Source organism: Zingiber officinale, chromosome 10A, assembly GCF_018446385.1.
Source record: "Zingiber officinale cultivar Zhangliang chromosome 10A, Zo_v1.1, whole genome shotgun sequence".
Taxonomy (NCBI): Eukaryota; Viridiplantae; Streptophyta; class Magnoliopsida; order Zingiberales; family Zingiberaceae; genus Zingiber; species Zingiber officinale.
Window position 1 is genome coordinate 27,047,385 of NC_056004.1, and position 72,089 is coordinate 27,119,473.

Here is a 72,089-nt window from a genome sequence, read left to right on the forward strand (position 1 = left end):
AGACCCCTAGAGGGAGCCCAATATCGGGTAAGTTGACTGTGATGAAATAATTATGATAATAATTTATGGGAATACTGTGAGAGAGAAGGCCCTAGAGGGAGCCCATGCCAACACTAAATTTTCATAGGCCACGGCCCAATGACAAACGGGTTGTTGGAGACCCCGCTAACTATAGGCCAAGACATAGTAATGGAAAAGTGGTTGTTGATGTCCCGCCGCCTGGTACCATGATTTTACAGCTGAGATTGATCAATCGATCATATGATGATAGTTAGTCACTTTCAACGATCCTTACCTTAAAAAGATTTTATGATAAATTATGCTTATGTTATGCTTATGTACATACTCATGATTATGTTTGTTCGTATGATTATGTTTATGCTTATGTACATGCTCATATTTATGTCTGATCGTATGATTATATTTATGCTTATGTACATGCTCATCATTATGTTTGTTCAGATGCTTATGTTATGCTTATATACATGATCATGATTATGTCTGTGTGTTTATGCTTATGTACATACTCATGATTATGTTTGTTCATATGCTTATGTTATGCTTATATATATGGTTATGATTATGTATGTGTGTTTATGCTTTATGTACATTCTCATGATTATGTTTGTTCATATGCTTATGTTTATGCTTATGTTATGCTTATATACATGCTCATGATTATGTCTGTATATTATGCTTATGTGCATACTCATGATTATGTTTGTTCGTATGTTTATGTTTATGCTTATATTATGTTTACATATATGTTTATGATTATATTTGTTCGTATGCTTATATTTATTTCTACGTTATGTTGATGTATATGCTTATGATTATGTTTGTTCGTATGCTTATATTTATTTCTACGTTATGTTGATGTATATGCTTATGATTATGTTTGTTCGTATGCTTATATTTATGCCCTCATGCTTATGTTGATGTTTATGCGTATGTTCATGGTATGTTAGTAGGAGGGTCCCTAGTTACCTAGAACATGATTTCCCTTAGTACACTAGATTATATGTGCTAATTGTTGCATGACATAATTTTGAATATGTTGAGTTTCTCGACTCACAGACTTTAACCCTTTTTTTCAGACAATGGAACAAATGAGACGGGAGATATTGACTAGTGAACCAACTCAGAACAATGACAGTATAATCCAAAGATCCTCCAGTTTAATTTGTGCATTTAACTATCTTATTTTTCTAACCGTATAATTTTATTTAAATTAAGAAATTGCTATGGAAGCATGAGCAAGTGACAATCACAGTTACATTTATGAATGGTAAAACAAAAAGGAAAACCTAGGAATGTTGCACATGGCATGTGTGGTTAATTGAAATCGGGATTGTATTATATGATACTTTTGCATGTTAATTGTATAATATTTTTTATTAGAAATTAATTATATTTATTTCAATGTTATTTGTGTCTTACTTTTACATTAAAAAGTGTTTGTTTTAAATATTTTGAATTTGTTTGAAAGGTGTGATTGTTTATTATGTAAATGAGGGATATAAAAAATATAATATAATATAAATTTAGTGATAAATTTAAAAATAAATTTATATACGAATTTATAAATAGATTTATAAATATATTAAAATTATATTTATTATTTAATTTGAGATGGATTAATGATGAATCTAAAATAAAATTAGAAACATAATTTATATTTGAAATTTAAAATAAATATATTTGGTAAAATTAAAAATAAATTTATAAATAATTTTTTAATTATTTTTTAAATTAGTGACGGAATATTTCCGTCTTAAAATTAGTCATGGAACTTTCATTAACGAATTTTTGAGATAAAATATTCTATCTCAAATATTATTTAGAGAGAGAAAAATAATTTTTAGAGATAAAATTTTTCATCTCTGAAGTCATGTTTTTTTGTAGTTGTCGTAATTGCTATAATATGAATATTAAATAAGTTGAATCTACATTGTAGCCATTATAATTTTGTAATTGCTATAATATGAATGTTAGATGAATATATTAATCTATATTATAGTAGTTATAAAATTATATGTGTTATAACGTAAATATTTTTAAATACGTGTTATAATAGTTATTAAATTGGAGTTACTATAATATGCTTAACAATTATAATTTTATTGTTATTGTAACAGGTCTCTTTTACGATTTTGATTGAAAATATAGACGAAACATAATAATAAAAATAATAAAACAGAATAGTTGAGTAATTATTCCGCTGTGATCATGGAATGAGTTTTTTATTGCAAAAATTAAAATGCGATAGGCCTTGTGATTCCACCAAAATAAAAAAGTTTTTTTTAAAACTTTTGCACTTTAATAATTGTAGTTGTCCTTATCCAAAATAAATTCAATCCACATCGAGGTACACTTTGCCTTCCCCCATGCAAAAAAATATAATTTTTAAGCCGACGATCAGTGGGCAGACTAAATACCAATTCAACACACGCTTTTGCGACACATCAGCAGAAAGTCTACTTGCAGTTGCACAAACACCGCCCACTCGTATGACTCCACGTCACGCGTCACGCGCAACCCAATTACGTTCGGCAATGTCCTCCAGCTCGATGTCCTATTCAATTCGTCTGATCGGAATCGCGATAAGATGCTGACGTGTTACGATGCCGCGAGATTCTTTATTCGACCGCCTTGTAATTTAAGTATAATAACGTAATTAATTATACTCTTCAAAATATGAACTAAGAAATTACATATTAGGTGATTACAGAAAAAAAAAAAAAATACACACACGCAATAATTTGGATGTGTTTTAAGTTTTATCATACGAATCGCCAGCTATTTGTCCACCCCACATCACTGCATCGAACTTTGTCGAATGGGCGTGCATTATATGACGATATATATATAATATACATGCACGATCCGACCAATTGTTTATTCGGCATTATTTGTTATTATTATGGTAGAGACTGCAATAATGTCGCCCTTTTCGACTTTGAATATTAATCTCTAGGGCACGCTGAAAAAGGAGGGGGTCCAACCGCCCAAGTGAAGTGAGTAGCTAGCTGTAATGAAATGCCTGTGGCAGGAGATAATCCTAATCCTAATCTTAATTAAAGATTACTCTTTTAATTGAATTCCATAAGACAACAAGGCGGGGATAAGCTTGCCGCCTCTCGAGGAAGTGGAGTGGTTGTCACATCGATTCGTGGAGGTGGCGGAGCAGCTTAATTAAGATGCGGAATTAGTTAATAATTAATCAATTAAATAATTAATTGTTGCTGTAAGGATGTCCTCTCGTGGATTGATTCACCTCCGGCTCTTTGAATATTATTTTCAATGGTATCTCTTTTCTTGTATCGGCTAAATTTCAAAATTATTTGGCCTTTACAGCCTCTATGCTCCGTTGCTGCTCCGATCACCTGGGTAATTACGACCAATCGAAATAGGACTCAGTCGAACCCAATTTTCGACCTTCTCCTCGAGCAGGCTTCCGCTCCGGCTTCTCGTCCCTCGAACGTCGCGCGTATTTTTCTCGTCCATAGGTGTACTCTTCCGTAGCTTCTCGTCCCTCGAACGCTCCAAGCCCATCGGCTCTCTCTCTACCGTCCTTCTCGTTAGTCGCGTCTTCTACTCGACTTTCTGTGCTCCTTCACACTTAGACACAGGGATCAAAACCAAACAAGACCTAACCTAACTTAGTTGATCATATCAAAAAAACCATAGGATTTAACAATCTCCCTCTTTTTGATATACATCAACCCAAATTCAAGTTAAGATAATAACAAACAAGTAGTAATAAAAGAATTTGTAAATAAAATATTTTAAGTATAAAGTTTGCAATAAAAGGAATTGCAACACTAAGTATGAAGTAAACTAATTTAACAAAATTCAAACTTATAAAATAGAGTTAGCAAAAATTCAGAATTTTGATAAAATCCTAACTTCCCCTAAACTTATACATATTCCCCCCCCCCCCCCCTTTTTCTTTTATCACATTAAAAAGAGGGTAATTTTTTAAAAATATCTAAGTTATAAAGTTTTCGAATAATTGACAAACATCGAAAACAATATCTTAATTAATTGCACAAGCTTATCAGTTGTCAATTAAATATTCAGTTCAATAATCGGCTTCTAGGCTGTAGCGAGGCACTAGGCCTTCTTGGTTATTGGATCATCAACCACTTCTAGACAAAGTCTTTTAAAAAATTTAAACATTTAATTTTTCTGAAAGCCTTAAATTAAAAAAGAATTTAATCTAAGTAAGACTTTGAAACCCAATATAGGTTTCTTCCTACTGGGTTAATTAAGAATTTAGGGGGTACATATCCTCTAAGAATTTTTCTTATTTGTCCCTGGTGATGTCTAATATACCAATTTAATCTACTATAAATTATAAGTTTTGATTTTTGAAAGTTATTTTGTTTCAAGCATGCATGGTCATTTTTCAATTTTTCGATTTCTATTTTTAATTTTAGATTATCATACAATTCTAGAGGGCATGCCTTTGCTAAGTTCAATTTTAACTCAGTATTTTACTTTTCTAATTTCACTAGATCTTTAGTAAGAATTTTAATAAAATTAAAGGATTGCTTGGGAGATAGAGCGCGTACCTCACTTACCTCAATTTATGATGCTCTCCTTTCATCGCTGCTTTCTTCCGATGATCCTCCCCCTTCATCTATGCTCATCTCTGAGCTGATCTCATCTTCTTCTTGATGGATTGTCGTTAGGGCTAGTCCGACATATGCTTTGATTTCAGATTCGGAGGATGATGACTTGTCCCACGTGACTTTGAGATTATGTTTGGGCTGAGCTGGCTTCTTATTCTTTTCCTTGTCTTTGTTCTTTAGTTTCGAGCAGTTATCTTTGATGTGCCCTTCTTCGTTGCAATTGTAGCATCGGACGATCCTAGCTTCTATTTCGAAGATGTTTTCTCATCTACGATTTAAATTTATTAGATTTAATAAATTTATTGAACTTTCTTACCATAAGAGTCGCTTCGACTTCATCGATGGATGCTTCGAAGTCTTGATCTTCCATCTTTGCTTTTAGGGCAATATTGAGATTTGTCTTTTCTATTTCTTTACTATATGCAATTCGAGATTCGTGAAGTTCAAAAGTGGAAAACAAGTTGTCTAGCGTACTTACCTCAAGATCCTTAAAGATGTAGTATGCATCTACTAAGGATGTCTATTCTGAAGTTCTTGGGAAGGCATTGAGCGCATACCGGATTGAATCTATGTTTGTTATCAATTCTCCGAGATTGTTTAAATGAGTAATCAGTTCCTTGATTCATGCTTCGAGTTGCGATACCTTTTCTCCATTGTTCATTCTCAGGGTTGTTAGCTGGGTTCGGAGTATATCTCGCCTTGCTAACTTTGCTTCCGATGTGCCTTCGTGAAATTCTAGAAACTTCTCCCAAAGATCTTTGGTAGAGTTGTAGCTGCCGATTCGATTGACCTCCTGGGCGGAAGGACGTTGAGCAGATGGAACTCTGCTTTACTGTTCGCCACAAAGTCCGCTTGCTTCTTCTTCGTCCACTGATATTCTTCTTTCTTGGCTCCATGCTGATCTGAATGTGCTACAAAACTGTATTTCATTATTAACAGAATTTCGAAATCTGTTTTGAAGAATACCTCCATCGGACGTTTCCATTGTACGAAGCCTCCCTCGAATTTTGGTGAGTGAATGTTTGTGTCGGTCATCATCTTGATCTTGATGCTTCAGTCGACAGTTAGTCCTTCTGAGGTGGTTGGGCTCTGATACCACTTATTGGCGCAGCGGCGGGGTCGGTCAGAGAGCGCAGCGTCTGTAAAAGAAAAATATTTTCTCTGTTTTTCTAACTAAGATTAGTAGCACTATCACAATAATTATAATCTTAAAAATGAACAACTAATAAAAAAAAGAGGTAAACATATTTGACTTGGTTACAACCTAGGTGGTTGTTAATCCAAGACGGTTGCAAAGCTCTACTAGAAATATCTCCTTTGTGTAGGTGGAGAAACCTCTTACACTCTTTGAAAAGCTCAGAAAATCTCTAGAAAATGATTACAGTAGTTGTTCTCAAGTTGTTCTTGATTTCCTAGGTTCAGGGGTCTTTTTATAGCCCCTGAAAAATCTCATCCGAAGCTTGAGGGCGCCTCCAAAGGCTTGGAAGGTGCCTCCAGCGTGACGCAGTGGATAAAACTTTATTCACTGCAAACGGCTAGTTTGGCTAGGTCGAGGGCGCCCTCCATACTCATGGAGGGCGCCTTCCATGCTTATGGAGGGCGCCCTCCGCCTGCAGATGGCGGAGGCGCTGGCGCGCCTCGGAGGTGCTGGCGCGCCTCGGAGGCGCCCTCTATTCCCATAGAGGGCGCCTTCAGCATCCTTTACAACCTCTCTATGCTCCGTTGCTGCTCCGATCGCCTGGGTGATTGCAGTCAATCGAAATAGGGCTCAACCAAACCCAATTTCCGACCTTCTCCTCGAGCAGGCTCCCGCTCCGACTTCTCATCCCTCGAACGTCGTGCACATTATTCTCGTCCACTGGTGTACTCTTCCGCAGCTTCTCGTCCCTCGGACGCACCGAGCCCGTCGGCTCTCTCCCATGTCGTTCTTCTCATTAGCCGCGTCTTCTACTCGACTTCCTGTGATCTTAAACTCCTGTACACTTAGACATAGAGATCAAAACCAAACATGACCTAACCTAACTTAGTTGATCACATCAAAATAACCACGAGATCCAACACATTAAAGTTGCGTTGATTTTTGAAATACAATACTACATTAAAGCACTATTATTTAAAAACCAATATTACAATAATATTGTTTAAATACTATATTGATTTATGGGAGAAGTAAATGAAAAATAAATGTATCTTCTGCAAAATCTGAAAGTTAGATACTTTTAGAAATTTTATAATTTTAAATACGTCCTTGATTAATTGTTTCTTAAACTATGATTATGTGTAATTAAGTTTTTGCGATGGTTTGATTTCTTTGCTAATGACACTGATATAAGAAATAGAGCATATTAATGCAAATAATTAAAATCAAACCCCGCCTAAACTAATAATATTTCAAATGTTTTATAATCGATTAAATATAATATATTAGTGTCAATAACTAGGAAATAATAAAATCTGATTAAATAAATATTTTAAATGCTTTCCTAATATAGTTAAGTTTTTTTTATGGTCGTTTGATTTCTTGACTTCCGCCCAAAAAGACCAAGAGGAAAGGATGAATTATATGAGAATTAAGATTTTTCTCTTTATTTATTTAATATAAAAATAATCTATAGATAAATTTAGAACTCATTTATAAATTATTTTTCGACTATTTAAAATGGAATGGATTGAATTTTTTTCGTTTCCTGTTCAAGTAAGGATGCCAATTTTCCCTAGACTCATGATAAAAATAAAAAATATGGTGAGTTTGGAAAGTGTTTTAAATCCCCGTAGATAAATAAGGTAAGTATGGGATGCTATCCACATCCGAATCCATCATATAAAGTTTAATATTATTAAATAATGTTATTCTATATATGTATTTATTAATTAATGTTACTATTTATTTTTGTATTAGTGAAGCATGGTAGATTGAATTTTAAATCATGAATTTTTACTAGATCCAATCCCTATTATATTAGAAAGATTGTGCGTCTATGTTATATCTTGAGGATTGAATTCTTGTTTTAATATTTTTACGAAAGAGGTTGAAAAATTAAACCTTTTTATTAAGTTTGATAATAAATATTTTAAATCGGAGATGGGAATAAGGATAGAGATGAGAATAGAGATTTAATTCCTACCGAATCGGGGGATGAGGAGTCCCTCATTAGACATCGCGGATGAGGGCGAGAATGTAATTAGGAGACGGAGATTGGATGACAAATCTCGCCCCAGCTCCATTACCATTTCCTGTTTCAAGTGATCCAGCCAATAGGAGGAACTGGTTCGGCCGATCATAGTTCCACTTAACTTACCACTGGCGTCAAGTCACCGGCTGGCACCGACACCTGTCCCATCTCTAAACAGCTGCCCCTCTTGCATTCTCTATAAATTCACGTGAAAAGGGCAGGCGTGTCTGATCTCCCCGGCCTCGACCTTTCGTATCGCCACCGTCTCTCTCTATCCACCGGCCCATCTTGCAGCAAAAGCCACCAAATCGATCGCCGTCCCTCCTTTCTCCCCAGTGTTCTATACCATCAAAAGGGAAAGGTTAACGGAGAAAGGAGCGAACAGCGGGAGGTGCAGGACAACGGAGGTTTGCTGCATGTCAGATCGTGGCATCGGCGGTGAGGGTTATTACGGCGGATTCGGTGAGCTAGTTAATCCCCTGCAATGGCCACAACTGAGGAAAAAACGGCGCCCTGCTGTGCCCCGCGTCTCCTCCCTATCAAACCCGGCGCTTCGGCCGTTGCCTCCAAGGCGGGATGGATAGCGGAGGATGGAACTAAGAGATCCGCTGCCGTAGCAGTAAGCGCCACGACGGCCATGACCTCGCTCATCGACCCTGTCGAGGATATCGAGGATCCGTATGCTGCAAAGGCTTCTGCCAAGGGTATCTATCCTTCACCCTTTTACTTCCAGTCATCATCTTGTTTATATGCGATGTTTGTATCGTTTTGTATTATGGATCATGTTTTTGTCGGGGTTATCGATGCTATACATTGTTGCCATGCTACTGATCGGGCTTTACGAATTTTGGAGGACAGAGGATAAAGACTTTAATGTGAGTAACATAGAAAATAAGTCAAGCACCAAACAAGTTAATCCAATCTTTTCTTTGCAGGTTTACTATGTAATGTTTGCCAAGGCACGCAATGAGATGGGAAAATAATAAAAAAAGATGTCTATGATAAGAATCTTGATATAATAAAAATATGGATAAGGCAATGCCTGAAATGTTTTTTATTGAAAAAGGTATTATGGACACATGTTGCTTAACTAATGTTTCGCAAGGTATTTAGGGAAATAGTTAATAAATGTTCTCCTTGATATTGATTTGGTAAAGGAAACTAGCTATTGCCTGACATATACTTTCTCTCCTGCTAGAGTACTGTGGTTGTGAAATTCACCTGCATTTATGCTAGCAATGGATTAGTTTTCCAGCTAGGCACATTGATATAGAACAAGTTGAGCAATAAGTACGGAATCTTAGAATTAAAATAATTGTGGGATCTAGCAAGGAATTTTACCAAAGCATTTAAGTAACGTTATGAGATTGATCAACTTGTTATGTTGTGTCACATGGGTGGTTTGAACCAATCCATTGTTGATTTGCCAAACTCCACAGTATTCATCAAATCCCAGCAGTAATTTTGTTCCCAAGTGAAGTTCCACTACTTCACAATGTGAACTTTACAGTAAGTTTTCAAATGCATATTTCAATCAAGATTCAAACCAATTTCAAAATCAAGTGGCCTGACCAGCTCAGATCTGATAAGCCATATGATGCTTCAATGGGCTTGTTTAGTTCAACCTTATAAATTCCTGTACTTTTTTTCATTTTATTCATGCACTTGACCTGAAGCAGCATATGAATCTCTATACTCCAAAATGTCCCATGTCCAGTAAATCAAGGTGTGTTTCTTTTCTGTCTCAAGGCCACAATCAGGTGTTGGTCATGAGTAGAATACATGTAGGTGACCTTGTTGCGCTAGATACCAGGAAGTCAACCAGAGATAAATAGTGGGGGCACCAAACTGTTACCAATCTTGGATAGATATGTTGAAGAGGAGGTTCGAAAAAAAAGAACTTGGATAACCAGCTCCACTATTTTTGTGTTGATTACCACATATATAATCACATAATAGATAAGAAGGCAGGAAGGATGGATAAATGTGAAGGTATAAGCAGGATAAATATGAGCTTCACACTTGCCGTGGATAATGGATAAATCACCACCAGTGGCCTCTTGCTTGATATGGTATCCTCACACCAGCAATGTAGAATGAGAGGGGCTACTCAATACAAATCATCATCCACAATCATAATGAAGAAACCCATTTACAGGGTTCCATTTTACTATCAAAATTCCATATCTTTTAACTTTGCAAAATCTCCTAATTAAATTAAAATTTCGAGTCACTAATCCTATTACTTAAAAAAATCAACTCATTTGGGCCTATAAGCAAATCTAGAGAATTAAGAACCAAAATAAACGTTAGAGAACAATTAAAAATGTAAAATTGACAATTCAGTTCATTTTAGTGTTGCAGCTTGGTGGGCTAGTTCAATTGTCAAACCTCATAACACATCATGAATCATGATACACAAAGGCTCTTCTCTGGCCTTTGGCGTATCAATTTCTTCATTTCCTGGACTCTTTGTAATGGAGATTGTATTAATTCTCATGACAAAAATTCTGCTCTAGCTTCTATTTTCTATTTCCTATTCATGCTATGTTGAATTTTGCTCTGCACATTCATTAGTCTTGCTTTACTTGATTCTGATGTCTGATGTTTCACACAAGGGACCCCCATAATGATGAGGGCTCAGTCAAGACACCCTCTTGATCCATTATCTGCTGCTGAAATCTCTGTTGCAATAGCAACTGTTAGGGCTGCTGGTGCAACCCCTGAGGTTTGATACTGTACTCTGTTGATGCTCGCCAGACTTTTGCTATAATTTTTTCTTTGTTTGATAAAATTTGATTACTTTTGTGCTACTTAGTATTATCTCATTGCAGGTCAGAGATAGTATGAGGTTTGTTGAAGTTGTTCTATTGGAGCCTGAGAAAAGTATTGTGGCACTAGCTGATGCCTACTTTTTCCCCCCTTTCCAACCATCTCTACTTCCCAGAGCAAAAGGTGCTCCTGTCATCCCAAGCAAGCTTCCTCCTAGGAGGGCTCGGCTTATTGTCTATAACAAAAAGTCAAATGAAACCAGCATCTGGGTTGTTGAACTATCTGAAGTCCATGCTGCTACTCGTGGTGGTCATCATAGAGGGAGAGTCATCTCGTCTGAAGTTGTTCCTGATGTACAGCCTCCCCTGGTATGTGCTCACGCAGAAGTTAATTGTGTTAGTATACATCCATAGAAATAACCAGGTTGAGGGCCTCCTTGGTTTTGTTGTGAACAAAATCTTTGTTCCACCTCAGCATCTAATTTCAGTTTATTTTCCAAATTTGTGTCCAATTATTTTTCTCCCTTTGAAGAAGAAAAGTGCTATTAACTGTTGCATTCTTGTAAACATCTTGCTGCTAGTATTTACTGAAGTGTATCAGCTCAGTTCCTTCAGTTGATTGTTTAAATATTTTTATTTTATGTTATTCTCTTAACCTGTTAATGCATACATAAGAGCTACTCTGTTTGATATGTGTAAACAGAAATTGGTTTGGTATGACGACTCTTTTTTGCTAACCAATTCTGCAATTTTGACATTTTTAGTCTTCTGGTACCTTCCATTGACACTAGTATTGGCAACAGGCTTGTTCCTCAGTCACTGGTTATGACTTATGAGCACAATATATTTTAATCATTTCTCTTACCTCTCAACTTCAGGATGCTATAGAATATGCGGAATGTGAAGCTGCTGTTAAGAGCTATCCTCCATTCATTGAAGCTATGAGAAAGAGAGGAGTAGATGATATGGATCTTGTAATGGTTGATACATGGTATGCTGTTCTTGTTCTAGTTAAACCTCCTTTTAGTGCCCAGCTAGTAGAATTGTTCTTTTATATATGAGTTCTTTATATGGCATTCACATTTGCTAGGTGTGCTGGTTATCATAGTGATGTTGATGCTCCTAGCCGTAGACTTGCAAAACCACTAATTTTTTGCCGAACTGAAAGTGATTGCCCCATGGAGAATGGTTATGCACGTCCTGTTGAAGGCATCTATATTCTTGTTGATATACCGAACAATGTGATAATTGAGTTTGAAGATAGAAAATTAGTACCTCTGCCTCCAGCAGATCCATTGAGAAACTACACGGCGGGAGAAACTCGTGGAGGTGTTGACAGAAGTGATGTGAAACCCCTGCAAATTATTCAGCCTGAGGGGCCAAGTTTCCGCGTAAATGGGTATTTTGTGGAATGGCAAAAGGTATTAAGTCTTTCGTAGCATCTTTTGGTTTAGTCTTTGTGAAATCTATCAAATACAAATTTCTTGCATTTCTGCTTACCAGTGGAGCTTCCGTATTGGTTTCACACCAAGGGAGGGCTTAGTAATGTACTCTGTAGCATACATTGATGGCACTCGGGGTAGGAGACCTATTGCACATAGATTGAGTTTTGTTGAGATGGTAGTTCCATATGGAGATCCAAATGAGCCGCATTACCGCAAGAATGCATTTGATGCTGGTGAAGATGGTCTTGGGAAAAATGCTCACTCTCTTAAAAGGGTAGATTTTCTATTTTTGAAATGTTTGTTTCTGCTTTCATCATCCACCATTTTTTCTTTGTTTTTATTTTCTGTTAATTGTTTAACAACCATTGATGATCCAGGGTTGTGATTGCTTGGGTTACATCAAATACTTTGATGCTCATTTTACTAACTATACTGGCGGTGTTGAGACCATTGAAAATTGTGTCTGTTTGCATGAGGAGGACCATGGAATCTTATGGAAACATCAAGATTGGCGAACAGGCTTAGCAGAAGTTAGGCGATCGAGGAGGTTAACTGTTTCTTTCATATGTACTGTTGCTAACTATGAATATGGTTTTTTCTGGCACTTCTATCAGGTACGTTCCATAAGGAAATATGCTGTATATGCGCATTATCTTTTCATGTTTTATTCTATATTTTACTACTTTTTCCCCTTTGTCTAGAGTAAGTATTTCTGCTAAAAGTTTATTGGAGTCCTAATCAGGTTCATAGTTGTTGTGATGCCTGCCAACCTTTATTGTTGAAATTGAAGTTATTCTTCATTATAGCTATTCTTATTGCATGTTTCTAGCTTCTTTGTCTTAAAATGATATGTTTTGTCGATCATCAATAGTATCTTGAGCAGCAGTTATTACTCATTACTTACCCCTATTCCTCCTTGGTAATTTTCTTCTCTGCCAAGGATCAACATGAAAACATTGTATATACATATGAAAGTATTATATATATTCATTTACAAAAGGCATGTGAGAAAACTAAGGTTTTTTTTGCCACTGAGAATGATAGGATTTAGCTATTCCTACTGAGATAGGTGCTTCATTAAAGCTCTTAACAGAACTAAATGACTTAAGGGCTTCTGTTTGTAAAAAGTACATCATTCTAATGCATGTTAAATGAATTTTTTATTTGATTTACATGGTAGTATGTGATGGATTCATGTGATAACAGGTTTTAGATACAATTCAGGATGAATAAACAGGGAACTAATTGAAAAACGGACTGAAATTTGGTGCAGGATAGCAATGAAGTTCTGCACTTATAGAGATGCAGTGCAGCAGGACGTAGGCCTGCACTGGTCTATTAGAAGAGACAGATTTCTATGGCTATAAAATTAGGTTTTTGGGATTCTGGGGGTTTCTAATTTGAATTTAGGCAGTTTGTTGTCTTATGCATTTGATTTTGCGGTAATTCTGGTCTGTACACCTTAGTCAACTACTGTTACATGAATGCAGGATGGTAAAATTGAAGCTGAAGTAAAATTGACTGGTATATTAAGCTTGGGAGCTTTGCAACCTGGCGAATCTAGAAAATATGGGACAACCATTGCCCCTGGGTTGTATGCACCAGTTCATCAACATTTCTTTGTTGCTCGTATGGATATGGCTGTTGATTGCAAACCTACTGAAGCATTTAATCAGGTTTGTTTTATTGATTGAATTTTCATTTGCATTGCCAAAAAATTATAAGGTTGAATCCCATGTCTAGTAGGTTGCTTAGCACATATGATAGCCAAATCATATCCAAGGAAATACCATATTATTTCATGAACTGTCCATGTACATCCAACATATTGCAAGTCTTTTTCAATTTTTTCCGTGGGGAAGAGGTATTGGTTAATAGGTTAACAAGACGGTGCTATATTCTTTTTCCTTTAGGTGGTTGAGGTGAATGTTAAAGTTGAAGAGCCAGGCCAAAACAACATTCATAACAATGCTTTTTATGCTGAAGAAAAGCTTCTAAAATCAGAACTGGAGGCTATGCGGGATTGTGATTCTTTATCTGCACGCCATTGGATTGTAAGGGCCATATTGTTTTCTCACAAGCTTCTCATTCTTCTGATTTTTTATGTGGATAGTACAACATATTCATATCAGCCTGTATTACATATTGCATGATCTTATTTTAGTGAAGGACAACATTCTGTATGCAAGCCTTGTTGCCTGATAAGATTGGGGTGTTGAATTAACTTATAGCCTTGTCCCTTCCTAGTCTCCTAGTTGATAATCTCATGATTTACTTTTTTCATCCTTGTATATTGGGTGAGATTGAGTTAGATTGGCCGGTTATTTAGTCATTTCTTATTGCTAATTTTGCAATTCTTGAGCATGTGGTGTATCCCTTAGGTGATATTTTTCTTTTCACCATCCTATCACTTTTTTTTCTTTAAATATAAACAATTTTACTGATAAAACCTTTAATGATTTCCAGATACGGAACACAAGAAATGTAAATCGAACAGGCCAACCTACAGGCTATAAGCTTGTGCCTGGTCTGAATTGCCTCCCATTAGCTGGTCCAGAAGCAAAGTTTTTGAGAAGAGCTGCCTTCTTAAAGCATAATTTATGGGTCACACCTTATAATCGTGATGAGATGTTTCCTGGAGGAGAGTTTCCCAATCAAAATCCACGCGTAAATGAGGGATTGGCAACATGGGTTAAGAAGAATAGGTCCCTTGAGGAAACTGACATCGTCTTATGGTTAGTTTCTGGAACTGTCTCTAAATTTAATACTTCATATAGTCATCTAGTGTCTATCCTCATCTGAATACTTGTCATACATGTGCATAGTACTTTTTGACCTGTCTCAGGTTGATTCCCTTAAAACTTTTGAAGCTCGTGTTTCTCAATCATTTTATCCGGGCTTCAACTATCATCCAGTTTTTATTCTTGATCAGTTGTTTTCTTATTCGTGGTCTTCAATTGCAGGTATGTGTTTGGTGTCACTCACATACCCAGGTTGGAGGATTGGCCTGTCATGCCTGTGGAAAGGATAGGCTTTATGCTCATGGTATTTTTTGTTCATTTGCATGACTTTAGATCTGTTTTGTTGAGCTGGTATGTTTCCTCCTTGTATGACTGCATAATCATTGTTATATATAGTAATTGGAAATCCTTACTGCAGATGTTCTAAAGATTTGAAGTCCTTAATTCTCACGCCCTATGTGGCTATCAGTCTAATTATTTGAGATTTGCTAAATACCAACGCTGACAATCAACAAGCTTTCCCAACAGTTACAATCTTATTTGAAACCATATTATGGTAGTCTGGCCTAGACCTTGAATTTAATAACAGAATATTATAAAAAAAAAAAAAAATAATAATTAGAAAATCTGAAATATTAAAATAATAATTAACTACTTTAATCTAATTTAATATGATTTTAAAATTGTTTTAGAGATAAAAAAGCAATATGTGAATGATCCTGTCCGAAAGCAGTGAAGATAGCTAGCTGGGGATGTGGCTCAGTTGACAGTGTGAAGACTCCGCTCCACTCTACAAAACCAAGAATGTTAGTGCCGGGCTAGGGAAAGGGTCCCGGCGTTGGCCCTCGCTTAAATCAGTCACCGAAATAGTAGAAAGACGACAAAGAGAACTGTAATAACAACAGGAGTCTACTCACAAATAACGCATACCTCCGCTGGTGTATGGACCCCCCCACATATAGTACTCCAATAGCAGACATGCACACTCCTCAAGGCACGTGCACGTTTTCCCAACTGTCCTATGAAAAGATATGTCAAAAAAATGTCTTTGACATCATTCCTTAATAGAGCGTGCAAATTCCTGACATGGCAGTGGAAGTTTCCGTCGTACGATTTGCCTGTTGACCTTGCTCTACTGTCAACGACACCAACTTCCAAAAGAATACAATGAGCTAAGCAAGGGGTCCCACTGTTTGGCCGAGCGGGGGTGCCGCTCGGCCGGGATTCCCTGCCATGTCGATCTCAGTTGTTCTTCTCCATTGTCACTCGGCTCGATAGGTTGTTCCTCGCACGACCGGACATGCGGTCCGGTTGTACTAGCCCTTGTAGGGTCGTCCCAGTCGTGAGCATCTAATGTCCTCTCTATAGTCGTCCTGATCGGACGAGCGATCTGCTCAGATGATCCTCCAAGTCAATCAAACCCTTCAGGCCCGCTAGGCTCGTTGCCACCAACTCGGCTAACTTTGGTGACCTAACAATTCTATACCTTTGACGAGATCAAATCCTCTGTCCCCAGATTCTTGTGTCCCCGTGTCTCATCGTCGATCGAACGGATTAAATCACATTTCAAGGATGCAGTGCACATCACAAGGCTGTTTAACCCATCCGATCGACAATGAGACACGGGGACACGAGAATCTGGGGACAAAGGATTTGATTTCGCCTTTGACCACCTAGACCTCGACCGCCACGTCGGCTACTTGACATACCTTTGACTCGTCCTTGGTGGACTCCCTTTACTACTGCATCAGTGAATATTTTATAGAAAAATTTAGAATATTGTTTATGGGCTTATGCCCAACACATGTGAGCTGAAGAGTTGCACTCAGACCCATGGCCTTGCGGCTTAGTTGTGAGTTGCTGCTAGTGACACAGATGTTAAGAACTTCTGTTTCAAGAAACACAGATGTTAATTTCTTTCATGTTTAATTCAAAGGGCTTGCTAATTACTGTCGCTTGTTTGCCATATCAATGCTAGCTTTGTTATGTTTAATCCTAGTGCAAACACTTGGCAATGTATATTCTGGTCGTCAAATACCGACATGATTATCAGCAAATGTCCCATATCATATCTAAAATCATACTGACGTGATTATTAGTGAAATTTTCCATATTATAGCCAGAAACAGGTTGAATCTGGAATCATCTGGAAGCAGTCAAACCCAAACAGACTCGTTGATTTCTAGTTATATCAGCATTTTTTTTTCTTCTGAAGCTATAGGAAATTAGTTAGGAGACGTAGCACATGGATTTCGCATGCCATTCTCATTTCTGGTTGTTAACAATCCAGTGATTTCTTGTAGTAGTTTAGTCTTATCTTCTTCCAAGAAGATAAACATATAGAAAATGATAATTTAGCAGAATGTCAACGCTTGATAAATCAACTAACAACTTTAGTTCTTCAGGCACTATTAGTCTCTAAACTTTAATAATTCTGCAAGGTTAGTACACAACTAATCATTGTTCTGGCTACTTGTAGATTGGTATTAAGCAGTATCATATATTTAAAAAAATAAATAAATTCTTACTACATACCCTTCAGTAACTAGTTTTCTTGCCCTTTTAAGATTTCTGATGTCACTTGACAGTTTCAAATATTCTATTAATTATAAATTTATGCCGTGCTTGACATGTTTTATGTACGCTGCAGCCACATGGTTTCTTTAACTGCTCCCCAGCAGTTGATGTGCCACCAAGCACTAGCGAGATGGAGAAGGATGTTGGATCACCAAAGCTGGCATCCAGCACTGGATTGCTTGCCAAACTTTGAACGAAGATGATTTACTAAAACTTCCTGTGAATTGATATTGACTGGATTGTGTTTGTTTAGTGTTGTGATCGTGTGTGTCGACTACTATTTTGCAAAGACTATGAAAGATGATTTGATGGATATATATTGTTGCTCTATTCTCTGATTTATTATTTGAGTTAATATGTAAATATAGCAAATGATTTAGGGCTATTTTCAAATTTAGTTCAAACAAAATATTAAGATTTAGGTTATGCTAAATTTAAGAATAAGTTTAAACTTTGCTATATTTTATAATTAACTCTTAGGTATTTTGAGCTTAATTAGTATTCAGTTCTCTTTGTTATTCTCTTTATCTTGCTTTAATTTATCAAGATATGATGATGTCTTGTGGTTGTCGCTGTAGGTTTCTTCTGTGTTATTAATCCTGGTGTTCCCTTTAAGTTTTTTTTTTGTTATATGTTCTGTTACATTCTGAAATGAAACAAAACTCTCAAATGGTTGTGCATAGAGTTTAATTTTGCACCACTTTTTAAATTTTTCCATAGGAAAATAAAATCAGAAAAAAATGAAAGAAGATAAAGAAACAACCTTTTCATAAATGAAAATAGTGAATAAAAGCCATGCACTTTATTATGAATATGCAAACTAATTTTCACAACATTTTGTTTACATTCGTATAAAAGAATATGCTATTTTGAACTTCTTCACAACTACTAATCCTGATGTTTCTGTATGAATTTGAAATTTACACCCATCTTTAACTCGTCGAGCCTGATTAATTCCTAGCAACTTCAGCAGATCAGATTCATAACAAATGAACTATCAGTACAATTTACATGAAGAAGCAATCAATAATCCACACGCCTTTTTGCAGGCTGCTCCAGTCCAAGCGACGAGTTTCACTCACACATCGAAGCCTGAATGGTTTGGAATTATATATCCATCAACTTCACAAACTGCTGGAGGAACTACCTCAAACGGGTTCATACACAACTCAGATCCACAAGCTGTGGCAAATGAATTCTGACAGCGTCCATGAATGAGACCGTGGCACTTGCCGCAGAGGCCAATGTCTTGGCCTGCCTCGATCTCATTTGTCGGCAAGCTTACAAAAGACACAATCCCAGCCCTACAGAGAGGGCATGGGACTGAACCAGGTGGTGCTGACATCTCAGAGTTAATGCTGCTCGTTGAGCAAAGACACAGTGCACATTTTGTGCAGAGTTCATGACCACAGCCTGTCAATCAAGAGAAGAAACTCATCGCACATGGAAGTGACCTACTGTTCTCTTTGATAGAGATTTTTCTTTTTATGTGTGATTGTTTACCTGCAGCAGCTACAGTGCAGGTTCTCTCCAAACAAACAGCACATAGATCACTCTCGTCACAAGAGGAAGTTGAAGAATTCAAACCATTCACTCTGCATGAATGTAAATGTAAATGTATATCATGCCTCTCCATATTCTTCCAGATAAAAAATTATGGTCCAGTGCTTTTAAGAGCATAAGAGGGTTTTCTTTTAAAAGATCTTATTTGTTTGTTTTTACCTACAAGTGGAAGGAAATCTATGAGATTTGGAGAAAATCTTCTACTTCTGAAGTTCAAGATAATTGTTAGATTTGCAGCGGGCTAGTGAATAATTAATTACCTTGCTATTTGCAGGATGCTCATGAGAGGCAAAGGCAAGTAGTTTGATGGAGGAAAAGCAGGAACAAGTTGGCTAGAATGGGGTGTTAACAAGGGTATAAGCCGATGAGATCCCCGACTCCTTGCAACATCAACTGGAAGCCACCTGAAAAAATTTATATATACAATGCTGAAAAAAACTATAAAAAAGAAAGAGAAAAAACATCATGAGGTGTTTATTTTAGTTTAGAGAGCATCCTAGAGAGACTTACCCATTGGAATTGATTGTCGATCTGTCTGCTCCTCGAGAAAGAAGGATCTATACATGAGCAAAATACTTCCAACTTTAGCCACAATTATAGTTAATGATCTAAGTAAACAGTTTGAGTTAGTTTGCCTGGCAGCACTTGAGGTTTCCACCACATGCGGCATAATGCAAAGGTGTGCTTCCTGTCAAACAAATTGCAGGCTGATTGCTTTAAAAAAATTCCAAGAAGTCCAACTTTTAACAATGTAAAATGAATCCGAAAACCTATTGTTATTGTCGACGATGCACAAGATAGCGTCATGGCTGAGATATTAGCATTTAGATCAAGTAGCAGATGAACGCAATTCGAATGCCCATTTAGAGCAGCAAGGTGGAGGGCGGTTATACCACCCTTTGCTGCCTTGTTAATGAACCTTGTGAGTGCTCTATGAGAAACAAAGAGGACATGTTGATTAACACAAACCAAACTTAAAGCTGAATATTCAGATTAGGCCAAAAAATGATTCTAAATGATCTAATTGCAACCTCAAATTCATGAGATACACTGAAAGTGATTAACTTTTAGCAAAAAAAGAGGCTTGAATTCTACTTGTTTATGTTGGTCAGGAATTTAATCAAACACTTACAGTGGATCATAATGTTTTGCTGACAGAGACTTGTGCTGATCTCCCACTTGTTCAACCTCTGAGGAATTGGTTATTGCAGAAAGAGGAAAACCAGGATAAACATCTGCAGCCAGTAATCTAATGCATCGAGCGTGTCCACCAGCAGCTGCAAAGTGAAGTGCCGTTCTACCACTTAAGAACTCCACTTTTGATACCTTTTTCGGACCCCCCAAAAAAAAATCATGACTCTAAAAAATCAGCAATTGAGGATGGAAGAGAACATGAATCAATGCTTACTAACACATACATTGCATCTGTACAGTAGTAGAGTCTGCACTACCTCCCATCGACCACTGCAGCATGCTTCCATCAATGGAGTCTATTTATTTTTTTTGAGAAAAGAAATAAGAAAACAGTAATCAGTGAGTCTTGTTAAAGTGGGCTAACAGTTGGTAACACAGTGGTTAACGATGCTCACTTGGCCACAAATGTTCCTCAAGTTCAAGTCTGCTCCCTTCTCCAGCAACATCATCACAATCTGGAATACAGAATAAAGTAACTCTCTCTGCATATATATCAAATTACTCGAAGGCACAAATCGTCTGTTGTTAATTATGCATAAGATTTCAGTATTCGTAAGGATTTTAGTGCAATCCTATATTGATATTGATCTATCTCATGCTAATCATCCCATGGTAGAATTAAGGAGCCATCTTTCTCCAGATTTTGAAAGAGAAGAAAAAATATTGGGAAACAAAAAGGAACTTGTTTGCAGAACACCAGATTTTGGAACTTAAATAACTATTTCCACAAAAGAAGAAAGATTTAGTCTGTTCCCCAGCCGAAATCCAACAACTCCTAAAATTGTAAAAGATTTTACTAAGCCACTACTCAGAAAAGGATCAAATTTTATATTACAAGTCATCCTTTTGCCTACCTAATCATCATAATTGGATCTATTTCTTCGCATATTTTGCTCTGTCGTTCTGTTCGCCAAAATTTTCACTCCTAAAATTTTTTATGAATTGTTTTTACCAGGAAATATAAATCAAAAGAGACCAATTAATATAAAGGAAGACATCACCTCAGCATGGCCTCTGGCGGCGGCGGCATGCAACGGCGAGCTGAGACCTGCGAACGTCGAATATCTAGCGAGGCCAGGATTCATCTCCACCAGCTTCTGCGCCTCAATTACGTCGCCGTCCCTCGCCGCCGTCACCAACCGTTCCCCGGCTGCTGAGCACCCCAGCAAGTTCCCCATCACCCACCCTTTAGTTTACTCTCCTAGAATAAATTAACAAGATAAACAGGTGGAGAACGAGACAGAAAAGGAAGATTCTCCGGGGCGTTATTATTAGAATGTAGAATATTGCATCTCGGGCGATCCACCAACACTTGCGGAATTAAGCAAACGCCAGGTGAATCGAGAGGAGCCAATGAGAAAGGAAGGAGAGAGGGGTACGCAAAGATTAATATAACATGGATGTTGTCCCTACGCAAGAAAATCTGGTTTAGTTTCACGACTCCAATCATTGATCCGTGAAACTGTTCCTGGTATACGCGTGCACTTTGGGATTGGAAGAAGCAGTTGTTTCAGTTGATCTGACACAGACAAAATGGCTGATATCTAAGTGATGCTTGCTTGATTGACTACATGAACGAATGCGATGTGTCGGCCAACCAGATGTTTTGACTAGTTGCCTCTGTTGGATTTCTTGTACGATTCCTTTTGTGTGGGCGTAAATGGGCCTGTCTAACCTACAATTTGGATTGAATTGGAAATTTTCCAATCCGCTCCGGTCGAAGACGGGTTTGCCTACCCATCGCTCTCCTCTTTTGACAACACTAGAATTTCATCTTGCTTTCATCTTCATTTTCTGCTTTTTCTTTTTCTTTTTCTTTTACCTTTACGAAAGGTATTATCTTTATGTTTAATTGCTCTCGAGGATAATTAACTGTTTCACGGCATTCTTTCCCATTTTTTTTTTTGTGTTTTATTTATATAAACAATAAATAAAATGAATCAATATATATCAAACTATATATTATTATTATCTATCTGGTTATCCACAAATAAAATTTTCTTATTGAACTTTTAAAACGTTTCATTTTAAATTAGTTTATTTTTTAATGAAATAAAAATAAAATAAAATAAAATAGATTAAGGGCTGATGTAAACATATATTATATTCATTATCCAATTTATTCCCAACAAGCTCTTGTGATACGCTGGTTCATGTGAGCCTTCCCATGGCATTGGCAAGAGATTAGAGCTTCAATACACGACGTTTGGGATTCTCTGCCGCAAATGTATCCTTTGTAGTTGGCCACTGTATTTCTTCACGGCGTCGACAGCTTTCAGCTATGCCCTTTGAATTATACTTTTTAATTCACTCTTGATAGAGCAAACAAAAGTACTCTTCATTAAAAATGAAAAAGAAAAGAATAGAAAAAATGAAGAATAAAAATAAGTGAGAATGGTTTATTTTAAAAAATAATAATTAAAAGAATGTCCCACATTTAGTTTAACAAATCATCCTTTGTACGTCCCTTTTATAAAAACATCAATTGGATGTTATATCATATATTTTATCCTCAAAATATCTTTACTCTTAGTAATATTGACAATTATTAACTAGTCGCTATAAAAAAAAATAAAGTTCTTTTGATAAGTTAAGATAATTTTAATAAAATTTAAATAATTTTGATAAATTGCTAAAAATATATTTTAATATAATAGTATTCAATATATAATAATTTTAATTAGAATGAAATATTAGCACCTATAATAGCTGATATACTTTATAGTAATTAGTCCTAGTTATTATAATAGTGCTGAATTTTTTTTTTAAATAAAAATATATAATGAAATGTGTATTAATGATTTTTATTGAAGGTTACTCATTTTTATGAATGAATGATGGTTTGTTGGCAATTTTTTATGCGTTCGAACCAGCAGGGATCTCCTGGTCCGCAAATTGCGGACCAAGGGATGGTCCACTGATCTGGACCTTTGATTTGAATGGACCCCATCTTTAAATAAGTAGGGTTCATTCAAATCAAAGGTCCATGTGTAGTGGACCATCCCCTGGTCCGCAAATTACGGACCAGGAGATCTGCTCTCCGTTCGAACAAGATACTTTAGGTTCCAATCTTTGATCAAATTGACAAAAAAAAAAATATGCTTATGTGGCTTCCTGTATGTGTGCTAATTCAGTTTGGATCCTCTGGACCAGTTTTCCCTGGACCATCCCTGGACCACAAAACTACATTTAAAAGACTATCACGTGCATTGCGCGTGCACGTGGAAACACAACTCACGCAGCAACGCGCCCAAACACGAAGCCCTAACCTCTCGTCATCTTCCACCTCCGCGATCCGCCGGCGCCATCTTCCACCTCGCCCAATCACTAACTTCTCGCCATCTTCCACCTCCGCTGTCCGTCGGCACCATCTTCCACCTCGCCCAAGGCCTAACCTCTTGCCATCGTCCACCTCCGCTATCCGCCGCCGCCATCGTCCAACTCGCCCACAAATTTCATAGCCCTAACCCCTCCCCGACGGCCTCTAGCGTCCCCGACGGCCTCCAGTGTCCCCGACGGCCTCCAGCGTCCCCGACTCACGCAGAGACCCACCGCGATCCGGCGACGACGACCAGCCCTACCCACGACCGACGACAGCCCAAGCTTTGTCGCCGTTTCTGCGTGAGGTCAACTGTTGGTGTGAACAACTTTGAGCTTTCCTTTAATTCTTCCTTATTTAATAGTTTGAATTCCAGATTTACAATTTCCCCAAACCAAAAGGCAGATCACCAATCTCAACGCAGAAACCAAAAGGCAGATTATTATAACTTGAACAAATTGAAAATTCTTGTAGAAAATAGAATATAGTTACAATTTTAGTTCATTTTAATGTTGAATTTGCTCATTTGATGTTGAATTTGTTCATTTTAATTCCCCAGCATGTAAGCACACTGTTGGTTCATCTGTCGATGTGAGCAACTTTTAGCTTTCTTTTTCATCTAATGTACTTAACTACGTGTTTCAGAGCTTATTTCAAAGTGGAACAGATTGAACTTTGAAGTTATAATAATTGCTTAGGCATAATAACATATTGGAACTTTGAAGTTATAAATAAGCTTATTTCTTTGATGTTGATGTTGAAGTTATAAGAACAGATTGAAACTTGATGATTGGAAATAATTTGAATTCAGAGTGCACCACTAGTTCAAGGCATAATATTGTTGAAGACATTAGACATAATAACTTTGAATTATGCATTGAACTAGTATTGCACTCTGAATTCAAATTCAACATCAAGTACCAATCTGTACTCAACATCGAGTTACTTATGACATCAACTTTAAATTATAACTTTGAGCTTATTTTTTAAAAAAATTTATTTAGCATACAATCTATGAACATTAAAAAATATTTGGACTTAAGTAATTCTTATTTGCTTAATAGGTTGGTATTTCATGGCATCATCAAGTTACAATTCCATCGACAATACAAAATTTGAACATATACCATGCAGGGACTGCAGACGAAGAACATTGGTATGTGTTTCTAGATCGAGCAAAAATCCCGGAAGGAGGTATTATCGATGTGGGTAGCATGGCTGGCAAAAGTGGGTGGTAGCCGATACTTTATCTGATTAAGACAACAATGAAATATGTCGTGGAAGGTTAGGAAGAATAGAGTCAAAGTTAGGAAGTGAACCCATTTCTTCTCGTGGACATAATCTAGGAAATTCAAATATACCATCAGTGGTTTGGATATTAGTTATAGTGAATCTGACACTTTTGGTTGTTTACCTTATTACTTTGTTGGTTCGGTCTTGTTAATTAGTGTTGAGTAATATTGTTGTTGTAATATGACGGATTAACTATTTGTAAGAACGAGCTGAAGGCTAATTGGTTTATTAGTTCAGGTGGTTAATTAGTGTTGACTAATATTGGTATTGTAATGTCATAGGATATTTAGTTTTTTTTGTTAAATGGATGTTGTGGAACGTGTTATATAATGGTTTGAAAATTTTGTAATGATTTATTCTATGTTGTTCTTCTTTCAGGATTTAGTTCTCATCTCTGTAATGTTCATCAAGGGTTGATTGGTTCGCTTGTGTTGCAATGGTTGCTTGCTCAATCACAGCTCGAGAGTCAACAGACTTGGAAGCATCAAGCAGGACAAACTCTCTTATAGAATCAAAACTATCGTACAGCAAGCTCTTCACCTCACCAAGTGCAACATTCAACTGACCGAAAACATTTGAGATCAACTGATGCTGCTTGCACTTGTTTCTAGAGTTGTGCCAAAATGTGTTTTTCTTCTTGGATCCATCTATGGAGAATATAGTGAACATGCACTCCAGATTGTCGATGTTGGAGGTACTAGTTGTTGATGTTGGAGGTACTAGTTGTGTTCAATGGCTTGTTTACTCTTGGGAATGATTTATCAATTTGTAGTTCACCAGAATAGTGACCAGGTAAGGCTGCAACTTTCCCAGTCGAATGAAGGTTGTTCTTTGGCTTCATTATCGGATCTAGTAGAAAGTTTTGAGGGACTTTGTCTACCTTTGCTATTCCTGGTTACTTGCTCTCCATGGGAATTGTACAGAAAATAGATCGACTCGAATAGTTCTTTAGATGAGCCAGCCTTCAAACTAGAACTCCTGCTCATCCTATTTGCTTCAGTGCTAGATGGATAAACTGTCGACTTCTTCCCTGCTGAAGCAATTGCTTTGGCTTCAAATTTTCTTAGTTTCTGGGTAGTACAAGACTCAAGTTTCTCACAAGAAGCACTAGGAATGCCCCCATTTCCTTAAACTGGTTTATCAGTTGGTGCCACACCTACTGATGGAACATTGCACGACACATCGGGTTCATGATTCACAATGGCTAGAGGAAGCGGGCATGAGTGAGGAACCTCAGAAAATCTATAAATTATCTCAAAATCCTCAACCAGATTACCTGAATGGTTTTTGCTGTTTAACTCGTTTTGCCGGCAGTCAATGGTTATTGTAGATCTAGAACAAGGCTGTTTACCATCTGCACTATGTTGAAGGATTGTTCCATGCACAAAGATAATGATCAACCATCAGAGTAGATATTAAAATAACTCACATTCAATCTGAACACCTCATGAATACTTATTCCATTTATAGAGTTAAATTTGTCATTTTCTAGAAAGTCAAAAGATGAAGTTGTCAATCTTCAGAAACTAACAAGATTTTTCAAACAAATAGTAGACACATCTCCATTGCCAAAAGAGGAAGCTTTAAATGTTAAATATATAGTTCAATCTCAGCGTTGTCTTCCATTTTCGATGTGGATCTATAGTAACAAGCATGAGGACCAGTTGGGCAAAAGCCAAATGACTCATAAAGCATTTGGAACCTGTCAAGAAAGAAAATCATATCAATAAATTAACTAGCATTTCAAGTGCACATATAAATAAACATAGACACATACGAGATCGTTGATGTCTAAGGGGAGGAGGCCGCAGGAGGTAGTCCAGCAAACTGCACAAATGGGAATTGCACCTATAACAGTAAACAACTGTAAACTATTAAACAAATAAGCTAAAAGACTAAATAGAAAAGGAACATGCATGTTCTTTGAACAACAAAGGCAAAGAAAGTTTGAATAACAATAATGCTTGGAGCCAACCTGCAAAATCTCAAGAAAAAATCAATCAGATCTGCAATGACAAGAACAATGTAACAGCTGGATGAGAGATGTCAAAACTTTCTACCAATAATGCTGGAGGAAGCTGGAATATGGATAATGCTAAAAAGGATAGTGTATGTTCTTGGGACAATAAAGAGAAAGGAAATAGTGACAATGATTGTTTGATTCAAGTTGCAAAACCTCAAAGGAAATGAAAGGGAAGTGGTGGTTTACAGAATAACTATGGGAAGAATTTTAACCAACAAAGAGATATTGATGGGACTACTCAAAGTAATTGGGGAAGAGGAAGAGGTCGAGATGGCTCAAAGGGAAGTGGTGGTTTTAATGAAGTTGATAATGAGCAAACAGATGTTGGATTCATTAAATATCAAAGCTATCAAAACAAGCTTACCAACATAACCAATAAAACCTCATCAACTTCTGATCAAAATAAATCATAGCTTTTTATTCAAAAGAGACAGTGTTTCTATAACTAAAATCCAACAATCAATAAGTAGTATCTATTATAAATTTCAATCAGAATTAAAGAAATTTGTGATAACTAAGATGTATATATACCTGAGAAAGTTGTGATGCCAATAATGGTGGAAATTGAGTCTCAGTCATATTGAAACTACCAACAGAGCTACCAATTGTTGGCACAGAGTTTATAGGCTAAAACAAAAAATTAAAATACAATCTTAGGGGGGTGTATTCAATGTTGGACTTTTAATTACTTTGAATGACTTTTATGGATTTTAAAAGTCTATATGTATTCAATCTAGACTTTTATAAACTCTATAGAAATCTAATGGTATCCAAATTGGATTTTTATAGAGTTTTAAAAAGTCATGTGGTATTCAAACACGACTTTTTAAAACTCCATGAAAATCTTTTGGTATCCAAAATTTTAATAGATTTTCATGAATTCTTTTAGAATTCCTTGGATATAAATTTTAACCAATGAGAGCTCTCCAAAATACTTGGTACAAGTTTAAATATAAAATAAAAAGTTTTCTCCTCACCCTTGAGATTTCTATAGACTTCAAATCATTTTAATTTTTTTACGAATAAGTCCTTTCTCTTTCCGCTCCTCGATTTTGATTATTTCTTTGAGCCCCGTCCAGAGCCTACCAATACAATAGTATACAGTCCAACTTGACGCATATTCAACAAAGAATCTTCACCACCTTGATCAAATTTAACACTGTTCTCGATGTTATTCCTTTGCTACCTTGATCACATCGACGGTCTACCATAGAGATTACTTTAGGGGTGTGTTACCCTCTGTTACAAAACTAACCATACATATTTTTTTTTAACTTTATTATTATTATTATTTTGAATTTTATGCTTTGCTCTATTTTTTTTGTTTTTAAAGTTTACGTTTTTTTTTATTTATGTTTTTTTTGTAGTTTATGTTTTTTTTTTTAAGTTTTGACTTTACGTTTTTTTAGTAAGTTTTTTTTAAAGTTTATGTTTTTTTCTTTACATTTTTTTTTTAAATTTACGATTTTTTTAGTTTATGTTTTTTTTTATTAGTTTACCGTTTTTTAATTTTTCTTTAATTTTTTTTAAAGTTTACAGTCTTTTTTAAAATAAAATTTTTAATATAAAAAATTTGGTTTGTGCCGAATTGCATAATTTTCTTCGCAAGGAGTGTCGTTCTGATGAATTTCTAGTTGAACCAGATAATGAAGTTTCATCATCCTTATCAGAACAAGTTCATAGTGTCGATTGCTTTGATCAATTATTTGATACTCAAGAACAACAACGAGCAAATGTCAATGCATGGAGAGATACAATAGCGGATCGAATGTGGAGTGATGTTTATCATATTGGCAATAACGAAACGAATTTTTCTTTCTCATAAATCCACAAGTTTCCATGAAAAAGTTTATAAAGGTCTGTAAAAGTCTTGCAAAAAAGTCTATAGAACTCCATAGAATTCTTTTCACAACTACGCGAGATTCCATACAAGTTAATAAAAATCAATCAACTCCACAAAAGTCTATCATTAAAAAAAAGTCAATGAAAGTCATTCAATCTCTTGATTGAATACACCCCCCTTAGATAGTTAAAACATAAATTATCTTATATTAACATAAATAAAACAAATACCAACTTGATGAATGATCCGGTCACATTGTACGCTGGCCACGCTGGAAATACTTTGATCTACACCCTGTGTTATAAAAAAATAGAATGATTTAAGTTATTCGAATTTAACAACAAATAATACCAAATAAACAAAATTTGTGAAGTTATGGAATAGAAACCATTACAATTGTTGAAACTTGGTTTGTTTTCCTCGCTGCTTTTCTTTTCCTTGAAATCTTCTCTAACCCACCTTCAACCTCTTACCTGACACCATTTTTTTCTTCATTCTAATCCCTTTCACTCCAGTAGAGTTCCCTTCACCATAATCAAATTCCCAGGATGCTTGGCTCATATTTGATTGTTGGACATTTGATTCATTACCTTGTAACTTATCATCCACTATCTTACACAAGCTCAACATAACATCTTTAACAAACATGTAAGTGTCATCCCTTTTTGTTGCCTTGGTAACCAATTAAACATTCAACCCACACAACTCTTTGTAACGCATGTTTTGAAGTACTTTTGGATCCAAACTAGCATTGTTGGCCATTGAATCATTAACTCCAAAATATCCAATTTTTGCTTTTCTTGTCCACCTTTTCAATACATAATCACTTGGGATCTTTATGATTTTTTTCACGTAAATATTTTCAGAATATGAGAATACAAAATTTCAGCAAATTCATATTTTCTACAGCTACACTCAATTTTTTCACACTTCTTATCAAGTGTAACTATATGATGATTTTTCTTTTTGTGAGGAGTAACTTTATATGTTGTAAATGTATCAACATCCTGACAAATTTCTAGATTAGAATCATGAGATAAGCACTACTCTTGTTGAAAACACTTGTATACCTCAGGAGTATAAATTTCACTAGCATGCTTTAAAATCTCAATTGGAAACATTAAATAGGGAACAATTATATTTGATTTGAAATCAGCTTTTAATTCCTCATATCGACGATCATTAAGAAGTCTTTGGAAGTTACTGAAGAAGTCTAAAAACTTGTGTTTATAAGTGACATACTTTTTCACAATACTATTCATGCTCTCACTTCTTTGGGTTGTAGTCATATCCTCACAAAACATTTGTCGTCCATATACTAAAGCCCATTTTTCCTTGATGTTGTACATGCGCCTCAACCAATCATTGTCTTCAAGTGCATACTTGGCTAATATCATGTTCCATGCTGAAATAAAATCTTCCTCTTTATCAAAATCATATATACATGAGGCAAAATCTTTAGCAAAGTCTCTAAACATAGAAAAAAGTCCGTTCAAATGTATGACATCATTTTGATAAATATGCCAAATGCACAAACGATGATGTGTTTCAGGCCATCTGGAAGTTAACGCCTTTGCCATTGCTGCTGCATCTTGATCTGTAAAAATAGTAGTTGGCTTTTTCTCACCCATAGATCTAGTAAATGTATCAAATAACTACTCAAAAGTCAAATTGGTTTCATCATATAATAAAGCGGCACCAAAAAAGTATGAATTGTTTATGATGATTAACACCTACAAACAATGCAATTGGCCGACCTTCATTGTTCTTTCTGTAGGTTGTCAAAACAAACATCTCCAAAATTAGCATAATCAGCTCTCATCTTAGCATCAGACCAAAAAATATTAGTAATCAAATCATCTTCATCAACTTGGATAGCATAAAAAAAATTAAGATCATTGAACTGCATTTTCTGTAGATATTCCAATACACCCCCTGTATCCCCAACTCTCATATTTATTGTTCTTTTGGATCACAAGTAGTTTTTATAATCCTCAGGAATAAATCTTAAATTCTCCCTCCCACCTACTTGCCTCACCATAAGATCATAAGATGCTTTTGGGGGGATTCCCACATCACCTGCCATCTCAATCTGTATCGCTGCAGAAGAAGATATATTCCTATGACTTCTATAGAGGTGCGTTTTGTTTGGACTTGAGAGATAATGATTATGCTCTTTAACAAACTGCACCATAGTAAACTTGTTTTTTTCCGATTACAAATCTTCATTTTAGCCTCACAACTAAACTTTGTTTCATCACGACTTGCTTTGACATAAAGATCTCGTTTGTCTTTTTCTCTTTTACCTTGGGCACAACAATAAAAAATCCTATCAAGTAATTTATCCGATTCATCCTTGTGGATTCTATCTCTCCTTACACCAAATCAAACCTTTTTAGCATATGCCAAATAAAATTGATATGCATCTTCTTCTATCTCAAATTCCAATCCCATTTGTGGTATATCCAAATCTGTTTCAATGTTCAAGCCTACATAATCAAACAAACAAAGCAAGATGGCTAAAAAGGAAAATTTGATATACTGAATCTCAATACATTCCCAATATGATTCTTATTACTTTCGTCAATGACATCAAAGTCACCATCTAGAATATCTTCATTTCCTTCAAAATTCAAATGACGACAACTTGTAGATTCACCCTCCATAATAATTACTTTGATCCTATAATAAAATTATATTTAGGGTAAAAAAAAAATAGTCATAAAAGAAGCATCTAAAAACAACATCAAAGAAATAATTAAGCTTATTTAACATCAAAGAAGCATCTAATTCAACATCAAGTTCCAATTTATTCTTATAACTTCAACATCAACATCAAAGAAATAAGCTTATTTATAACTTCAAAGTTCCAATATGTTATTATGCCTAAGCAATTATTATAACTTCAAAGTCCAATCTGTTCCACTCTGAAATAAGCTCTGAAACACGTAGTTAAGTACATTAGATGAAAAAGAAAGCTAAAAGTGCTCACATCGACAGATGAACCAACAGTGTGCTTGCATGCTGGGCAATTAAAATGAACAAATTCAACATTAAAATGAACTAAAATTGTAACTATGTTCTATTTTCTGCAAGAATTTCTAATTTGTTCAAATTATAATAATCTGCCTTTTGGTTTCTGCGTTAAGATTGGTGATTTGCCTTTTGGTTGGGGAAATTGTAAATCTGGAACTCAAACTATTAAATAGGGAGGAATTAAAGGAAAGCTCAAAGTTGTTCACACCAACAGTTGAACTCACGCAGAAACGACGACAGAGCTTAGGCCGTCGCCGGTCGCGGGCAGGGCTGGTCGTCGTCGCCGTCGGATCGCGGTGGGTCTCTGCGTGAGTCGGGACGCTAGAGGCCGTCGAGGAGGGGGTTAGGGCTCTGAAATTTGTGGGCGAGTTGGACGATGGCGTCGACGGACAGCGGAGGTGGAAGATGGAGAGAGGTTAGGGCTTGGGCGAGGTGGAAGATGGCGCTGGCGTACAGTGGAGGTGGAAGATGGCAAGAGGTTAGTGATTGGGCGAGGTGGAAGATGGCACCGACGGATCACGGAGGTGGAAGATGGCGAGAGGTTAGGGCTTCGCGTTTGGGTGCGTTTTTGCGTGAGTTGTGTTTCCACGTGCACGCGCAATCCACGTGATAGCCTTTTAAATGGAGTTTTGTGGTCCAGGGATGGTCCAGGGGAAACTGGTCCAGAGAATCCGAATTGGTGCCCAGTTTGGATCCTCTGGACCAGTTTTCCCTGGACCATCCCTGGACCACAAAACTCCATTTAAAAGACTATCACGTGCATTGCGCGTGCACGTGGAAACACAACTCACGCAGCAACGCGCCCAAACACGAAGCCCTAACCTCTCGCCATCTTCCACCTCCGCGATCCGCCGGCGCCATCTTCCACCTCGCCCAATCACTAACTTCTCGCCATCTTCCACCTCCGCTGTCCGTCGGCACCATCTTCCACCTCGCCCAAGGCCTAACCTCTTGCCATCGTCCACCTCCGCTATCCGCCGCCGCCATCGTCCAACTCGCCCACAAATTTCATAGCCCTAACCCCTCCCCGACGGCCTCTAGCGTCCCCGACGGCCTCCAGTGTCCCCGACGGCCTCCAGCGTCCCCGACTCACGCAGAGACCCACCGCGATCCGGCGACGACGACCAGCCCTACCCACGACCGACGACAGCCCAAGCTTTGTCGTCGTTTCTGCGTGAGGTCAACTGTTGGTGTGAACAACTTTGAGCTTTCCTTTAATTCTTCCTTATTTAATAGTTTGAATTCCAGATTTACAATTTCCCCAAACCAAAAGGCAGATCACCAATCTCAACGCAGAAACCAAAAGGCAGATTATTATAACTTGAACAAATTGAAAATTCTTGTAGAAAATAGAATATAGTTACAATTTTAGTTCATTTTAATGTTGAATTTGCTCATTTGATGTTGAATTTGTTCATTTTAATTCCCCAGCATGTAAGCACACTGTTGGTTCATCTGTCGATGTGAGCAACTTTTAGCTTTCTTTTTCATCTAATGTACTTAACTACGTGTTTCAGAGCTTATTTCAAAGTGGAACAGATTGAACTTTGAAGTTATAATAATTGCTTAGGCATAATAACATATTGGAACTTTGAAGTTATAAATAAGCTTATTTCTTTGATGTTGATGTTGAAGTTATAAGAACAGATTGAAACTTGATGATTGGAAATAATTTGAATTCAGAGTGCACCACTAGTTCAAGGCATAATATTGTTGAAGACATTAGACATAATAACTTTGAATTATGCATTGAACTAGTATTGCACTCTGAATTCAAATTCAACATCAAGTACCAATCTGTACTCAACATCGAGTTACTTATGACATCAACTTTAAATTATAACTTTGAGCTTATTTTTTAAAAAAATTTATTTAGCATACAATCTATGAACATTAAAAAATATTTGGACTTAAGTAATTCTTATTTGCTTAATAGGTTGGTATTTCATGGCATCATCAAGTTACAATTCCATCGACAATACAAAATTTGAACATATACCATGCAGGGACTGCAGACGAAGAACATTGGTATGTGTTTCTAGATCGAGCAAAAATCCCGGAAGGAGGTATTATCGATGTGGGTAGCATGGCTGGCAAAAGTGGGTGGTAGCCGATACTTTATCTGATTAAGACAACAATGAAATATGTCGTGGAAGGTTAGGAAGAATAGAGTCAAAGTTAGGAAGTGAACCCATTTCTTCTCGTGGACATAATCTAGGAAATTCAAATATACCATCAGTGGTTTGGATATTAGTTATAGTGAATCTGACACTTTTGGTTGTTTACCTTATTACTTTGTTGGTTCGGTCTTGTTAATTAGTGTTGAGTAATATTGTTGTTGTAATATGACGGATTAACTGTTTGTAAGAACGAGCTGAAGGCTAATTGGTTTATTAGTTCAGGTGGTTAATTAGTGTTGACTAATGTTGGTATTGTAATGTCATAGGATATTTAGTTTTTTTTGTTAAATGGATGTTGTGGAACATGTTATATAATGGTTTGAAAATTTTGTAATGATTTATTCTATGTTGTTCTTCTTTCAGGATTTAGTTCTCATCTCTGTAATGTTCATCAAGGGTTGATTGGTTCGCTTGTGTTGCAATGGTTGCTTTCTCAATCACAGCTCGAGAGTCAACAGACTTGGAAGCATCAAGCAGGACAAACTCTCTTATAGAATCAAAACTATCGTACAGCAAGCTCTTCACCTCACCAAGTGCAACATTCAACTGACCGAAAACATTTGAGATCAACTGATGCTGCTTGCACTTGTTTCTAGAGTTGTGCCAAAATGTGTTTTTCTTCTTGGATCCATCTATGGAGAATATAGTGAACATGCACTCCAGATTGTCGATGTTGGAGGTACTAGTTGTTGATGTTGGAGGTACTAGTTGTGTTCAATGGCTTGTTTACTCTTGGGAGTGATTTATCAATTTGTAGTTCACCAGAATAGTGACCAGGTAAGGCTGCAACTTTCCCAGTCGAATGAAGGTTGTTCTTTGGCTTCATTATCGGATCTAGTAGAAAGTTTTGAGGGACTTTGTCTACCTTTGCTATTCCTGGTTACTTGCTCTCCATGGGAATTGTACAGAAAATAGATCGACTCGAATAGTTCTTTAGATGAGTCAGCCTTCAAACTAGAACTCCTGCTCATCCTATTTGCTTCAGTGCTAGATGGATAAACTGTTGACTTCTTCCCTGCTGAAGCAATTGCTTTGGCTTCAAATTGTCTTAGTTTCTGGGTAGTACAAGACTCAAGTTTCTCACAAGAAGCACTAGGAATGCCCCCATTTCCTTAAACTGGTTTATCAGTTGGTGCCACACCTACTGATGGAACATTACACGACACATCGGGTTCATCATTCACAATGGCTAGAGGAAGCGGGCATGAGTGATGAACCTCAGAAAATCTATAAATGATCTCAAAAATCCTCAACCAGATTACCTGAATGGTTTTTGCTGTTTAACTCGTTTTGCCGGCAGTCAATGGTTATTGTAGATCTAGAATAAGGCTGTTTACCATCTGCACTATGTTGAAGGATTGTTCCATGCACAAAGATAATGATCAACCATCAGAGTAGACATTAAAATAACTCACATTCAATCTGAACACCTCATGAATACTTATTCCATTTATAGAGTTAAATTTGTCATTTTCTAGAAAGTCAAAAGATGAAGTTGTCAATCTTCAGAAACTAACAAGATTTTTCAAACAAATAGTAGACACATCTCCATTGCCAAAAGAGGAAGCTTTAAATGTTAAATATATAGTTCAATCTCAGCGTTGTCTTCCATTTTCGATGTGGATCTATAGTAACAAGCATGAGGACCAGTTGGGCAAAAGCCAAATGACTCATAAAGCATTTGGAACCTGTCAAGAAAGAAAATCATATCAATAAATTAACTAGCATTTCAAGTGCACATATAAATAAACATAGACACATACGTGATCGTTGATGTCTAAGGGGAGGAGGCCGCAGGAGGTAGTCCAGTAAACTGCACAAATGGGAATTACACCTATAATAGTTAACAACTGTAAACTATTAAACAAATAAGCTAAAAGACTAAATAGAAAAGGAAAATACATGTTCTTTGAACAACAAAGGCAAAGAAAGTTTGAATAACAATAATGCTTGGAGCCAACCTGCAAAATCTCAAGAAAAAATCAATCAGATCTGCAATGACAAGAACAATGTAACAGCTGGATGGGAGATGTCAAAACTTTCTACCAATAATGTTGGAGGAAGCTGGAATATGGATAATGCTAAAAAGGATAGTGTATGTTCCTGGGACAGTAAAGAGAAAGGAAATAGTGACAATGATTGTTTGATTCAAGCTACAAAACCTCAAAGGAAATGAAAGGGAAGTGGTGGTTTACAGAATAACTATGGGAAGAATTTTAACCAACAAAGAGATATTGATGGGACTACTCAAAGTAATTGGGGAAGAGGAAGAGGTCGAGATGGCTCAAAGGGAAGTGGTGGTTTTAATGAAGTTGATAATGAGCAAACAGATGTTGGATTCATTAAATATCAAAGCTATCAAAACAAGCTTACCAACATAACCAATAAAACCTCATCAACTTCTGATCAAAACAAATCATAGCTTTTTATTCAAAAGAGACAGTGTTTCTATAACTAAAATCCAACAATCAATAAGTAGTATCTATTATAAATTTCAATCAAAATTAAAGAAATTTGTGATAACTAAGATGTATATATACCTGAGAAAGTTGTGATGCCAATAATGATGGAAATTGAGTCTCAGTCATATTGAAACTACCAACAGAGCTACCAATTGTTGGCACAGAATTTATAGGCTAAAAAAAAAATTAAAATACAATATTAGATAGTTAAAACATAAATTATCTTAGATTAACATAAATAAAACAAATACCAACTTGATGAATGATCCGGTCACATTGTATGCTGGCCACGCTGGAAATACTTTGATCTACACCTTGTGTTATAAAAAAATAGAATGATTTAAGTTATTCAAATTTAACAACAAATAATACCAAATAAATAAAATTTGTGAAGTTATGGAATAGAAACCATTACAATTGTTGAAACTTGGTTTGTTTTCCTCGCTGCTTTTTTTTTCTTGAAATCTTCTCTAACCCACCTTCAACCTCTTACCTGACACCGTTTTTCTCTTCATTTTAATCATTTTCACTCCAGTAGAGTTCCCTTCACCATAATCAAATTCCCAGGATGCTTGGCTCACATTTGATTGTTGGACATTTGATTCATTACCTTGTAACTTATCATCCACTATCTTACACAAGTTCAACATAACATCTTTAACAAACATGTAAGTGTCATTCCTTTCTGTTGCCTTGGTAACCAATTGAACATTCAACCCACACAACTCTTTGTAACGCATGTTTTGAAGTACTTTTGGATCCAAACTAGCATTGTTGGCCATTGAATCATTAACTTCAAAATATCCAAATTTTGCTTTTCTTGTCCACCTTTTCAATACATAATCACTTGGGATCTTTATGATTTTTTTCACGTAAATATTTTCAGAATATGAGAACATAAAATTTCAGTAAATTCATATTTTCTATAGCTATACTCAATTTTTTCACACTTCTTATCAAGTGTAACTATATGATGATTTTTCTTTTTGTGAGGAGTAACTTTATATGTTGTAAATGTATCAACATCCTGACAAATTTCTAAATTAGAATCATGAGATAAGCACTACTCTTGTTGAAAACACTTGTATACCTCAGGAGTATAAATTTCACTAGCATGCTTTAAAATCTCAATTGGAAACATTAAATAAGGAACAGTTATATTTGATTTGAAATCAGCTTTTAATTCCTCATATCGATGATCATCAAGAGGTCTTTGGAAGTGACTGAAGAAGTCTAAAAATTTGTGTTTATAAGTGACATACTTTTTCACAATACTATTCATGCTCTCACTTCTTTGGGTTGTAGTCATATCCTCACAAAACATTTGTCGTCCATATACTAAAGCCCATTTTTCCTTGATGTTGTACATACGCCTCAACCAATCATTGTCTTCAAGTGTATACTTGGCTAACATTATGTTTCATGCTGAAATAAAATCTTCCTCTTTATCAAAATCATATATACATGAGGCAAAAACTTTAGCAAAGTCTCTAAACATAGAAAAAACTCCATTCAAATGTATGACAGCATTTTGATAAATATGCCAAATGCACAAACGATGATGTGTTTAAGGCCATCTTGAAGCTAACGCCTTTGCCATTGCTGCATCTTGATCTGTAAAAATAGTAGTTGACTTTTTCTCACCCATAGCTCTAGTAAATGTATCAAATAACCACTCAAAAGTCAAATTGGTTTCATCATATAATAAAGCGGCACCAAAAAGTATGGATTGTTTATGATGATTAACATCTACAAATAATGCAATTGGCCGACCTTCATTGTTCTTTCTGTAGGTTGTCAAAACAAACAACATCTCCAAAATTAACATAATCAGCTCTCATCTTAGCATCATACCAAAAAATATTAGTAATCAAATCATCTTCATCAACTTGGATAGCATAAAAAAAATTAGGATCATTGAACTGCATTTTCTGTAGATATTCCAATACACCCCCTGTATCCCCAACTCTCATATTTATTGTTCTTTTAGATCGCAAGTAGTTTTTATAATCCTCAGGAATAAATCTTAAATTTTCCCTCCCACCTACTTGCCTCACCATAAGATCATAAGATGCTTTTGGGGGGATTCCCACATCACTTGTCATCTCAATCTGTATCGCTGCAGAAGAAGATATATTCCTATGACTTCTATAGATGTGCGCTTTGTTTGGACTTGAGAGATAATGATTATGCTCTTTAACAAACTGCACCATAGTAAACTTGCTTTTTTCCGATTACAAATCTTCATTTTAGCCTCACAACCAAACTTTGTTTCATCACGACTTGCTTTGACATAAAGATCTCGTTTGTCTTTTTCACTTTTACCTTGGGCACAACAATAAAAAATCCTATTAAGTAATTTACCCGATTCATCCTTGTGGATTCTACCTCTCCTTACACCAAATCCAACCTTTTTAGCATATGCCAAATAAAATTGATATGCATCTTCTTCTATCTCAAATTCCAATCTCATTTGTGGTATATCCAAATCCGTTTCAATGTTCAAGCCTACACAATCAAACAAACAAAGCAAGATGGCTAAAAAGGAAAATTTGATATACTGAATCTCAATACATTCCCAATATGATTCTTATTACCTTCGTCAATGACATCAAAGTCACCTTCCAGAATATCTTTATTTCCTTCAAAATTCAAATGACGACAACTTGTAGATTCACCCTCCATAATAATTACTTTGATCCTATAATAAAATTATATTTAGGGTAAAAAAACAGTCATAAAAGAAGCATCTAAAAACAACATCAAAGAAATAAGCTTATTTAACATCAAAGAAACATCTAATTCAACATCAAGTTCCAATTTATTCTTATAACTTCAACATCAACATCAACATCAACATCAAAGAAATAAGCTTATTTATAACTTCAAAGTTCCAATATGTTATTATGCCTAAGCAATTATTATAACTTCAAAGTCCAATCTGTTCCACTCTGAAATAAGCTCTGAAACACGTAGTTAAGTACATTAGATGAAAAAGAAAGCTAAAAGTGCTCACATCGACAGATGAACCAATAGTGTGCTTGCATGCTAGGGAATTAAAATGAACAAATTCAACATTAAATGAACAAATTCAACATTAAAATGAACTAAAAATTGTAACTATGTTCTATTTTCTGCAAGAATTTCCAATTTGTTCAAGTTATAATAATCTGTCTTTTGGTTTCTACGTTAAGATTGGTGATTTGCCTTTTGGTTTGGGGAAATTGTAAATCTGGAACTCAAACTATTAAATAGGGAGGAATTAAAGGAAAGCTCAAAGTTGTTCACACCAACAGTTGAACTCATGTAGAAACGACGGCAGAGCTTGGGCCGTCGCCGGTCGCGGGCAAGGCTGGTTGTCGTTGCCATCGGAATGCGGTGGGTCTTTGCGTGAGTCGGGGACGCTGGAGGCCGTCGGGGAGGGGTTAGGGCTTTGAAATTTGTGGGCGAGTTGGATGATGGCGCCGACGGACAGCGGAGGTGGAAGATGGAGAGAGGTTAGGGCTTGGGCGAGGTGGAAGATGGCAAGAGGTTAGTGATTGGGCGAGGTGGAAGATGGCACCGACGAATCATGGAGGTGGAAGATGGCGAGAGGTTAGGGCTTCGCGTTTGGGCGCGTTTTTGCGTGAGTTGTGTTTCCACGTGCACGCGTAATGCACGTGATAGTCTTTTAAATGGAGTTTTGTGGTCCAGGGATGATCCAGGGGAAACTAGTCCAGAGATCCGAACTGCTGCAGGGATCTCCTGGTCCGCAAATTGCGGACCAGGGGATGGTCCATTGATCTGGACCTTTGATTTGAATGGACCCCATCTTTAAATAAGTGGGGTTTATTCAAATCAAAAGTCCACATGTAGTGGACCATCCTCTAGTCCATAATTTGCGGACCAGGAGATCTGCTCCCCCAATTAACTCTTACGGATTGACACAGTTATAAAAACTAATTAGGTCTAAGTAATATTGAATCTGATGGATGGTCAATTCAATCATAAAAACTTTTCAGCGACCATTATAATAATAAATAAGTGCACATAGATGTCTATCTATTCTCAGGCTACTATTCGTTAAAAGGAAAATATTTAATAATACACTTGTCCCTTAATTTATTACTCGAGGGGTTAGCATAGTGAAAATTATATATATATATGGATGATTGCTCTAATAATCGGTGTTTGGATAATCGGATGGATTTGGATAAAATCTAAGTAAAAAATATTATAAAAATATGTTAATTTAGACCCGACCCAAATTTAAAATCCTAAATTTGAATTCATCTGAATAATTCATCCAACCTGAAATATTTTTTTATATATTTTTTATAATTCTTTATTTTTTAATATTTTATCATTATTATATTAACATTATTATTTATATTTATAAAATATTTTAATTTTAAAAATAAAATATAATTTAATTCTAAAAAATTCAGAAAATTTAAATTGGAGCCTAATCCAAATCTAAACCAATTAAAAAAAAAAATCCCTTCAACCCGACTCGGATCGAATTGACGGTCAGGTCCATTTTTACAGCCCCACTTCTAGCGTGATCACCAATCACCACTGGTTTTTTTTTCTCTCTCACGTGCGGTCACGCCATTGGTACCTACGCTGCAATTCAATTCGAACTAGAATAGAATATTAAACATTCGCCACCTCCACCGTCACCGCTTCCTTCCCACCTCCTCGAATCTTATTTCTATTTGGGGGAACGCTCCAGAAGAAAGCGAAGGATCAGGGAACCGGGAGCGAAGGGAGATCCAGAGATGGTCCGCGCAATGTTCTCTTTCTCGTCGAGGGGCAGCACCCCTGATGGTGTGAGGAGGAGGGGAGGAGGGAAAAGGCCCGAGCTGCCAGCCACCATCACAGAGGAGGAGGAGGAGGAAGATGAAGATTATTCGGAATGTATGGAGGCCTTCCGGACTGCCTTGATCGAACAGAATCTGCTTCCGCCTCGCCACGACGATTACCCCACCTTGATGCGGTCAGTTTCGATTGCTCTAGCTCCTCCCCCCATTCAAATCATATTTCTTGAACGAATCTATCGTTGGAATTCACTTCGATGATTTTTTTTTTGGATTTTATTTAAATTTTCAATGCAAGTATCAGGTCTGACCATTGGAATATGTTGTGAACGGATGATAGAACAATAAGGTGCTTGAATGCGATAAGTTTGCTGCAATTGGAGATATTTGAGGTGCGAGTGATGTCTGTGAGAATAACATCTGCGTTGAATTATTGCAAATGCAATGGAGGATTTTGCAACCTCTTAATTCAGCCACTCAAGGTGGTGTTAGAATATTGTTAGGATTTCAAGTGTCCTGAGATCACTTGTTGGAGATGGAGATATGTCTAATATCCCTTGCCAAAATCCACCCTCCCAAAACATCCTCTAATCCAATTCAGTATCTCCAGAACATAAAATCATCTCCAACAGAACCTTCTTCTCCGTGGTAATTTAGCGTGAAGACTCAAAAAGGAACAAGGGCAATTTAATGTGGTTTGTCATAATCCGACTCCATGGAGATAATTCAAACCTATATAATATTAGACATAAAACCGGATAAATTGTTTTCCATACCTTTTATAAAAACCCTTTCAATCCAGTTAATGCTCCATCATAGATGGAGAAAATATGAAAAAAAATTCATTTTTAGCCCGTGTAGATTCTAAAAGCTCTCCTTGAAAAGGAAATCCTCCTCTCAACAAGTAATATGGTATTCCACAACCTCTATACACACCCCATGTTCTCTAGCTTTTGAAATGCTCCACGTGTAAGAAAACCAACAATCCATCAAAATTTCAATTGTTACTTGTGTTATGTTATGTTAACAATCATATAGAATAATCCTAAAACATAATTTATTGATTAACTAGCCCTAAATTGAGCCGGTTAAGTTTGTGTGACACACTTGGAAGCGTTAAGCCACGAGTTAGGTCATTAAACCAACAACTCAACAACCTATAGAATTATTGGTGAAATGATGCTCTATCTAGTGCTCCAAGGTGATGCTCCAGAATAGTCATATTCCTCTTGGATTACTCTATCACTATATATACTAAAGTCATGATCCATGTCCTAACTTTACCTCACCCAACCCCATATGTATTGATCTACTTGTCATAAAGGAAATCTCTTGAACCACTTCATCCATAGATAATTAGAAAATCTGTTCTTTTGTTCGTTTATTGTGTTGAGGTGCATTGAGTCTTTGTACTCATTACCTACCTCATACATCCTATGTACAACTTTCCTACCATGATTTTTGTGTCACAAGATACCCTAATTAGTTTATAATTTCCTAATTGTATTTATCTAAATCTAATATATTTATTGAAATTAGATCCTTCCTTATCTTTAGAATAAAGTCCACCTGCTTTAATGTTGCCCTACCACATAAACTCTTCTTGATTCTTCCATTGCTCTTGACCTCCACCTTTGAGTCATCTCCCAAATTTATAGTCTAACCAAGTATACACAACAAGCTAAATCTAAATGTCAAACAGTAAAATGTGTGTTTTCTTCCACTGGGGTGCAAGAACAACAACATATTGTTCATTGATTATTTGTATATTGCCTTGATTCTCATTTTCATCTGTCCTTTAGTAATATGCCTTGCACCTATAACATTAGATATTCTCAAAAACTTGGATCTAAGTTTACATTGTTGAGATCCGTACCTATGTGATTGTCCCTTCTTGTCCCCACTTTGTGTAACTAGTGAACTCCTACTTGAATATGAAATAATAAATCTCCTTCTTAAGCAACATATGCAATTATATTATTAGTCACATCTTTGAAAGTCATCTTGCTTCTCTTGCCAATTAGGAGAATCTTCATAAAAGGGTTCAAATAAATCAAATTGTGAAGTAGTAAAAGTTTGTACCAAGTTGATACTTGAGATCTTTTCTCTAACCTTGATCAACTCATACATAGGACCTTAAAATATGTTTAGATGCTTTATCATGTTTTTGTTTTTACCATATGGTGCATATAACCTCCTAAGATGGATCTTGTTAGTGGCATTATTAGCCATGTAACACTCCCCTAACATTTGCATGATACTTTGTGTTATAGCGTGATTGATCATCATATAAACCACACTATTTGCAAGACACAAGTCCTATTGTATCAATAGATCTCTCATTCTTAATTGTCATAAAGAGAAACTAGATCTCCTATCACACCTCTAAAACCCCTATAATGTTTATTAAAGTCCTTGTCATCTTTATAAATAATTTATGTTTTGATATGGTGGAACTTTGCTGCGAAGGTGAAATATTGAAATGGATGACTGTGAGATGAAGGTTGGATGATGTGGAGACTTTTGAGGTGGAAATCACTGAGATGAAGAAGTAGACTTCTAACCTGAGCACACAAGGAAGAGCGTATGAGGGAATCCTTATGATGCTTAAGTTACACAAGAGTGAATTGTAAAAGAAATAAAAAAATGATAGAGAGTTGTTTAAGAATGCAAACCTCTTTTCCTGTGGATATACCTATGAGTATTTATAGATAAAGGTAGGTGAGAAGCCATTCTTGGGAATGGTCTATGGGTTTGACCTATAATAACAAAACCCATGGCACAGCGGGCCAGACTGTCAAAAATCCATCATATGCGGAGCGAGGTGGGTTGGGTTGGGAAATCCCCAACCCAACCCAAGGCGGATCGCGGATTAGGCGGACCAACCGACGAGCCTGCCAAAAATATATATATATAGAAAAGATTGAAAATTTTAAGTTTGGGTTGGAAATTAGGCGGGTCAAGCTCACGAGCCATTAAGTTTTCCACTTTAATTTTGAATTTGGGAAAAAAAATTCTCAATTTGTAGGTTAAGCCGAGCCCTCCATAGGCCGGCCTGCCTGCTTGGGCCCGTGAGCCCGTGAGCCCGCCTGAATCCATCTTAAAATAGGTTGATAACATTTCAACCCAACCTGCTTAAATTGTTTGGCGGGATGGCCCAACCCGATGGACCCAACCCAAATTGACGAGTCCAACAGATGACATGGGAAACCATACTCGGATAAGGCTAATATTTGTGGGGAGCCATGTTTGGGAATGCAAAGATAGGCAATATGGAGATACATACTTGAGGATGGATTAGAGAGTAGCATTGAGAGTTTAGGAGAACTCAGAGAAGAGAATTCGATTGGGGAGAGCTTGAGCATTAGAGAGGGGAGCTTGCTGAGTAATCGAAGAAGAGCTCAAGAAGCTTTGAGTAGTTGAAGGATAACTTAGGGAACTTCTGCACATTTGGAGGGAGAGTTCAGGGAGCTCTGAGTAATACCCATTTGTCTTTATGAGATGCCGACATGTTGACCTGGTCGAAGGTCGACTCTTGAACCAAAGGTCCTTGGCCAATTGGCTAAGGTGGAAATAAAGCCACATGTGCCTGGTTGGCTAATTGGAATATGGTCCACATCATGGGATATCATGTTTGATTGCTCGACATAGAATGAAATGCTAGATGTAATACTCTAAGATCTAACAACTTTGCTGGGATCACATTCCTCTAATACCACCTGTTCACCACTTGCTACAACTTATTGTCTCAGACCATGTAGATATTATCTTGTGCTTTAAAAATGTAGAATCACCTCCACCACATGTCCATGTTGTGGGATCTTCATCTCTTAAGGTTGAATAACACAATCACAGTAAAAGGAACAAAATCAATTTAATATGGTTCGAAGTAAGCTCACAACATTTGAAGCCAGATTCGGTCCAAGTGTGATTGTGTTCTTGGTTATTATCATAAACTCTTTTTAGTCTATGAAAACCATTTGTTGTCGTTGTCTCTCCACATTTGCTCATTTTCTCTCAATATTAAGTCTTAGATGTTGGAATCCTGATTTATTTATTTCATTTGGCAACATCTCACAAGTTATGATTTTATCCTCAACAACAACAACAACCAAGCCTTATCCGACTAGGGCTATTATCATTTCATCCTCACAAACTTCAAAATCCACAATTCATTAAATTTGAAGGGAAGTAAAAGGAAGAAGATCGCCATAAACCTCAACCAATCATCAATGCAAGGTTGTTGTGCTAGTTTTGGCATTTTCATTTTCATTGTTATCATGTCTCAGTTCATTTTATCTTTTTCTTCTGTGAGATCTTGTTTAATTTACATAATAAGCTGGATATAGATACCATTTATATTATAGCTTGAGGAGGAGGACTGTGTGACATAATATAATTTTTCATTCCTCTCAATAGTTGGTTAATCCTACTTGGACAAGTTCACACTCAGGCCTTAAAGCATCTAGACCAATTGATCATGACTTAATTACATGTGGTTTTTCATTGGAATCTATTAACCACCTACTCATCAACTCTTATTGCTTCTCAAGGATTGAACACACTTAAGGATGTCAGAATGATCTATCAAATGCATCTAATTTTAGTGTAAGATTATGATTTATCATGCTACACATTTTCTTTTGAACCTTTGACTTATCATTTCCAGATTTCTAAAGGCACGAGGGTTCAATATTGAAAAAGCTACTCATATGTGGTCTGAGATGCTCCAGTGGAGGATCAACTTTGGTGCTGATACTATCATTCATGTGAGATTAGCTAATGTACATTTTCCTTTCCTACTTTCTTGTAGCAAAAGTAATGAGCACAGTCAAGAGCTTCCACTAATGATTTACAGGTTAATAGCTTGGCATGGTTTTGAACTTTTTTTTCCCTTAAGGCTCTAAAGTTCTCTAGGCTTTTGACTGGAAGTCCCACATTGGGCTTTAGATATTATCAGTGAAGTAATGTGCCAAGCTACATGGTATAAATTCTGGATTTAACCTGGAAACGTGCTATGTAGAATTTTGAGTTTTAGACTTATTACAAAGTCTTGCATACCTATATCTATGTTGTGAGTACTTGTGGTTCAAATGCTAAACCACTCATGGGGAAATCTGAATGAAATAGAACAAACCTTGCCCTTAATTAAAATGTGTTCCACTTGTTATTTGATTGATAATTCTGTCCTAAAGATGACATTTGACAACCACAAAGCACATTAAAATAAATTCATAGTTGGAAATAATTCCAACAGAAACTTGGTTTGGAATATAAATCTCATAAACCTCATATATACTTGTTTTTTTATCTTTCACTACGAGATGTCACCACACTGCATTGGATATGAGAACGACAAGGTTAAAAACTCACATATACATTGTTTGATATTTGAAGAGTGATAATTTGAGTTTAGAGTTTACCAATGTTTCAAAAGGTTATTATGCCTTCCATTTTCTAACAGATTAAGTTTACTTAGGATTTTGTATTTGATGAACTCGACGAAGTCCTCCATTATTATCCACACGGTTTCCATGGTGTTGATAAAGATGGAAGACCCCTATATATAGAAAGACTTGGGAAAGTTGAATCCAACAGACTTCTGGCCGTCACAACTGTTGAAAGATTTCTTAAGTACCATGTTCAGTGCATAGAGAAGATGCTTACTGAGAAGTTCCCAGCCTGTTCTGTTGCAACCCAAAGACACATTGATATGATGATAACAATTTTAGATGTACAAGGAGTGGTATGTGGTTCTTTTTTTTACTTTAATATTTGAATTTGAGCTCACACTATTCATGTCAGTGCAGTTTGCTGACAAATTTATTATGTAGAACTGGATTAGTGTTGGCAAATTAGCTCGTGATGTTGTTGTTCAGATCCAGAAAATCGACACTGACAATTACCCTGAGGTGATACCTGTCAGTCCTTATACATAAGTAATTATTATGTCACAGTTTGGCATAACCAAATCAACGTGTTTCTTCCTATATTTTGGCAGATATTATACAAGTTGTTTGTTATAAATGCCGGTAGTGGTTTCAGATTACTTTGGAATACTATAAAGGGCATAATTGATCCACGAACAGCAGCCAAGATTGTGGTAGTCTGTTGATGTATAAAACCTATAATCTTATGCACCAAGTTTACACTTTCATCTAATTTTGCAGGTGTTAGGAGAACGATATCAAAATACGTTACTTGAATGCATTGAGATGAGGTTTACATATTCATTTTTTGTGAATTTAGTCATGCCTACAAAAGGCCCTGTGGTTTGATGATCTCAACTATTGCTATCTACTTCCTTGTTATTGATGACAGTGAACTACCTGAGTTTCTTGGTGGATCTTGCACTTGTTCTGATAAGGGTGGATGTCTTCGATCCAATAGAGGACCATGGAGTGAGCCTGAGATTATAAATGTCAGCATAGAAATTTTTCTATTTGTCTTTAAGTTAGAAGAATAAATTTCTTATGCTCAGTCTTCAATGTTGCTTTATTTTATTCCAGTTAGTTCAGGAAGCCAAACAGATGAGTCCAAGTAGCAGAGGTAATGTATTGTATGGTGAGAAATTGAATCAGCAGGTTAGGAACTATGTTATCTTAGGCGGGGTATAAATTCCATTCTTATAGGCAGATCAGCTATGTTAATTTTGAAGGATGTAATCATAATTGCAGGTGAGAATGTTTAAAAAGTCCAACATGAATGAGAAGTCATATAAAGAATCAGTCTCTCATACTGGATCCGTTCTACAATTTGCTACCCAGTCAACTCCGGTTCATGAAAATGTTAGTTATCTTTAACCAGCTCTCTGCATTCTATGATTGCATTGATTGTTTATGTCTGAAATTCTAACTTCTGCATGCAATTGTTTAGCTAACATAAACATGTGTACTACAAGTAACAAAGGCAAAGTTAATGCTGCACTAAACATTTGTGTACTTAAGCATCATAAAGGATTTTTTTTTCATGTGGTAACAGTTTGATGGACGTTTATGTGCTTGTTCCTGACCGTTTCAATTTTTGAATCATCTCTATGATAGACGCCCAAGCTTAAAAGAAGTTCAATGTTTATAATCCAGGTGTTTCTAACTAGAAAGTTACCAATAGTTTATGCTTTTCCATCTTTCTGCTCCTTCAAAGAATTTGGTTGAACTTAAATCTAGCGTCCTTTGTTTAATCATTTCTTTCCATTATCTCTAACAATAGTAAGATGCTTAAGGAGAAGACTACAATTAACAAGTAACTAGGCTCTTAGCTTCAGGATCTAATCCGTGTGTGGCTGTGTGTGACATGACATGACAGCCCAGTATTACCACCATTGTAGTAAAGTGGTATCAGCAAGAGTGCAATCAGTATCATGAACATCATCTGATTGTTAGAATAGAAGGTTGAAATTGTCAAAGACTCAAATATAAATATGTAGGGATCTAACTACGAATTTATTCTCCATGGCTGTTTAGTAGAGTTACAATAAAGTATTATATATATATAATACTAGAAAACCATAGTTTCTAGGTTGAGTGTAGAGGTCAAACATAGGACAATGAAACAATTTTATAATACTTAAATTGCCGTTTATTTTGTCTCAATTTTAGTAAATATATAAAGATCTATTCTCACTTCATTAAGATTATTTCCTAGCTTTAAATAATCAACAAAGCTCACTAAAATGTGAGTGAAGGTTTCTCTAGTGCTATTCGAAGGTGTCAGGCATCAATTCTAGTAATAATTAATTCCCGGGCAGAAAGTTAGTTGAGTCTTAATGATCTTGATAATGAAACTAAGTTAACGCGGATGCTTATTTGTTGGTAGTTGCTATCTACAAGGATCACCTGTCCATTAACTATTATTCAAAAATTCACTTTAGAAAACTTTCTTGGATATATATTTTTTTTATCTTTGCACTGGGAGGAGTGTTTTGGCTTTTATCCTGCTAGGGAGAATAAAGGGATGTATGTGTGATCCGCAGAATCGAGAGAGTAAATGCTGCTGCAAGTCTATAACAATATAAAGACCTCAATGAAACCATTGTATTTGGAAGAGTAGCCTTGTATTTTGAAACACCATGCACAAACCTAAAGAGATTCACATTTTCTGAAACCTCTAGTTGTCAGATTATCTATGAATTTTATATTCCAACAGAACTACTGACTTGGAGACGACAATATATGATGCGATAGTAGAGCCATTTGTTCACGGTCATCTGTGAATTGAATCCCTTTGACCCTTTGCTGCTACAAAATAATCAACTCAATTCCAACTCTAGAAGCATCAATAACATTTGGTGCCTCTCAAGAGAGTTTTTTTCCCCTTCTAATGTCAATCTCAATGTTCGTTCCTCTGGATTTCCTACTCCTTTCCTGAGTTTCTCCAACCAGTATCCAGCTTTTAAAATTCTTTATTCTTTTTTTTTTATTTTTTTAAAACTCTTTATTGCTGGTACTTGATGTAGAAGCTATCTTGCATTAATGCCTGATGCCAAAATTTAAACAAATATTTAATATCAGTGAGATGGCAGTAAAATAAGTCATGTCATGTGACTACAGAGTGATGCATTAAATAAGGAATTATTAGTTTATGGGTCTTATTTTCTCGATGTGCACATGATTATTAATGCTAAAGTTCTACAAATTATTATTTCACTCTGTCATTGTCGCCAGGGCATAGAAAACGAGATACGTGAAGACGTTCCTTCCGACAACTCAGATGGTGAAACAATAATGTGTGATAAATTTGAAGGTACATCATTTTTCACTCTGATGAACATTGTTTTCATCCCGATGTTTGTAGGTTTAATTCTTTGAAGTTTCATTGATATTTGTCAAATGCTTTTTATGTTGCATACTGGTCACAGATTAGTGTATGCTTTGCAAGTATCTTTCACCTCGTGCTTGGTGACTATTAAAAGCTAATCACGCTATCAGTTTTGGTTCTTGGTGACTATGCACTTATACATTGGCTACTCATGGATATGGTCAAATCTAGGGCTAGTGTTTTGACTAGGTAGTGCTTGAACCCTCTACAACAACAATAAGAATATGCTCTGAGTCACATCTATCCAAAGTCAACTACATGCATTTTATCTCTATGTGGCAATATGCGGCTACATCAAGGGTGCATAAAAAATTACATAGAATAACAATAAACTGCAGATGATGCACAAATAATCATTTGAAGAATTATTATAGTGGATATTTTTTTTTTAAAAAAAAAGAAAAGTTGTTCATTGAATATCAATAAACTACCGGAGTGCACATATGATTTACCCTTACTAAATAATTGAAATTCTGCATATGATAGTGAATTACACACGGGTTCTTTAATTGATAATCTACTAGCTATAAGTATTATTTGTTGATATAAATATTTAATATAAAATTTAAATTGTTAAAATATTTTTGATAATTGTTAGTTTGCTAAACCTAAATCGTATCTATATATATTTTCCTAGCATATCTACCCATATTTCAAGTCTCTTTGCTAGAGATGTGAGCTTTACAGCTACGCAATTTTAAGTTTGTTTCTGGCATTGCATCTTATTTCTCTTGATAAAAAATTTTCTGTGGCAATATGTATAACCAATGAACTTTTTGCAGATTGCTTGATAAACGATTCCAACCCAAAGTCTTCATTATCAAAATTCCTTGCGCTAGCGATGGGAGCTGTTGGCAATTTCGTTATGAAATTGCTTGCCATTTTCTTTTTGTTCTTTGGGTTGAAAAATGGACGTTTCGGCAATAGAAATGTCCAGTCATCGGGTCATCATGGGATAGAGCCAACCAATGAGAATTCCATGAACAACTTGATTTATCACGATGCCGCAGAAGAAGACCCTATCCTACCGTGCATGGAGAAATTCCAGAAGCTTGATCAATTAATTGACTTAGACATGGAACCTATGGGGATTTCTGAAGAAAATGGTGGCGTTTTTGTAGATTCACCAAATAGTTTGGAATCTCTAAAGCATGAGTTACTGGAAGAAAACAATGTGAGTGCTTTTTAGTTGTTATTTGAGAAGTACATCTTGGCAGACTATTATGGATTTTTGCAGGTTACACGAGAGACCTCAGAAAAGCAAATTCAAGTTTCAGATGCAAGAATCACAGGAGACATCAACAGACGTTCCAGTAGAAGAAGGTTCCTTTTAGCTTTGATAATGTCCTAAAATGAGCATTAGGCTGACACTTTTCCTTTCTGATGATCTCGCTTTGCTGATTTATATATGCAGAGCAAGTCTTTCTAAATTGAGGAGCACAATTAGTTCTTGGAGGATGACTTACAGATGTTCTTGAACAAATAGACGAATGAATATTGAAGAGGATGAGACCATTGTAATACGTGCTCTTACACCTGTAATGTAAACTGATCCAATGCTTTAAATATACATCTTGGCCAACGACACTGAAGTGTCATTTTATCAGGGGAAAATGGGTCTCCAGTTCTCCATTTTCATTTGATAAATGGTTATTCAATATATTTTCTGATAATTTTTAAAAAATTATTTTTCGTATTATAAGAATTAAGTTAAGTTGGTAATTTTTTTTCTTTGAAAAGATAAGTTTGAAACAGTAAACAAGAAAAATTATTGATTATAAACATCTGCCTACTCATACACCATTGGATATTGCTACTAGAATTTTCTCCCTTCTACAAATATAGGTAAAAGGAAAGTTAATGCATTATCTATCTTTTGTTCTTATCGTGTTGAAGAGACTGTGACAAATCATTTCTTTAAGAGTATAATCTATGTATGATATACAATCTTTAAATCCTTGATATGAATTAAGGAATTCAAAATAAAAAGGATTATGAAAATATAAGTCGCATCAGCATTACCGATTAATAGTCGATCGATGATAACCAGGGCAAATCTTCCCTCACTAACTTCTCTTTGTTTTTCACTCTCCTGCACATCCAAGACTCACTCTCTAGTGGCTAGTGCAATGCTCTGCTCTCTTGTTGCCTTCAACTCACGCCACGGAAATCTCTAAGCCAATTAATTAAACAATTACGAGCCGCAAATGCCCTCGCCATCATCTCAAATCCAATCAATTAAATTAATCCACCGCTGGAGAACACTATAAATAGCATCCGAGGCCAGAAACCAAAACATCGTCGAAACACAGAGGCCGAGCGGCGGCAGAAGCAGCGCCCGCAGAGATGATGGCCGCCGGAGCAAACTCGCTGCTCCGTTGCATCTTCGAGGGCTGCATCCAGGCCAGGTGCTCCGACATCGACCAGCGCCCCTACCACCGTAACTGCAAGTGCGCGCTGCACCGCCGCCGATTCGCCAACCCCGGCCCGCGCCCCAACATTTCCTACCCGACTCGACGACCACGCCGCCTCCGCCACGGCCTCAGCTTGGCGGCTGACTCCGCCAGCCCGGATCTTCTCCTGGACGGCGAGAGAAGCCGCCGCCATCGACCCGTGGAGGCGGCCGAGGATATCATCGATTTCAGTTCGTGGGAAGCAGTGCCTTAGTTCGTACGATTGAATGCGCGCGTTTGATTTGTATTCCTGCACTTGTCCTTTGAGTTTACTTAGTCGATTCAGAAACGAAAATAAACGAGAGAGCCGCCCGGAGAGTTGAGATGGCGGTGCCCGAGTGAAAAATGGAGTTTGAGAAATATTGTTTCCCATGTTTCTGTATGAGAATTTCATCTCCAAATTGAATACCAGAGTCTTTCTTACTATCAAAGTGGCAAAGTCCAGCCACGAGGAAGGCATGCTCGGACAATCTTATTACTATCATGCATAATTTAAAGCAGTACTATAGTACGTACGTCATTTTAGAAATGACGATAGAAATATACAAAATATACAACTGTAAAAATGGTAAATAAGATCAATAAATAATAGTAACTTTTTAAAGTTGGTATCCAATTTCTAACTTGTGCCAATTAATTCAATCTAGTCCTACTAAAATTTCTTATCGGCCGCTAAAATAAATTAAGAAGTGATCTTAACGGATGGTTCATCAACCTAACATTTTTAGGTTAATCATCCATTAAAAAAAATTTATCCGTTAATTCACTACTCGCGATTCTTAGATACTTAAAAAATTAAAAAGACATCCTTCGTTACATCATTCAAAACAAAAGAAGCTAATTCATAGAATTTACAACTCTTTCTTCGCAACAAAGATGCTAATGTTATTCTCCTATACTGGTTATTATCCTCGAGAGTAGAGTTCCTCCTTCATGCCACTTAATCTGATGAGTTGGTGAAAAGTAATTGTCAAGGAGAAGATTGCAAGTGACATAATAGTGAGGGGGTTATGAAAAAGAGTCTACAAGCACTCATCAAAAGATTAGAATAAGTGTTGAGTTTGAACTCGAGGTGATCACTTCAACACTCAAGTTAGCACCGAGGTTAGGAGAAAATGAAAGTGGTGGAGTAGAGGAGTCCAGATAATTGTGGGTGCATATATGCACTCGTGAGAGAGAACAACCTTTTATAGAGTTATAACTATACCTTTGCGTTCTCCATGTATTTCGAGATTACTATAATAAATTTGACTTTTCGTAGCATGTATCTCATGTTGCACAACTTCAAGTTGTTAAAAGTCATAAAACATTGACAGTGCGCATTGCGTGCTGTTGTTAATTGCATTTGCAGCGCGCAATTGAGCATTGCAAATGCTATTATCTGAAGAGAATGATTGAGCACTGCGGATGCATTAACCACACCACCTAGCCACACACTGCGAATAATAACATCCACAGTAGCATATGCGCGTTGTAAATAATAACATCCGCAATGCTCAATCGCACGTTGTTGTTAGGGTATGATAGTAACCTCATACACTTACAATCTTATATACACATACCATACAATTATAATACCATAGATAATGTAACCATCAACACCACACTTTATCAAAATAATAATTCACCTAATAAGAGAAAATAATCCAAACTAGTCATATAAATTCACTTAATAATATGATTTCTTTCTTCAAAAAGTATATGATAAAATCAGTAACTTAGTCACAAAACACTATGAACTTAGATAATCAACCAATTGTACTTTCTATTACATATTTAAGAAAAAATATTTCATAATTCGATCGAATTATGCCCACTTTTTTCACTGATCTTGTCTGGAATCTGAGTCAGATGGATCGCCGGGTGAGGTGGATGAAATGTTGACCGAGTCGCGATGTCTCAGAAGGGGGGGGTGTGCTAAGATGACTTCCGTGTTGACCAAGTCTTCAGAAGTCTTCTGGTCAATGCTACCTGCAGCTAGCGACTGGGTCGCCTCGATCCCTGGTACCCCGAGGCTCGAGGAGGATCCAACAAATAGATAAATAACATGCTAATAATATAATAATAAAATAAATGAGGTGCGAGTACGGAAAATGTACCCTGGCCCAGGGGGGCACATTCGGATGGGATGCTGCTCAAGTTGTCGCAACTCGGAAGGGTAGATGAATGTGTCGGACGAGGAGCTGGATTTGACGACGCGGAGCCGAACACGGTGGCACGAAATCGGATGTGACCTCGGCACGCAGGCCGAGATAAGACATCGGTACGTAGGCCGAGATACAAATATCGACGCGTAGGCCGGAATACAAATATCAACACGCAGGACTGATAATAATAGCGGCACAAAGACCAACAAATGACACACAAACCAGCTTAGTGCGAAGGTCAAAACACAGCATACAGGACAATTCGACGTGAAGGTCGGAACACAATGGAAGTGGAGACAGTCGTATCTGTTAGAGTGTATACTAAAAGTCTAGCTTTTTGTATAAATATTTATTTTAAAATAAGAATCGCATTGGTCAAATGTCTACATTTATGCTAAGTGTAGTTGTCTATTTAATTTATATTGTAGATAACATGGTGTGAGGAGACACACAGAAGATCATGTTATCAGATCCTTATAAATTATAAATAGTAGCTCACAACCAAGATGGAATGAGACAAACCATTGGAGTGGTTGTAATGTAATTTGGTATTAATTTATCTTGACTATAATATTACACTAATACACTATGAGTGTATTGAGTAGGACCATTTGAGGTTGTTCTTTTTATACTGACTGTTAAAAAGAACAAGACCTCTATTATTATGGAAGTGTGTACTCTTAATCATGATATAATAACAAGCACACATACTTAATATTTATGTGTTTAATTTATCAAAGGGTGCGAATTAGTTCGTTAAATCAATAGGCTCGATAAGTTGGGAAATGGTATTATTTATATGGTGTGTTGTTGATTATAGAATGAAACTGTGTCCTAGTAATCTAGGTTGATGATGTCCCTTTGAGGAGCTCATAAGGATTATCATGTAAACCCTACAGGTGGACTTAGTCCGACATGACAATAAGGTTGAGTGGTACTACTCTTGGAACTAAGATATTAATTAAGTAAGTTGTCAGTAACTCATTTAATTAGTGGACATTCAATATCTTAAACACAGAGAGACTAACACACTTATGATAAGTAGGAGCCCATATTGTAATATGAGATTGGTGCGGTAGTGCAATAATAACTCTTTAGTGGAATGAGATATTATTGATGAACTTGAGTTGGATATTCGGGGTGAACACGGGAAGCTCAAGCTCGTCGGGAGACCAAAACTAATTCCTCCTCTCGGTCCCTGTTGTAGCCTCTTATTTATAAAGCCTTATATCCACTTAGAGCCAAGCTTCTTACTCATCTTGTTGTGGCCGGCCAAACCATGCTTGGAGCCCAAGTTAGGGCCGACCAAGGCAAAGGATGGAGCCATGTTTATGGCCGGCCAAGCTTGGAGCCCAAGCTAGGTGGCCGACCACATTAAATTAAAAGGTTATTTTAATTTTAAAATCTTTCCTTTTGTGGAAGCCATGATTTTAAAAGAGAGTTTTAAAATTTTAAAATCTTTCCTTTTATAGTTTTCTACAAAGGATTAAGAGAAAGATTTGATATCTTTCCTTATTTGTAGTTAAGAGAAAGATTTTAATTTTTGATAAAACTTTCCTTTTTTAACCATCCACATGTTTTAAAAAGAGATATTTTAATTTATAAAAATTTTCTTTTATAACCAACAAGGGATTTAAAAGAGAAATTTTTCTATTAAAATTTCTTATCGGAAACAAATAAGAAAGTTTTAATTTTATGTTTAAAACTTTCCTTGTTTGGAGCACAAGGAGGTGGCCGACCATGACAAGTATAAAAGGAAGCTTTTGTAATAATGTTTCATTAGCTATAAAACGACAATCTTCTTGTTTAAGCTCCTCAATGTGAATCCTATTTAAAATAATAGAAGAGTGATTGTTATAATATATGAATTATGTAATATACTAGGGTTTGTAATTAACTATACTCACTATAAGTAAGGTTCAACTTTTGCAATATTGAATAACACATATTGATGTATGGCTTGCAACATATGGACTTCTAAAATCCTTTCTTTTCCTTTAAAAATTAGACAACCTTCCACTTATCCATTCTCCAAATCCTCATTCCGATTAGAATAGACACCCATTCTAGCAACTTTCTTAAAATATGCACTACAAAATCGCATTGTTTCTTCTGTGAGATAACACTCAGCTATGCAACACTCTTGCCTTGCTTGGTTCTTCACATAACCTTTAAGTATTTTCATAAATCTAAATAAAAAAACAAAATTCGCAATCAAGAGTTGTTGATAGAAAACTATAATTTGTTTTATAATATCTATTACCTTTTAAATAGATACATTCAACGGAAGTAGACTAGTCCACACAAGCGAGCCTCTCTTGCTAAATGAATTGTCAAATGAATCAAAATGGTAAAGAAAGCGGGTGGAAAATATCTTTCTATCATGCATAGAATTTTAGCAATATTCTCCTTGGGTTGTACTAAATGGTTCCTGTCTAACAATCTTTGACATAATTCATTATAAAATGCACACGGTAGAAATAGAGCATTGCATGTACCTTTTGGTAAAAGACTTCTTAATGCAACTAATAACAATTATTGAAGTAGAACATGACAATCATGCAATTTTAGCTTAATAAGCTTACACTCTTCTAAAGAAATACAATTGCTAATATTTGAGTTATAGCCATATGATAACTTTATTTTTTTTAACCTAGAGCAAAATATAAGTACCGCGAATTAGTTTTGATGTGATCAACTGAATTAAGCTAAGTCCTATAGTTTTGATGCATTATGTCTGAGTGTGCAGGAACTTAGGAACACAAGAAGTTGAGCGGAAGATGCATCGAGCGAGAAGGATGACACGGGAAGCGAGTCAACGGGCTCGGTGCATCTGAGGGATGAGAAGCTGCAGAAGAGCACACTTGTGGATGAAAATGACACACGCGACACTTTTGAGGGACAAGAACCCAAGGAGGAAGACTGTTTGAGGCGAAAGTTGGAGATGGGTTCAGGTGAGTTCAACTCTAGACGGCCACAACATCGCCCAAGCGATCAGACAAAAGTCAACACTAAGTTGACTTTGTCTAGATGCCTAGACCAGGTCCAAGTGCCCCGACCAATCCCTGCTAAGTCAGTGAGTTTGAGCCGTTGTAACGAGGATCAACACTGGAGTCCAAGTCCAGGTCCAAGCGCCCAGACTAGGTCCACCGGACTAGTCCTGGCTAAGTCAATGAGTTTGAGTCGTTGCAGCGAGGATCAACACTGGAGTCCACATCAGCCAACTCTAGGCACTTGGATCGAGTCCAGGCATTCAGGAATCGATAATTCGTTGACAAAGAGACATTGCGGTGTGGATTGAGGTGACCATGTCCAGGTGCCCAAGAGTTGCTCGGACTAGGTATAGGCACCTAGACTAGTCTAGGCACCTGGACTAGGTCTAGGCGCTTGGACTAGTCTTGGCTAAGTTAGTGAGTTTGAGCCATTGCAGTGAGGATCAATACTATTGTCCACGTCGCCGACTCCAGGTGCTTGGACCGAGTCCAGGCGCCCAAGAATCGATAAGTTGTTGACAAAGAGACGTTGTGGATTGGATTCAGGCAACCATGTCCATGCCCCCAGATTGGGTCCAGGCACCTGGGAGCTGTCACATCAGCCAACGGCTAACTTTGACCAGTGAGCTATAAATAAAACTCTGGTCCTCAAAGTTTAGTACAACACATTCTATATTCGAACTATATTTCTATTTTTAATCTACGCTTTCAATGTTTTGTAAGAGGCTACTCCACCCTCATCAAAGAGATCTTCTAATGGAGCTTTTCAACTACCTTAGATTAACAACCTCCCCAGTTAATTTCCTTTTATGTTATTTATTTTTCATTTAACTGTGTGTTTGTCTTTGATAAGTTAAAATAGCAAGAGAAGGCGCTAACTTTTATTGCAGGCTATTTACCCCCCTCCAGTCGGCCTACTGGGACTATCAATTGGTATCAGAGTCAGGTTTACTTTAGAGTGACTAACCACCAACTGAAATAATAAGGAGATGGCCGGAGTGAGCATTCATCCATTGAAGTTCAAGGGGATTTTACGATATGGAAAAAGAAGATGGAGGTATTCTTTAAAATGGATTTCAAAATTTTACTAACAATAAAATATGACTTTGTAGTACCTAGAGATCAGCATGGAAAGGAAAAAGAAGAGCACTTATGGAGCAAAAAGAAGCAGGCTGATTTTGTGGCAAATAGCAAAGTAGAGCTTCATCTACTGAGAGTTCTACCACTGCAAGAAGTCAATCAGATCAGCACCTACAACCCGGTGAAAGAACTTTGCGAGAAGTTCCTAGACCTGCATGAAGGTACCTCGGAGGTTAAACTCGCAAAACTAGATCTTCTCGAAATTAACTCAGCAACCTCCGGTTTGAAAAAGGGGAAACAGTTACTCAGCTACACGTCAAAATCAAGGAATTGATCACCAAAATCACCAACCTAGGAGAAATGATAAAAAAAATAAAGATTCTCTTTGATATGGTCTTAATGTCTTCTTGAGGACCCCGGGCTGGACATCGACAGTAGATTCCTACTATATCTCTAAGGATCTTGAGGTAAGTACCTTAGAAAAATGAGCTAAATTAGAACCTAGCATTCAAAACTAAGAAGATCAAGTCAAACTCAGAATCGACAAAAATGAAGAAGCATACATGGTAAGGGAATTCAAAAGCAAAATTAAATCTAACAATTTTGATAAGTCACAAGCTAAGAAACTTCTTTAGAACAAATGAAAGGTTTGGTGCTACAACTGTCAAGAAGAAGGACACATAAAAAGACAACTGTCCGAAATTGAAAACCAAGGAAAAAGACAAAGAGAAAGGGATAAGAAGGCCCAAACAAAAGAATCTCAAAACTACGTTGGACGAGTCATCATTGGAAGATTCCAAACTCGAGGAGTACGTTAGACTAGCACTAATGGTCAGCCATCAATCAGACGATGAAGACACCTTAGCAGCAAGCAACGATAAAGAGAGAGCATCAAACGATGAGTCTGACATGGTAAGTGAGATAAGATTTTTACCCTCCGATCAATTATACGATGCTATAAAACTGTTAAGTGGGTCTTTATGTAAAACTAGATCCTACAAGAAAATTATAAAAACTTAAAGTTATAAATGCAAAGTTAACAGAACAAATAGAAAAACTAAAATTAGAAAAATATTTCTCATATTCAAATTCATATGCCCCCATAAAATAATTTTAGAAATTATAAAGGCTTAATTGGTATATAAGAAATCATATGGTTAAATTGTTAAAGTAGCAAGAACATATATTTCTATAAAATACTTGATAAATGTAGTAGATAAAAATTTATTTTGGATTTCTAAATCATGCTTTAGCTAATTAAAATTAATTTTTATGCATGCTTTAAATTGAATTTGCTTTAATTTACAACATTGTTTACATAATTAATTATTTCACATGCTTTCTTTTTCATGTTTTGTGTTAAATATTTTTTATGTGGAAAATAAAAAAAGTTATCTACTAACAGAAAATTTTTAAAAATTTGCTGACTTTATATTATTTATTTTTTAAAAATATTTTATTTAAAAAATAAATTTTAATGATTAAAAATATTTTAACAATTAAAAATGTTTCAAAAATTTATTTTTAAAAATCTTAATTTTTTTGTGATAATGAAATTTGTTTTATATTAGATTTATTTATTTTTTTGAGATTTTTTGATGATTATATAATTTTTATGAATTTTTTATTGGAAAATAAAATTTTAAAATTTAAAATTTTTTAGAGATTAATTTTGAAAAACTTGATATTTTAGATGAAGACCGTTATATGTTGAATGCTTAAAAAAATCAGCCAGATTTTTAGAACTCAGAAATGATTTTTAAATATTTAAATTCAAAAATGATGATTTTTGCATAAAAATATTATTTTTTTGAAAATAAAAATTTGTATTTCATGAAATTTTTTATCTTGATTCTATTTTCTATTTTTGATTATAATAAAAATATTTAGGATTTTTTAAAACTTTTAAATAATTTTAAAATCATTTTACCAAAATATTTGAATTAATCTATTAAAAATTATTTATTTGAAAATTAATTTCAGTAAAAAGGTAAATTACTGAAAATTCTGTTTCAATCCTCTAGAAAAATAATCAATATTTTTTTTATGTGATCAAATGGGGAGAAAATAGGGAATAAGTTAAGTGGAGGTATAAAATTTAATATTCTTCTATTAAATTGATTGCAATTTTTTCTTATAATTGAAAATTTATTTAATTAAATTGTTTTATTATTTTGGTTTAACCCTAACTTAACTTGGATTGATGCACATCAAAAAGGGAGAGATTGTAACTATCCTAAGTTGATTTTGATGTGATCAATCAAATTAAGTTAGATCCTACAGTTTTGATACCTTGTGTCTATGTGTGCAGGAACTTAGGAATACAAGAAGTCGAGCGAAAAATACAATGAGCGAAAATGATGACACAGGAAATGAGTTGACGAGTTCGATGCATCCGAGGGACAAGGAGTTATGGAAAAGTACACCGATGGATGAGAAAGACATGCGTGGTGCTTCCGAGGGACGAGAAGCTGGGGAGAAAGGCTGATCGAGGAGAAGGTCGGAGTTCAATTTGAGTGAACTTAACTCTGGATGGCCACAAATATCCCAAGCGACCGGACAAAAGTCAACACTTAATTGACTTTGCTCGGTTGCTCGAACCAAGTCCAAGTGGCCGGAGCAATCTCGGCCAAGTCAGCGAGTTTGAGCCATTGCAGCAAGTATCAGCATTGGAGTCCACGTCAACTGACTCCAGGCATCAGGGAACCAATAAGTTATTGACAAAGAGCCGGTGCGGAGTGGATTGAGGCGACCACGTTCAGGCGCTTGGACCTCCACATCTTCAAAAAAGCTATGTTTCCATAAGCTGAAAAATCATTGATTGTCCACATCAAAATAACCTTCAGATTGAATATTGATTTACTAAATGTATCATACACCTCCACACCTATGTCCCACAACTCCTTCAATTCCTTCACAAGTGGTTCTAAGTATACATATATATCATTTCTTAGTTGTTTTGGGTCTGGAATCAATAATGTCAGCATAAGATTTTCCTTTGTCATACACATCTATAGAGGAAGGTTGTAATTAACCAAAAAAATTGGCCAACAACTATATCTAGAACTAAGGTCACCAAAATGATTGAATCCATCTGTTACAGGACTAAGTCATACGTAGATTTCTAGAATCCGATGCAAAAGCTGACCACTTATGATTTATTGTATCCCAAGCTACTGAATCAACTAGATGACGTAACATATAATCTTGACTTTTGTGGTTGGAGTGGCAAATCAAGTCTTTAGCATTTTCTTCTAACTTAAACATCATTTTCAATCTAGGTACCACAGGAAAATATCATATCACCTTTTTGGGACACCTTATGAACTTTAGTAGTGATTTCGTCTACCTTCCATCTTGAGGAATCACACTTTGGACATGAGTCCAAATCTTTAAGTTCCTTTCTAAATAGATAACAATTGTTCTGGCAAGTATGAATCTTCTCATATTCTAAATCAAATGATTTCAATAGCTTCCTTATTGAGTAAATATTTTCTGGAATTGTGTTTTTTTTTTTGGGAAACATGTCACCTAAGATATTAAGAAACTCATTGAAATTAGTGTTAGTGTGACCATTTGTAGACTTATACTTGTATAATATGACTACTGCTGATAACTTTGTATAAATTGTACAATTAGGGAGGAGAGGTGTTTCTGTATCTACTAATAAATCAACAAATTTATAGTCTCTTATCTCGAACTAACTTCACTTTGAAATTGTGAGGTATAACTTTCACCATAGAAGACCCAAATAGTGTAAGAAGGATCGATCCCCTTTATAATTAAGTGCTCGTACACTTTGTCAAATTTCATATAGTTCTTATTTTGACAATGCTTACAAGGACATAAGATTACTTCACATGTTTTGACCTTAGTTCCTACCTTCTGTAGGAAATTTTTGAACTCATTGTTTATACTCTAGTACAAGCTTTGAAGGCAAACACATCTATTCCTTATCCATTTTGTAAATGACCAAAACCCTAAAATAAAAGTTACAATCCATTGCTAAAATAAATAAGAATCACCCTAATCAGTCCTAGATAGAAAAACAACACATCTACGAAGACAAAAAACCTCAATTACATACATATTTATCAAGTGATGGCTCAACTCTTTCATAGAGAACATTAATTCAAAGTTGTCATGGAGCTTAGTTTGGACTTAGGCTTAACTTTACATATGAAATTTAGTCTCAGTTTGAACATTAAGCATGTAACTTAGTTTGAACATTGAGTATAGTATGAGTTTTGAACTTAAATCCTAACGTGTCTGAAAATGTAACTTAGACTGAACATGTACTAAACTTATGAACATTAACTCGGACTAAACATGTATTGAACATCGAACTTAAATTGAACATTGAAGTCTTCATGTTTAGTGAACATGTAATTTATTTTGAACTTTATATTTGTAATTTATTCTGAACATTGAACATGTAATCTAGATTGAACATGAAGTTTGAACAGGGACAGTATCCTAAACATAAAAGTTATTCTGAACATGAAACTTATTCTAAACTTCAAACACGTAATGTAAAAAGAAGATATTGTAGTTTAGGTAGAACATAAAACTTATTCTGAACTTTGAACATGCAATTTAGATAGAACATGTAATATTAACAGCATATGTAACTTTGACTGAAAACTTGGCACAACATATAAAATGCAACTTGGAACGTGAAACTTAGTATGAACTTAGGAAATGAAACTCAGAACCAAAACTAGAACATGAAACTTGTAACTGGATTTTCAACCCAAACAATAATCTGAATGGGACTTATTAAACAACAATAACAATAGAGGTGAATTGGCCACTGGTCAAAGGAGGCGAAGAGACACGGGAGAGATAAAATGTGTGTGGTCTGATTAAAAAATAGCATTTTAATAGTGCTCTACGGATATGATGTTATATACTATTTGTTAGGGAGCCCAATGTAGGTGAGTGTTAAAACATGTTTCATAAATATACGCAGTGAAAATAAAAATAATAATAAACTACTTTATTACAACGCACACACCACACGAATACAAGGATACATCTATGCACACATGATAATAAAATAATTTACGGAATTAAATTTAACTAGTTATACCTAACGGATAACGTACCGTGGAAAGAGAATCAACCAAGCAATGCTCTAGAGTCTCGCCTCTATCCATATCCACACCGAGAACTCCTCAAGATGACTTGGCTATGTCCGATTTGTGTCTCCGTCTTTGGTACTAGCTGATGATTGAAAACAAAGTGATCCGAGAGAGGGATCAAAGCTCGATTCATGTCCAGCGGCCGAAGCAACGCAAAGACACAAATCAATCAGCAAGTAACTTTCACGAAGTTGTGTTCGGCGGCGACAAGTTCACTATCGGTGGCTATGGTTGACGACCAAAGCCTCCACTAGCCGATGGAAAGATGACGAAGGGAAGCGGATGGCCAGCGGTGCCTAAAGGGCGCCAGTGACAACCAAACAATAGCCGTGTGTTGTTGTTCGGCTCGGGACAACAACTGTTCGATAGGAGCTATTGGTCTAATGTTTCTTGCTGACCGACAGGGACCTACTAGTTAGTTGGAAGAGGCTACTGATGCTGTTGGCAGTGACGAGCGATGGCAAAACAAGGAGCTTCAACTCCTTGTTGGTCGACAACACAAGAGAGGGAGGAGGGTAAAACCTAACAATTAGGTTTTCTCTAAAAATTTTATTCTTCTTTTTTTTCCTCTCCAATCTACATCAATATATAGATCACTTAACAGGTTAGAGATGCATGTCCAAAACTCATTTCCATTAACCTGCAACCTATACTATTTGTCATAAGTTTGGTTCAAGACCGAACCACTTGTTAGTGTGTGCACTTATGTACCAAGACATTCTTATGAATTTATAGATAATTATTTTATAAAGACAAGTATTTATCGTTAATCATTTACTTTTCTATACGTATATGATTAATGATAAAGTTCTACGGATTAATGAGTATATTAATCTAAAAACAGTCCTTGATCGGATAGATATCTAAAGAGGGATATGAATATCTATATCAACGCTAAGTATGACTAGGTCGAGATAGACTGAGGGATGGATATCCAAATTGTACTTGAAGATGCTTTGAGTTTAGAAGTACACTAGACATGACCCACTTAAGAGGAGACCACATATTAAGAATCATGGGTCATTCTTCTTATGAATGAGTGTAACTAATCTTTTGACTTTGAGACTTTCATTTATTCTATGCATGAAGTTATGTACTTTGACACTGTTAAAAGTAGTTTTTAATCAGATTGTGATTAATATAGTAATTGAGTGTATGACAAAGCGTAGAGAGAATAGTATTAAGTCAATAAAAGATTCATCGTTCTCTTAGATTATGAGTTAATATCCTAGTCGCTTGATAGAGATATTAATGACTTAAAATCCATAGTCATACATAATGTACCAAATTAATTGGGATGTAGCTTAGATGAAAAAATTGAATTACATAGTAATCGGTTCATGGTGATTTATAGTTTAAGACCAATATTAATTTTATCACGTTGGGTGACTAAAAATTATTGCTAGACAGTTACCTTAATCTATGTATGGATTTACACTGCCTTCGTGTATAAAACCTAGAGGGTCGTACGCATAGTATGTAGACATGAACATTATCTATAATTGATTATTTTAGTGGATATTAAAATTAATCAATTTATTATTTCAGAATAAAAATTAATTAGATTATTAATTAATTCTGAAATATTAGAAGCTAATACGGGTCAAGATCAAATATGATTTTATTTGATTCAAAGAAGAGGTAGTAGAGAATTTGGATAAACACAATCATGGTGATCCTTGAAAAATTTGAAGAGTCATACCTCTTCATCTTCTTTGAAGAATTAATAGAGGTCATAATTCTACTTAAATGAAGAATTAATAGAGGTCATAAATCTTTATCTTTCTAATTAATGGAGGACATAATTATACTTAAATGAAAAGTTAATGGAGACTTTAACTATTCATCTTCCTTAGAGGCTATAAATAGCCACCCTTGGAAAGGTTGGATGGATGAGCTCTTTTTCACGTCTTTCTTTCTTCCATCAAAAAGGATTGATAGTGCTTCCAAAAGATTTTATCTATCCAAGAAGCACCTAATGGATCGTATCAAGTTCGTGTTCTAGTGCGCATGGATACTACTAGAGAAGTCACACATGGGGCTCTTATTTGTTTGTGATATCATTCACGCCTATTGAGGATTCGAGGTATGTTTTTATGTTAATTATTTTGTTTAAAATTATATGTACCACGAAGATATCCATGATTTAAGAGACAAATTTGATTTTAATATATGTATTCCGCTACGCACCAATTCTAACACCACTTGGTTAAATAACCAAACATCTTTTAATTAAAACTAAACCAATTTGGTTTATAATTAAACCAAAGAGGGTTCAACTTGTCTTCAAAAGACGTGGCACATACGTGCTTCCGTTCTGATAAAATATCTTCTATATTTGCACTTCATCCGATTTAACCAGACTCAATCTCTCTCGATCTTAGAATCAAATTCTCAAACTTGTTTTAAATCATTCGGATAAACTCTTAGTGTGTCTGAGTCAACATATTCCCAGTTATGTTGGTTATCCATAATTAACAATTAATTATGAATCGATCATGAATGATACCTAATAGTACATCATAATCCCCAATTGACTAAAAAATTAACCATTGATTCTAGAACCACTTCTAAATCTTTCAACAACTACAGTGAGGCATGCCTCATTCTTTTCACTTGTCTTATATCCACTTGATTTAAGATATGGTCTATGTGTCAATCGCCACTAGACTACATCACACCTAGCACAAGTAATACTTGTTGGTTGCTACTCGGAAAGCCTATAGGTTCCACTGTACAAAAATTTTGTACAAAGGTCTGAACCTTTTCCTAGCTACCATGTGTTCTTTTAAATTAAATTTTGGATCTCCTGCGGAACTTAACACGTTTGATCCAAAACTTAATCTATTTATTCTTTTAGGTTTTGACTTGGATCTCCTGCGGAACTTAACACGTTCGACCCAAGTCTCCTTAAGTTATTAATTCCATTAAATATCAATTTCCATAAAAGGTTCCCAGTACTGACGTGGCGAGGCACATGGCCTTCTTGGATATGGGAGCAACCACCACCGACTAGACAAAACCTTTAATAGAAAGCTAATATTTAATTTCCTAAAATAACTTTAGGTTAACCAAAGAGAATAATCAAATCACAAGGAAAAGAAAGAAACAAAAGAACACAACTTCGAAAAAACATATTCGAAATACTAGAACGTAAGCCTCTTGTATTTGGTATTATTTCCATAAATAACTAGCATGATGCGGAAATAGAAATTACTAGTTATACCTTGTAGAAAAACCTCTTGATCTTCTACCGTATTCCTCTTCTAACCTCGGACGTTGTGTGGGCAACGATCTTCCAAGATGAGAAACCACCAACCACCTTCTTCTCCTCCAAGCAAGGTTCGGCCACAAAGGAAAACTTCACCAAGGAGAAAAAACCAAAATACTAACCAAGCTCCAAGAGATGCTAGCTTTCTCTCCTTCTTCTTCTTCTTCTCCGAGTAGTATCCGACCACCACAAGAACTCCAAGGGAGAGGGAGAGGTTCGGCCACCACAAGAGGAAGAGAAGGAGATGATGGCCGGCCACACCAAGGAGCAAAAGAGGGAGAGGAATAATAGATCTTGTGTCTTGTGAAGGCACCCTCACCCCTTCTTTTATATTCCTTGGCCTAGGTAAATTAGGAAATTTAATTACAACAAATCTTCCTTAATTTCCTTGACATGATTTAATTGAGAAAAATAAAATAATATTTCCCAATTAAACAATGATGGCCGGCCACATCAAGAGGAAACAAATTGGACAAGTTTTAATCAACAATTAAAACTTTCCTTATTTGTTTCAGAAATTTTAAAAATAAAATTTCTCTTTAAACATCTCTTCCTGGTTAATAACAGGAAATATCTATAATTTTAATTTTCTTAACATGTGAATAATTTTAAAGAGAAAATAAAAACTCTCCAATCTACAAATAAGGAAAGAGATCTAATCTCTTTCTTTAATCTTTTGTAAAACTTTTACAAGAGAGATATTTTAATTTTAATTCTCTTTAAAATATATCTTCCACATAATAATAAAATCTAAAATTAAATTTCTTTTTAATTTAATTATGGCCGGCCCTACTAGCTTGGGTTCAAGCTACCTTAAACCCAAGCTTAGGCCGGCCCTAGCTTGGTTCCCAAGCTAGCTTGGCCGGCCCCCTTTAGGTGGGTATAGAAGGTGGGTATATGTGGGTATAGTACTCTATAAATAAGAGGCTACGATAGGGACCGAGAGGAGGAATTGGTTTTGGTCTCTCGATAAAATTAAGCATCCCATGTTCGCCCCGAACACACAACTTAATTTTATCAATGATAATTCATTCCACTAGAGAACTATCATTGAACTACCGCACCAATCCCAAATTACATTTTTGGGCTCCTTCTTATTATGAGTGTGTTAGTCTCCCTGTGTTTAAGATATCGAATGTCCACTAATTAAGTGAGTTACTGACAACTCATTTAATTAATATCTAAGTCCAAGAGTAGTACCACTCAACCTTATCATCATGTCGGACTAAGTCCACCTGCAGGGTTTAACATGACAATCTTTATGAGCTCCTCTTGAGGACATTATCAACCTAGCATCACTAGGACACAGTTTCCTTCTATAATCAACAACACACACTATGAGTGATACCATTTCCCAACTTATCGGGTTTATTGATTCATCGAACTAAATCTCACCCATTGATAAATTAAAGAAATAAATATCAAACATATGTGCTTGTTATTATATTAGGATTAAGAGCACACACTTCCATAACAACTGAGGTCTTTGTTCCTTTACAAAGTCAATATAAAAGAAACGACCTCAAATGGTCCTACTCAATACACTCTAAGTGTACTAGTGTAATTATATAGTCAAGATAAACTAATACCTAATTACACTACTACCTTCTAATGGTTTGTTCCTTTCCATTTCGGTCGTTAGCTACTGTTTATAATTTATAAGGTACTGATAACATCATCTTCTGTATGTGACACCACATACTATGTTATCTACAATATAAATTAAATGAACAACTACAAACAAATGTAGACAATTTGACCAAATGTGATTCTTTATTCATAATGAATGTTGACAAAGCTTAGGCTTTTAGTATACACTCCAACAATCTCCCACTTATACTAATGACTAAGCTGCCATATCTTCTACCATACATCTGATTCCCATTCCCTCCACATGCCGATCGAAAGCTTTCGCCGGAAGGGCCTTAGTGAAAGGATCTGCCAGGTTATCTGCTGATGCAATCTTGGCGATGACAACTTCTCCTCGCTTCACGATATCTCTTATCAAGTGGTACTTGCGCTCTATATGTTTACTTGCCTTATGGGCTCGTGGTTCCTTCGAGTTTGCAACTGCACCGCTGTTATCACAATAAATTGTGATGATTTTGGGCAAACCAGGAATCACATCTAAGTCCATTAGAAAGTTCCTGAGCCATACTGCTTCTTTAGCTGCCTCAGAGGCTGCTACATACTCAGCTTCCATGGTTGAGTCCGAAACGCATTTCTGCTTAACACTCCTCCATGAAATGGCTCCACCTCCTAAAGTAAACACATAGCCTGATGTAGACTTACTATTGTCCCTATCTGATTGAAAATCTGAATCCGTGTAACCCACAGGGAGCAAATCATCTGCTTGGTAAACTAGCATATAATCCCTAGTCCTTCTCGGTACTTTAATATATGCTTTATGGCAATCCAATGTCCTTGTCCGAGTTACTCGATATTTGCTGACCATGCCTACGGCAAAACAGATATCGGTCTCGTACATAGCATTGCATACATTAGGCTTCCTACAGCCGAAGCATAAGGAACTGCTTTCATGTCCTCTATCTCTTTTGATGTCTTTGGAGACATCTCTTTAGATAGAGCTACTCCATGTCTAAAAGGTAAGAAACCTTTCTTGGAGTCTTGCATGCTAAAACGAGCAAGGATTGTATCTATATATGAAGCTTGGGATAGACACAACATTCTTTTCTTGCGATCCCTTATAACTTTGATCCCAAGAATGTGTGCACATTCTCCTAAGTCCTTCATATCAAATTGTTTGGACAACCATACCCTTACGTCGATAATACCTTGACATTGTTGCCAATTAACAAAATATCATCTACGTATAGTACAAGAAATACCACCACGTTTCGTTACACTTCTTATATACACAAGACTCATCCGGACTTTGAATAAATCCATATGATGGATTACTTCATTAAACCGGATGTTCCAAGACCTTGAAGCTTGCTTCATCCATAAATGGACCGATTGAGCTTGCATACTAGATGCTCTTTGCCTTTTTCAATAAATCCTACGGTTGCTTCATATGGATGTTCTCTTCAAGACTTCCATTAAGGAAAGTTGTCTTGACATCCATTTGCCAAATCTCATAATCCATATGAGCAGAATGGATAAGAGTATCCGGATAGACTTAAGCATGGCTACGGTGAAAAGGTTTCCTCATAATCGATTCCCTCTTTCGAGTGTACCCTTTCGCAACAAGCCTAGCTTTGAAGGTTTCTACCTTCCCCTCTTTTCCTTTTGTAAATCCACTTGCATCCAACGGCTTTTACACCATCAGTGGTTCTACAAGCTCCCGGACCTTATTAGAGTACATGGACTCTATTTCGAATTCATTGCCTTTGCCAAGATGCTGCATCTATATCTTGGAGTGCTTCGTCATATAACCGGGGATCGGGTTCATGTTTACCGGGATCAAGTCGAAGACTCTCCCAAAACATGAATCTTTCAGTTGCTTACAACCCTCCCACTACGACGAGGCACTGTCTGTGGTTGTGTATCATGTGTGACACGTGTTGCAGTCTCTTGTGGTACTTCATCTTGTACTGTTGGTGCTAAGTAGACATGTCCTCTCTAAGTTCTTCTAAAACAACTTTACTCATGGGCTTGTGATCCATTATATAGTCTTCTTCTAAAACCGGGCATTGGTGCTAACAATGACCTTCTGGTCTTTAGGACTATAAAATAAACCACCTTTCGTTCCTTTGGGATATCCTACAAACACGCGAACTTCGTACGAGATTCTAACTTATCAGCATCTGGTTTCAGCACATATCCTGAATATGTCTTAGACGGGTTTTCGCCCATTCCACAATTCTATGGGAGTAGAAGAAACCGATTTAGAAGGTACTAAGTTCAGAACATATCTGCTGTTTCCAGAGCATATCCCCAAAACGAATTTGGTAATTCTGAATAACTCATCATTGATCTAACCATCTCCATAAGAGTCCTATTCCTTCGCTACACCATTCTGTTGGGGTGTTCCATGTGCAGACAATTGGGATTGAATCCACCTCGATAAATAATTCCTAAACTCTCCTAAGAGGTATTCGCCACCACGATCGTAGTAGTGTCTTGATACTTTTACCTTGTCGTTTCTCCACATCAGCCTTGTATTCTTTGAACTTATCAAAGCACTCGGACTTGCAGCGCATTAGGTAAATGTATCCATATCTTGAATAATCGTCTATGAAAGAGACAAAATATTCAAAACCTCCTCTTGCCTGGACGGACATAGGACCACACAAATCGAGTGAACCAACTCTAACACTTCTTTGGCTCTATACCCCTTGGCCTTGAGCGGCCTCTTGGTCATTTACCTTCTAAGCAAGATTCACAAGTTGGAAAATTTTCCAACTCTAATGAACTTAAAGTCCATCGGCTATAAGTCTTCGAATCCTACTTAAGTTAATATGACCAAGCCTTAGATGCCAAAGATATGCTTGGTTCATTTCGAAGGTTCTTTTCTCTTATTAGAATTAGAAGATGAATTATAAATTTCCATGTTTTGCTTTGTGGAAGAATTTGGATTTAAAATATACAAATTGCCAACTAATGCACGAGCAGATAATCACTTTATTTCTTTTAATAACTACATCGTTCTTGAAAACTGAATATCCATCTAAAAGCAGTTTAGAAACCGAAATTAAATTCTTTCTAAAGCGGGTACATAAAGACAATTTCTTAAAACCAAATTTCTATTTCTACTAAAAGATAAGTAGACGTCTCCCACTGCAACAGCTGCCACCTTAGTAGCATTGCCCATGTAGACGGTAATCTCCCTTCAGATAGTCGTCGGTTTCCTGGAACCCCTGCAAGGAATTGCAGACATGATCATGGCTCCGTATCTACACACCAGGTGCTGGTAGATAACACCGCTAAACATGTTTCAACAACTAGAGTATGAGATATACCTTTGCTTTGGTTCTTACGAGGACAGTCCGCCTTCCAATGTCCTGCCTGCTTGCAGATGAAGCACTTGCCCTTCGGCTTCTTCATTCCAGCTTTAAATCCCGTACTCTGAGATTTATTCACTTTCTTTGCTGAACCATTTTGTTTCTTCTTCTTCTTACCTTTCGGTTTAGAAGTAGAACCATTTTCAACATAGTGAATTTGA

At 36.2% G+C, this 72,089-nt stretch overlaps 3 protein-coding genes across 7 annotated transcripts; 2 read left to right on the top strand and 1 right to left on the bottom strand.

Moving 5' to 3' along the window:
* The first annotated feature begins 8,038 nt into the window (after window positions 1-8,038).
* On the top strand, window positions 8,039-17,686 carry LOC122026437 (copper methylamine oxidase-like). The gene is made up of 12 exons (XM_042585180.1): window positions 8,039-8,514; window positions 10,429-10,538; window positions 10,645-10,950; window positions 11,460-11,572; window positions 11,672-12,002; window positions 12,085-12,300; window positions 12,404-12,640; window positions 13,517-13,702; window positions 13,940-14,080; window positions 14,493-14,761; window positions 14,990-15,071; window positions 17,418-17,686. Exons 1-12 carry the CDS (start codon window positions 8,295-8,297, stop codon window positions 17,535-17,537), a joined length of 2,331 nt encoding a protein of 776 aa, XP_042441114.1. The 5' UTR covers window positions 8,039-8,294; the 3' UTR covers window positions 17,538-17,686.
* Window positions 17,687-18,124: 438 nt separating this feature from the next.
* On the bottom strand, window positions 18,125-21,444 carry LOC122026438 (E3 ubiquitin-protein ligase XBAT33-like). Its single transcript, XM_042585181.1, has 10 exons — window positions 21,103-21,444; window positions 20,497-20,556; window positions 20,326-20,397; window positions 20,040-20,233; window positions 19,678-19,838; window positions 19,543-19,595; window positions 19,418-19,464; window positions 19,168-19,311; window positions 18,848-18,939; window positions 18,125-18,757 (listed from the first exon to the last, which is right to left on the bottom strand). Exons 1-10 carry the CDS (start codon window positions 21,277-21,279, stop codon window positions 18,423-18,425), a joined length of 1,335 nt encoding a protein of 444 aa, XP_042441115.1. The 5' UTR covers window positions 21,280-21,444; the 3' UTR covers window positions 18,125-18,422.
* Window positions 21,445-40,935: 19,491 nt separating this feature from the next.
* Window positions 40,936-51,479, top strand: LOC122026169 (phosphatidylinositol/phosphatidylcholine transfer protein SFH9-like). 5 transcript variants are annotated; one of them, XM_042584814.1, is made up of 13 exons: window positions 40,936-41,235; window positions 45,726-45,825; window positions 46,536-46,802; window positions 46,891-46,968; window positions 47,058-47,159; window positions 47,227-47,276; window positions 47,378-47,477; window positions 47,566-47,640; window positions 47,734-47,844; window positions 49,720-49,798; window positions 50,656-51,047; window positions 51,111-51,196; window positions 51,288-51,479. In XM_042584814.1, the coding sequence occupies exons 1-13, from the start codon at window positions 41,018-41,020 to the stop codon at window positions 51,349-51,351; spliced, it is 1,722 nt and encodes a 573-aa protein (XP_042440748.1). In that variant the 5' UTR covers window positions 40,936-41,017; the 3' UTR covers window positions 51,352-51,479. The 5 variants fall into 5 exon arrangements, with proteins under 5 accessions (XP_042440748.1, XP_042440747.1, XP_042440749.1 ...); XM_042584813.1 differs by having other exon boundaries at window positions 40,938-41,235; window positions 45,726-45,840; XM_042584815.1 differs by having other exon boundaries at window positions 40,938-41,235; window positions 45,726-45,840; window positions 51,130-51,196.
* The last annotated feature ends 20,610 nt before the right edge of the window (window positions 51,480-72,089 follow it).

Coding starts and splice junctions, on each gene's coding strand:
- LOC122026437 (XM_042585180.1), top strand. CDS start 8,295: ATGGCCACAACTGAGGAAAAAACGGCGCCCTGCTGTGCCCCGCGTCTC. Junction 10,539..10,644: donor CTGCTGGTGCAACCCCTGAG/GTTTGATACTGT, acceptor ATCTCATTGCAG/GTCAGAGATAGTATGAGGTT. Junction 15,072..17,417: donor GGATAGGCTTTATGCTCATG/GTATTTTTTGTT, acceptor TGTACGCTGCAG/CCACATGGTTTCTTTAACTG.
- LOC122026438 (XM_042585181.1), bottom strand. CDS start 21,279: ATGGGGAACTTGCTGGGGTGCTCAGCAGCCGGGGAACGGTTGGTGACG. Junction 19,596..19,677: donor ATCGTCGACAATAACAATAG/GTTTTCGGATTC, acceptor TTTGTTTGACAG/GAAGCACACCTTTGCATTAT. Junction 18,940..19,167: donor AGCATCCTGCAAATAGCAAG/GTAATTAATTAT, acceptor ACATTCATGCAG/AGTGAATGGTTTGAATTCTT.
- LOC122026169 (XM_042584813.1), top strand. CDS start 41,018: ATGGTCCGCGCAATGTTCTCTTTCTCGTCGAGGGGCAGCACCCCTGAT. Junction 41,236..45,725: donor GATTACCCCACCTTGATGCG/GTCAGTTTCGAT, acceptor TATCATTTCCAG/ATTTCTAAAGGCACGAGGGT. Junction 47,277..47,377: donor CTTGAATGCATTGAGATGAG/GTTTACATATTC, acceptor TATTGATGACAG/TGAACTACCTGAGTTTCTTG.